At 44.3% G+C, this 60,948-nt stretch overlaps 2 protein-coding genes across 2 annotated transcripts; one reads left to right on the top strand and one right to left on the bottom strand.

Moving 5' to 3' along the window:
* Window positions 1-603: 603 nt before the first annotated feature.
* phlpp1 (PH domain and leucine rich repeat protein phosphatase 1) lies at window positions 604-50,863 on the top strand. Its single transcript, XM_030402930.1, has 17 exons — window positions 604-2,587; window positions 32,010-32,206; window positions 33,231-33,356; window positions 34,186-34,334; window positions 38,631-38,777; window positions 40,218-40,445; window positions 42,005-42,207; window positions 42,576-42,636; window positions 44,219-44,314; window positions 44,957-45,112; window positions 45,445-45,645; window positions 46,227-46,389; window positions 46,511-46,641; window positions 46,877-46,990; window positions 47,468-47,662; window positions 47,815-48,043; window positions 48,161-50,863. Exons 1-17 carry the CDS (start codon window positions 955-957, stop codon window positions 49,481-49,483), a joined length of 5,352 nt encoding a protein of 1,783 aa, XP_030258790.1. The 5' UTR covers window positions 604-954; the 3' UTR covers window positions 49,484-50,863.
* Window positions 50,830-58,311, bottom strand: mep1bb (meprin A subunit beta b). The gene is made up of 14 exons (XM_030402931.1): window positions 58,160-58,311; window positions 58,029-58,047; window positions 57,878-57,928; window positions 57,736-57,779; window positions 57,543-57,621; window positions 56,919-57,036; window positions 56,628-56,806; window positions 55,844-56,062; window positions 55,473-55,625; window positions 54,125-54,340; window positions 53,547-54,014; window positions 53,267-53,446; window positions 52,845-52,995; window positions 50,830-51,318 (listed from the first exon to the last, which is right to left on the bottom strand). The coding sequence occupies exons 1-14, from the start codon at window positions 58,232-58,234 to the stop codon at window positions 51,102-51,104; spliced, it is 2,169 nt and encodes a 722-aa protein (XP_030258791.1). The 5' UTR covers window positions 58,235-58,311; the 3' UTR covers window positions 50,830-51,101.
* Between the last annotated feature and the right edge of the window lie 2,637 nt (window positions 58,312-60,948).

Here is a 60,948-nt window from a genome sequence, read left to right as displayed (position 1 = left end):
TGTCCTCGACAGGAGAAAAGCTCCAGGTCAAAGCTTTGCTGTTTTCTCCACTAGATGGCGGGAAACACAACAGAATCCGAGGCTGTAGAAAGAGCCGGGCTGTGTGGCCTTGTGAAATGGCGTCCTGACGAGATGGTGCTCCAAGTTATTTGCCTAGTCACCACTAGTCTGACATAAATAGACCCGCAGCGAAGCTGGAATTTACACTTTACTGGAGTAGAAGTGAATACGCTGCGTTCAGGTGCTTGTAAATGACAGTTTTCTCCCTTATTCAACAGTTGACAGCCGATAAGTTCGGCCTAAGTTGACCACACTGAGCGCTATGTGTTTTCCTCGTGGGCCTCCGTAGAGATAACACCTCGCCAGATAAGAGGACGTACTCCGGCAGCCGCACACTCCGAACATTTTATACGAGCTATGTTTACGCCTCTCATCTGTTCGCCGCCTCGCTTGACCGAAACTGACGCAAGGCCTCATGGGAAGTGTATTTCGCGACGTCAACGGCGACAGAGTTTGGACGGTCGCCGGAGAAATACACTTCCCACAAGCCACCGCGTTGTTGTTAGCGACCCCCATCTTGTGTCCTCCTCATGAATATATATCAGGCAGCATTTGCGTAGGAGGTCGGCCGACGTTCATTTCATATTCCGGCGCTGTATTTCGGTCTAAATGGGACGCACAGTCACGTCTCCGCCCTGATCTGTCCCCGCGCCCTGCCTCTTCACAGCGGACTGAATCGCTAAAATGTTTTTTTCTGGAGCAGCGGAGGAGACTCCGACGGGGAGAGGACGGCGAGAAGTGAATGACTACCAGTGGAATAAGTCGGCAACACCGCCCAGTCGGCGGACATTTACCACGGCGGGCACGTATTCAGGCTTTTAAATGTAGAGGTTGTAGGTGTAACCAAGTGCGCACCGTTATTTATTTAGAGCGGGGGACTTTTCATTGGCAGAGATGGAAAGTGTGCAGGCTGTCGCTGAGGATGGCGCGTCGGATGGAGGCGCGACCAAGTTAATGAAGAAGCCCAGCGGACTGTCTGTCGCCCGGGGGACTCCGGCGGATGATGGCGGTGGACATTCGGCACCCTCCCGCGTAGAGGCAAAGAACGGGACGAGCCACGCTCATTCCGCCTCCACCGTGGGATCTAGTGCGTCAAACCGAGCCGTGGCGTCTAATGGCCGGAGCTCATCCAGCAACTCCAGCTCTCTCCTGTTGAGACGGAGGCGCTTGAAGAGGAACCTCTCCGCCGCAGCTGCAGCCACCGCCACCCCAGCTGTCACCGCCGCCTGCGGCGCCAAGATGAACTCGGCCCTGTCCTCTGCGTCTCTACACACCCGGAGTCTGGACAGGAAGACTCTTCTGAAGCACCGACAGAACATGCAGCTGCAGCCCGCCGATCGCGAGTGGGTGAGAGCGGATCTCCACCGGGGCTCCATACATGTCCACGACAGACTGACGCCCTCATATCCCAGACCGGTCCTTTGCACTATGGACACCACGGCCGGCGAGGTGGCGCTCCGTCTGAGCAAACTCTGCAGTAAGTCGAGCTCCGTTATGCGCATTTTTTGTAAAGATAACCCCAAGACTGACCAAAATGGCAACTGCAATGTGAAGTATGAATATAATGACAACCCGTGCAAGGTGAATGACGACTCGAGTATAAAATGCAGCCACCTGACTGGCCTGGAATCCTCTGAGCTGAGGGGCCATCCCAGTGACAGGCTGAGACTGCTGCTCATGGAGAATGCAGATGAGAGGCAAAAGCAACAGGACGTTGATGGAAAACTTTTCACCCCAGAATCAGAGTCTCAGGACAACATAACCTGTTCTCTGTCCGACTTAAATTCTAACTCTAACATAGACACCCCCAACGATGACGACTCTGAGCACAGGAACGGTGTGGACAGCTATGGATTAAATTCTGGCTCGGACGTGGAGAGCAGTGCTTTTGATGACCTGAGCTCCGGGGCCCGGCTCAGCGAGCACAGGGACTCCCTCAGCGATGACATGGTCCTGGGCACGGAGGCGTCCATCCTCAGCCCCTCGTTCGATAGCGCCACAGAGGGCCACGACATGTACGGCAGCTCCTCTGACGAGCTGGAGCTCGACTGTCCTGCGTCGAGCTCGAGTATGGACCCCATCTCCCAGCATCACACCAATGGGATCGCTGCTGTCACTGCCAACTACCAGCAGTGCAACATGGAACATTTAAACAACATGGCAAACAATATGGGAGCAGAGAGCAGACTCAACCAACACAGTCTGGGCAGCCTGCCACCCAGCAGTAGTGGAGGCTCATTGTCAAGAGCCTGTTCTACAGGTAATACACCTGACATCCAAGATCCGGACTGTGGCCGAAGTGCTCTAAAACCAGGGCTGACAGCAGATCACAATGGAGATTCCTGTGATTCCAGCCCCACGCTGTATGTTCAGCTGCATGGTGAGGCTGTCAGGAGACTTAGTCCAGATGAGAGCCCTCTGCAGATCCAGAACGACTTTCTCTTTAAGCTTGGATTTAAGGATCCATGGAGAGTTCAAGAGGAAGGCCTTAACACAGAAATCGGCTCCTTGTTACGTTTCTATGCCGGTAAGTTCAATGATGTGATGTCACTGCCTCTGATCGGGTCTCTGCTCATTCTAGGACTTGCTGAGGCCTTGCCCTGTGGCACACTACACACTTGGACTGCAGATCCTGAGTGTCGTGGTGTGTGTAACAGGTTGTCAACCTGTATCCCCAAATGAGACCGGTGCATTACTGCAGGTGTCCATCATTACATCATATGAATCAAGCAAAGCAACAGTTTATTTCCACCTTGCACGTTTCTCAATTTGATTACTGACCAAACTCTGGATGAAGATGGATAGTGGCATAAGCCCGAGAGTCTAATGTTTTAAATCCTTGCAGCGCTGATAAGAACAGGCCCACATGTTGCTGATATTGCTGTCACACATTGTAAATGCTGTCAGGCAAGGTGAATGCAGCACAAGACCTCTGCTAACCGCAGAAGCATTGCAGAGGGCTATTTTTAAAAGTCTAGCTTTAGTGTTCTTCCCAGTGATGGTTAACAGGTTCGACTTTAACTGTGTGGTGGCTTAAATGGGCCACAGTGAGGTCATGGTCTGTGAAAGCTACCTTTGACTGCGTGACTTTCTTTAAAGTTTCAGGTCTTTTTCTGTCTCTTTCCGTCCTGGACTGTCTTTTTTGGACCGTAGCAGCACACTGTGCTCCCATGGACACGCATGACATCGCCACAAAGCCATCCCCACAACTTACGGTGCTCAGACATGAGGCCCTTTCCGGCTTTTGCCCCATTATCATCCTAATGAAAAGCCTGAATGCCTTTGTGGTTGGATGGAGAGTAGGGGTGGGAGCGGTATGGCTGGGAGGACCATAAACCCTCTCTGTGGACCCAGTGAATTCTGGTCATTGAGATGCTGCACAGTGCCTGTCCTATTGGCATCCAGTGCGGCTGCTGTCACACTAACTAACTGCCTGCCAAGCTGGGTTAACGTGCTCCTCCAAAGCCCAGGAAGCCCTTTTCTTTAACACGCCACTGCCTCCACCACTGCCGCTGAGGAGAGTGAAAATGGGAGAGGGGGGGCAGTGAAACTGAGTGTCTGGTAAGGACAGTTGAGGATAAACTGCTTGGTCTGAGGCAGAGGCACTAACAGTCTCTAGCTTCCTGTCTCGAGAGGCTGTTGATCTAGAGGTCACTCAATATGAAGCTTAAAATGACATGCACTCCCGTTCACGGTCACATGCGCCCTTATGATGACCTAGCGTGCTCTTGAATCCCGGCTCGCTTGAGGTAGAATGATTTCATTTAGATAGCATCATACGGCATGCTGCATGAGCATGCTCGCTGGGGCTCATGTGGACGGATGTGCATTTTGGGAAAAAAAAAAGAAAAAGAGTCCTACACGAGCTTGTGCAGTCAGCTGAGCTCAACCAGCAGTAGCGGCAGCCGCTACAGGCGGGCTAGACTAGTCCTCCGAGGGCGACGCCTCCACATCCCATGTGAGACAGCTTAACTGTGGTCACCTGAGCTCTCGCCACAGCCACCCCCCCCCCCCCCCACAGCCAATAGCACCACTCAACACCCAGGCTGCTCGCTGCACAAAAGGCCTAATTCTCATTCAGTGGAGACACACACACAGATACATTCACTCTAAAGAGAAAGCAGCACTGATGCTCCTGTGACATGTCTGGCCCGCTCCTCTGTCGTCTCCTTACGCGATGGAGGCATGTGAGGAATGCACGCTGGCTCGTCTAGAATGTCAGGCACGTCTGCTGAGGAGGAAGTTGGGGCGAGGGAGGGAGGGGGGGACGCTGTGCTGACACATGTTGAGCTGACTTTGAATGGTTGTCCTGCCCAGATAGTGGAGATAGGACCCAGTCTCAGCTGACTTGCTGGCGGACTCTCAGGCGCAGCTGCCACAACTGTAGAGCTCAGTCACAATGAGGGCCTTTCTGTCCGCATGCCTTTGCAAGCAGAGTGGCCTTTGATACAGGAAGTCCAGTATCTAAACTCTCTTTTATTATTCAGTCGCTCAATAAGAACACTGTGCATCTTTGATCCTAGACATGACATAGATATTGAGCATACAGGCAGCCGGTAAACTGGCGCTGCATCTTTTAATAAGAGTGACAGATGAGGTAGTCAGCACCCGGCGCAAGATGATGGGAAGAGGCTGTGAACTCGAGGGGGTTGCCACGGCGCATCTTGCCACATCCTTTTCGGACAACGCAGAGGCCAGTCTGACTTTGAAGGGTTCAGGTCGTGCTCTGAGTGCACAGACTCCGCAGTGGTCAGATTGAGAGAACTCACTTTGCCCTGCTAGACTCGCACACGCACGCACGCACGCACGCACACGCACGCACGCACGCACGCACATGTACAGAAGGCTGCCTAGATCAAAGGGCCGCTGTCCTCTTTGGCAGCCTGACGAGTGATCCTTTCAGAGCTGCCCACACAGGAGCCTCTTGTAATGCCGAGCCAGCTTTATTAGAGTTTTGAGTACAAGGGAAAACAGTTTTTTTTTTTTCTTTTAAAAAAACATACTCGGACTCATATAATCAATACATGCGCTTTCAGTTGCTGTGAGGCCCAACATGCCACAGCACTAAATAAAAAAAACAAAACTCCTCTTCCTCAAGAGGCTTTAACAGGGTTTTTCTAGATGTACTCCCGAGCAGAGCCATGATTTAATTGCCCATTCAGGTAGAAGTATTGGGTTCAGGTCAGCGCTGCTCAGTCAATAGGGCTTCTGCTCCTAGGACAGTAGATCCTCGGCCCGGCCAGTAATGAAGCTGCCCCCTGCTTGGATGGGTCTGGTCCCTTTTACCCAGAGGTAGCCGTGTGTCTGTGTCTGTGTGGACTAGCAAGAAAAAGGAAAAAGGAAGTGGCATACTGAACCCTAACACACATTGGCACAGGGGTTTCCTAGAGGCGGAGGACTTTGGAGTTCTTAACCAAACCAAAGCAGCACACTAAATAATTTAGATTCATTAGGCTACTCAGCTTTGCAAACACTCTCTTCCATGCACTTCAAGCATATCCCCACCGTGTTTTAGTGAGCTTTCTGCTTCACCCTATTAAAGCTGAGATGTTTGCCTTTTTTAAAAGCAGTTTCTTGTAAACGTAGAGGGGTTTTAAGATTTGGCCTGCTTTATGAGCGAGATTAATGAGCGCTGGCATATACTGGCCTAGAAACTATCAAGGTATTAATACCTCCAGGTTTATAGCTCAGGCTCCTGTGGAACACAGTCAGGCTCGATAACAGTTTCAATAGCGCTGCACCCAATTTTCAGGTAATAATCCCGTGTTGTCTTGAGTGTCTGCCAGCAAGGTGAACTTGGCAGGAGGAATTGTTCATGCAGAAATAATAAAAGCGGAGATATCTAATTGAGTGTTGCGGATAATGGCTCTGCTTTGACAAAACAAAATGCACCTGCTTACAAGGTTCCTTTCTTCCTTTCCTTCCTTCCTTCCTTTTTATAGCTGACAGAAAAAGGTAAAGGTTATAATTTGAAGTTGTGATCGCGACTGCTAATGGCATTTTTTATTTCTCTGTTACTCAAAATAACATTGCTTAGCGCACTCCTTTATTGCGTGTTTTTAATATAAAGCTTTCTCTGCAATGATTCACAAAGCAAATTTGGATTTCATGCCCATTGCCTCGCCGTTATTGAGGTGCTTATTTACAAAATTCAAATAATAACATACTATTTTATTGCTTTGGGGCCGAGCTACAACTCTAAGGCCGTTATTGCAAAGATGTGCGTCTTTGTCATCACCTGGTTTGACCTTACAGCGTGTTCAGCTGACCGAATAGCATCTTTTTTTAGGAAGCAAAACAGCGTGATAATGTAAGACCTGGAAGAAATACATCCTTTTTAAATGTGTGCTTAGTAAATGTATTCTTACTTCTTCCACTACCTGCAGACTTTTCTCTTGTTTTTCTATACGTTATCGCTCTTTCCCAACTTCATTTTTGGTCATAGTCATCAGACTTGCAAAGTAGATGACCCCAGGTCCATCAGTGGAATTAAAAACAAAATAAACACAATACCAGTATTGTTAAATGGCCTCACAGAAACATAAAACTTCAATATCCTTACGTCTCTCTGGCTTCAAATTGTTATTGTCCTGCTCGAATAAAGTTTAAATCAATATCAGATGCAATAAACTAAAACCACTCAGCTCTCAACAGACACATGAGTAATGGAAGCTGCCTCCTCCGAGTGATATGATGTCCATAGACGCAAGATGTTAACATTTTAAGAAGACAGTGATAGTTCAATTACTCTAAAAGCTTAGAGGAATCTCAATTCACAACTGTGTCTCTCCACTTTAACCTCAGGCCCTCTCTGAGGAGGCAGCGGCTGCTGACGTGATGACTTAAAGGACTCTGCAGGGTTTAAAGGCTTAATGAAGCTCCCAGCTTTCTCCAGCAGGCTGTGGCAGCTATTAAGCAGAGAACTGCTCACTCTCGTCTTGTCTGCGCCGCCACGTCCCTCTCTCCGTACAGTCAGCGCGCCAGATTGCGCCCACACTCACACTTGCAAAATTTTTTTCAAAGGCAGAAGGAGAACAGTCTGCGCAGATTTTTGTCATTGTTTTGTTTTTATGATTGTCCACCGGTTATCCTGAGAACAATATGAGAGATCCCTCGTAGAGGTTTAAGCTTGAATGAATTTTGCCATTCAAATGATGCCTCAGTGGTCAGGAGACATTTGTGAATCGCACAATTCGCGCATCGGCCTCACTAAAACCCAGCTCTGGTTTCCAGAGCTACAGCGTCTCCATGTATGCAAACACTGCGGGGAGGCTGCCTCATCCTTTCTCACATCCATGTTCTGGGCTTGACAGCTAATGGTCTTTCTAAATGGCCTGTTGCTGAGTCATTATGTAATTGTGTAATCAGATTTCACACGTTCCAGAGCTCAAATCTAATACGCATGTGTCGGTGTTCGCTGAGATTCTTTGCGTTCACCAGTATATGCCTGCCCCCGGGATTTCAAAAAAAGTAATCAAAGTATAGATTCATGTATTAAATGTCTATTCACGTGCGAGCCACACGTGTAGAAGGGGTCTCAAATGCAACGTTGGCCGCACAACCTCGGCACGGAGCTGATTTCTCCACACGTGTGCGCGTGTCTATTGAGGCAGACATGGAGAGGATGGTGGTGTCAGCTTGTAGCAGTTAAAGCCAGGGGAGCTGTTTTCTGTCTAATATAGATTGCCTTCTTGGCTGACATCCTCCCACCCTCTTCTCCTCTCGCGCCGAATATGCCTCCCTCTCTCAATTTCTCTCATGATCGATCCCCCTCCCTCTCCTCCCGCTATCTTTCCTCGCATCTCCTCCTCCCTCACACCATCTGACAGTTTCCATTTATCTTCCCATATCTCTTTATCTCTCCCTTGCTTATTGCTTTCCTCTCTGAGAATTACTGGTCACCCTCATAACTGTCTTAAAAAAAATATTAATGAAAGGCATAGGTACTTATTTTTACAGCTCTAGCGCACTTAAAATCACTCTTTCTCACTACCTCCTCTGTGAGTGAGTGTACATGCTTCGGTGTTTAGTCCAAGCCGCCAGTGGAAACAAGTTTAAAAGAAACAGAGGAGCACGCTATTAAAATCCTTATTGCTCTGTGGTAAGCAGCTAAATCTTTGCTGAACAATGTCACGCTGATATGTCACTCCTGTCTGCCTGCCGGCACATTCTGAGATAGGGAATTGGGGAAGGGGGGGGCAGGGAAGGGCAGCCGCTTTCCCTGCCTTATGGGAGCAGACCGGCCCCTCGGCTGTCTGTCAAACTGCCCATGGCGAATGCTTCCCAGAAACCTCCGGGAGGGTTGTGGAGTAGGTGGTGTTCTCCACAAGCAAGGGCGGTGAAAAGGTCCTCCCTTCAGCGGGGTCATGGAGTAAGGCTGACTGTCCCCCAGCGGAGGGCCAGTCCCTGCACGAGGAGGGGGGTGGGATTAGAGGCAGGCCAGCAGGGGCTCACTCTCCACAGCTTTGATCAGCAGCAGCACAGACTAATACCAGGCAACATCTGCAACCCTCAGCATTAAAGAGGCCCAAAAATTCCGATTAGGGAACACACGGCCTCGCTTGCCGGCTAGTGTACAGGACAGAACTGTGTCAATTCCTGGATGGGAGCTTTTTTTTAAATACCACCGATCCAGTGGTGCTCACACTGATTTGTTTTACAAAGCCAGAGTCTCTAGAGAGGTTATTTTGCATTATGTTTGAAATTCCAATCGTAGCGTTTCATCTCCTTGAAGGCACATTTGGTAATTTCAAAAGGATAACTTCAGTTAGGTTTTGGGCCAGCTGTTTTATTTGCTGGAGATCTTGTTTTTTAACAGAGGCACCTTACTGCACTGCAGAAATGGGCTGAACAGATGTAGTGTTAGGCCAGCAGTGTTACATGAATGGAATTCAGAGCGTTACCAAACTGTCCCCAAATCTTTGTTTGTGTCATCTGGACGCAGCTAGATAAGTTGTGTTTGGGTGGAGCTGAGCTTGTTTCTATGGACTCTGCTCAAACAGAGAGACGGGGCAGAGTTGTTGATATGAATTGACCTAGTTTAAAGTTCATCACTCTCAAAAATGCTGAAGTGCAGGAATGGTACTTCCTCATTGGCTAGTGTTTCTTTGAAAGGGAACAGAGGGACATAGATGTACCGGAACAAAGATGCACAATTGTATACTGCACAGGTGCCACACTTGGATCATTCTATTAGATGTTTATATTTTAATCCTTTTTCAGCATTATCTTACATACTAGCTTCTTGGGTACACCTGTGCAGTCTAATGCAAAACAGTAGGCCTGCTGTAAACCAGTGTTGGTGCTTTATTGGAGGATATGAACAAATTATTTATATCATTTCCTTTAGTTAAGGTTGAAATGCCACAATGTCAGTTCACTCGTTTGGTTTTCTGGCTAGTGCCTTGGCTGTTTCGATTCACTCCGATTGGTTTTAAAGCTCCATTTCCACTTCTCAAAAAACTCTCAAAAAAACATGTGTATGCTGACCTGGTGTCAAACTTAGCTTGTGAACAGAAATAGATCATTTGGCAGCTAAAGAGTAAGCTTATTGTGTTACACTGGGATGAGACCAAAACCAGATCTAAAGGAGAAGGAATATCGGTCTTCCATTCATCAGGTGACACGTGACTCACAAACGAATGCTGATTTTGCTCTGCATCTGCTTGATGTGTAAATAGAAAACTGTTTGCTAGCAAGTTAGCCATGCCAACCTTAAAGGTTAATATGTCAACAGCGTTGTGCTCAGTTTGTTTTCATGACTTCTAGTGGCCATACAATCAGTTGTTTAGGAGGAAGGGATCCTTTCAGGAAGTTATTTTCTCACGAATGGAGTACTTCAACAAATATGTTAATGTGTAAGCAACTTTTATTGTTGCTGGCCAAATTGGCATTTCTTATAACAGCTTTATGTACTACTGGTATTGTGTGTAACATCCTTACCTTTTAATTACAGTGCAAAGTACAGAGTACAGCATTTATCTTAAATATGTTGTATGGAAAAATCCAAATACAAGTACCACAAAATTGTACTTCCCTGATTCCAAAAATGATTTGGGCCAGGTAAAAAGGAAATAAAAACAGAAACAACAGCAAACAAAATGTGTTTACTCACAATTTGTTTTATGAAGTGTAGAAATATTCTTTGTAGAGCCTGACTGATAATTGATACTTGATACCAATATACACACATTTTTTTGCGAGGATCCCTGACATGTTATCAAACAGATGTGTCAAAGATAAGTAATGCAGGCAGGATCTTTTGCAGTTCAACAGTATTGTCTACAAACAAGTTTTCATATTGGTGCCTTTTGGACAACATATAAGCTAATACCAATATACCTGTCATAGGTCTATATCAGCTGTTAATGTAGGCCAACTGATATATTGGTCACACACTAATCCTTTTTTTTGTTATCAACTTTTTATTGTTTTACATGGGTAATATTCAAACACAACACAACAATTAACCCCACCCCCTACACCTGGCAGGAGTCCAGTCACCTTATAATTGGACTTGGTAGGTCAGTATGGAGGAGAAAATAAAGGAAATAACAAAGGGAGAGAAGTTACATGACAGCTATTTTGAAAGATTTTATGAAGATAGCTGCGTGGTATCATTTGGGGTCAATGAATATAGAAGATCTTTTACTTTGTCAGTAAAAAAAGCCTAGGCACTTGTGGTGGATTGGATGGCATTATGAATTCTAAAAAATCATAATTTTTGGGAGGGGGGCTCCAATCTTTTTTTGCAATAGTTACATACCTCATCCTTGCTGGCCCCTTTTCATATCCAGTTGTGAATTTATCACCTGTTACTAATCAACTTGTTTACCTGTTGAATGTTCCAAACAGGTGTTTTTCATGGTCGTTGTTGCTCTGTCCCAACTTCATCATCAGATTGTCAATAAGCAGATATTTACAAATATCGATGAAGTTGAAGTTTAAATATTCCATATATTGTCTTTGAATTATTTTCAATTGTGCAAAATTATATATATATATATATATATATATATACACACACACACAAAATAGTTTTACTACATAAACGCATGTTCAATTGCAGGATATTGAATTCTGTTGAATTACAGAATTCAATATCTATTGAATTACACTTGTTAAATTGCTTGGCCAGTAAAGGGCTGAGGTTTGTGAAACTAACAGTCCATTTCTCAGCCCAGAGAGGCCGAGGGGAGACACATCACTGCATGTGCATGTGCCAGTCTCAATCATTAACATGGCAATTTGCTTGTCTCTTGCTGTTAGCTGTGCAGTTTGATAATCACCCAGGCCCTGGAAAAAAAAAAGAACTGTGGAGCTGTCAGCTGCTCTCACTTTCTCTGCCCGTGTCCTTCACCTTTGCGATTCTGTTTTTTGCTTGCGCGGCCGGTGGCACCCCGTCTGTAGTTTCTGTTTCATTTGTGGCGTCTTTTCTCATGAATACAGTTGTTTCGACTGCCACCCAGTTCTTTTCTGGCTCTCGTTGCTTCCAAGTCCCTGTGGTTAAAGACTTCCCCTCTTTGGTTCTTTTTTTTTTCTCACTATCCTCTCTCTCTCTCTCTCTCTCTCTCTCTCTCTCTCTCTCTCTCTCTCTCTCTCTCTCTCTCTCTCTCTCTATCTCTCTCTCACACTGCCCTCCCGCCACCCAGCACCCCCTCACCACCACCACCGCCTCCCCCCTCTCTCTCCTCTCAGTGCCACTGTGTTCACATGGCCCCTGCATGTGACATGAAGCTGAGCCAAAACACCCCGGATGCCCGCTTCAGCCCTCCGCTGTTCCAGACCTTGTTAAATTTTAAACAAAACAAAAGAAAAGGAAAGGAGGGAGGAGTGGGGATGGGGGGGGGAGTGAACACGTGGGGCCAGGGGAATGTGCAACAACATCACAATCTCATTCATTCACTCGTTGCTGTCCCTGTGTGCATCATCAGGGGAGAGAGAGCAGCCCTTTAATTCTCACTCTCACTCTTTCCCACTCTTGTTGTGTGAAAGCCTCCCTCCTTTCTCTCTCCTGCTCCTGAACCAGACCGATTGTAGCTTTAACCACAGATCTGGGGTCTGATTACTTTGTGGCCTGTCCGTCTGTGGGATTAAAGAGCAACTGACTCTGTAGCCGCTGTCTTCGTGGACAGCTTCCTTCTCAATTACCCCGAGGCAACTGCAGCCCATCAGGTGCATTCTAGCCGGACTAGAAATAATAACAGCCACTGTTTACCTTTTATTATTGCTTGTGCTCTTACCTCGTATGAATCGCCTTATTACTCTCCTTCTTTTTTTCCCTGACAAAGGAATGCCACAACATAGCAGCTTTTAATATAAAGTCTCCCAGACCAGCTTGGATGCCCACAACGTCCCAGTGGCTTGCCGCCAGATTTAGCTAAGCTACCAAAGGCCTTCATAGCTTCTGATAATGAAAGGCATTAGAGGTTAAGTACAAACAATAACAACGATGTGCTTATCTATGTGTCAGTGGCGTACCCTCAGGGAAACACAAGGAAACTGAAAGTGGTCCGACCGCCTTTCATTGTGGATTAGCGGCTAATAATTCCAATCAGCGGGGCAAAAATGATGTCACGTAAAGACAGTTTCTTGGCATCATGCATAATGCATTATGATAGATGAGACGCTGGAATCAGCTGGGCCAAATTTGTTGGCAAACTGCAACTAACAGCATGCATTGTTACAGGGCTATTGTTTGTGGTGATTGAGTCACTTTCAATTGGGCTAACTGAATAATCTCACTGGCTGTTTTATGTGTTTAGGCTTTGGTGTGTTTGTGATATCAAATGGCACAAATATGTCTCTTTAATATCCCTGTTTGTGAGCAAAACATGTTCAGACAGCAGCCTCGAGCGGGCTGCAGATTTCGGCCCATTATATTATATATTACAGTACAGTACACTGCACTGGCATTCACCCCGTCTCTTGCTCACTCCACTGCTATTCTTGTGCCGCATCCATGAAAATGTTGCTGCCGCCTACTTAAATCTGCTTTTCTCTACTCAGGAATCTGTCTACGCGTTGATTGGTAGCACATGCTCAGTGCATACACAAGACATAAAACCACCTCTGTTCACTGGGAAAAACAAACGGTGACATGTCATCTTTAAAAAAAAAAAAGTCAGACTTTCTCTGTAACACATGAAGGTAGAATTGCTACGATGCTAATAATGCTACTGATACAAGTAACTATAATAAACATTGTTCCTACAAAGTCTTGAAAGTTTGGAAAATGCTTAATTTGAACCGTAATGTTTTCATGGTTAGCAATGTGCTTGAATTTCAAATTTATTCTTCAATATTTAGAAATGAAATCATCGTGTTGTCACATCTGTTTGTTGTGTCATAGCGGCAGAATCAAGAAGCATTAACTAATCATGATCAAAACATACAATCACAGTTAAAATGAACAGCTAGTAAATAAATGTGACAGTATCCTTTGATCGCTGTGGATAAGAAGGACTTCTATAAACCTTTTTATTTTTGCAACTATATAACAGTTACTTAGATGTAATGATAAAGGCTTCAAGTGTCTGGAAAGTTTTGGTTTGGGTACCCTGAAAGTGCTTGAGCTTTACCCTCCAAAGCTAGAGTCACATTGTTGCAGCTTTGAATCACACAACCGCTCATATAATTGTCATTTTTACCTTTTTATCTCAGTAATTTAGCTTTCGAAATGGATGCTTTGAATCCCTCTGGGTTTGTGTTAGCAGCCAGAGCGGTGTAATGCACACTTAACACAGTTCGTAAATCAGAAGGTAGGTTATTTATGCTGTGTTGAATCTCGCCAAATGTCATAGTCTAACGTCTCACCCGGTGCTGCGACACAAACAGTCCGCCTTATTATCTTTTGCAGTTTTGCCCTTTTGTGACCTTTTAAAAATGTTCTCCCTCTAATGGACATCCATGCTGGCCTTCAGCAGAGTCTCCATTAACACCTCAATTGTTGAGTGTCAAAATGAGATTAAACTCTCTAATTAAATTGGAAATCCAGCAAAATTATTATTGGTGGAGGGCCTCGGTGAAATACAGACAGTAGTTATGCTAATAATTTTTTACTTTTTGTCAGTCAAAACTTAATACAGCGTGGGTGATTCTGGTGACATTAAAATGAAGTTAAACTCGCAACTGACAACTTTTTAGCTACTGATCATTCTGAAATAAATACTGTTGGCACCGTGTAATCGCTGTAAAAAATGACATCATGCTTGTATAGATTAGTCCCATAATGGCCTCAATTTTTCAGCAAAAATGAAGGATGCATTACGGCAGAAAGAAATCAAGTCTGCCACCGTGCAACCAAAACAGGAAAAGGCACAGTTTTCCGTGGTTGCTATCCCCAGGCAATGGTGGAATAAATGGAATAACTGTGGAAACTCTAAACTCCAACAGAAAAAAGGACCCATGTGAAGGAGGTGGTGAAGAAGGTGAAGAGGGAGAGCGATGGAAACCAACCTTGTTAATTTGTATAGCACTGAAATCTGGGTCAAATTTGGATTTTTTTATTGTCACGTTTTTGCTTTGGACAGCAGCTGGAATGCTAGCAATAGCCATATTTCTAACATTGTGTTTGCGACAGCAACACCAACCGTAATACCAGAAGGAAATGCGAAAAGGGGGGAAAGCTGTCTATTTCTCCTTTAAAAGTACTTCAAGTTGTGAGACTCTTTTCACAGAGGATGTTGTATTGTGAGGGTGAAGTTCACTGTGCCCAGTATATTATTATTGATTTTGGACTTAGTTGCTATATAGCTTCAGTGGCCTGTCGGATTAACTTAAAGAGAACCTATGACGCTGGTATTGAGGAAAAAGACACTCCGGGAAGCACTTTTCGATTAAAGGCAATATTGACCACGACTGTGATCTTGTCGAGAATGACCATGACAACGATGGGAGAGAAAAAGAGTTTGATGGTGATGGTGGCGAGTTCTGAATGTAAAATGTCCACGCTTTGTTCCTATCAGCGACAGACATTATTAATGCAGTGGTACAAATGAACAGGGAAACCCAGGGCGACAAACAGGCGGAGTCCCCTGCAAGCTAATTAATCACTGACATACACATAAACACACACACACACACACACACACATACATACACACACACACACACACACACATACATACACACACACACACACACACATACACACACACACACACACACACACACACACACAAACTCACGTGCTGATGCGTGCCCCCTCAAACACATTGAGCTCTAACCCTTTTTACACGACATCAAACCTTCACTGGCTCACCAATTAGCGTTCTCATCGCGCCTCTTTATCCTCCCTATCAGAGGGAGGTGTTGTCAGCCTGCTCCTTTATCGCTGCTGTCCCTTCATCCCCGGCTCTCACATTTCACCCTCCCCTGATGCACTTCCCAGGGGGGTTGAATGCTAGGTGGGTAAGCCTAAACCTCTTCGTCTGGGAGGGGGTTATTGTGCTGGTGCTTAAGACGACAATGCCTCACTCCCATCTCTTTCTCGCTCTCTTTAAGCCCCTCATACTGCGCAAGGCGCTGCACTTTTATCAAGGCTGTATGGAGTGCTGCAGAGACAGGCTACTGCTGTATGCAGGCCATTAGCAACTGCTGAGTGACAGAATGCGGAGGCTGAAGTGACACAGTGATGCTGCTGATGAGCAACTGGTGTCCTGAATTATGAGATGATATGTGTGCTGGAGAAACTTCTCACACCATGTGTATAAATCTTTACAGAAATATGGGAAGCATTATCAACATCCTGTTCTGATCTTGCCAGTTGGATGGCTTTATCCATCTCTACTTGACTGTTCTTGAAATGTATGACAGATATTGTAGGTCAGATTTGTAAGAGAGGTGATTTTTGAGTCTCATTCCGAACTCATCAAATGGTTACACTTGGGAATGGCGACTGACTTAAAATGCAACTCCAAAGCCTCAGTAGTTGATGAGTTGGGAATGAGACACAAAAATGGACCTTTAAACTAGAGGGGGCAGACTATTGTTTATTGGTGATTGCTCAATAATTGACAACAATTTGTTCTATATATTGATGTATCTTGTGAGGCAGATGGATGGATGTGATGGATGGAGGCCTAAATCTATGCACTTGTGGACGTACCAGAGTGGTTCAGACCAGTCGGATGAGGAAATACTGGTAGCTACAGGCGAAGTTTAGGACTGACTGCTGGTTTGAAAACGACAATGGCGACTTCTAGTCGGCATATATGTTACTATAGCAACTGTTATATCAGAACTGGAGAGTATTTCAGTAGTGAACAGCACCGAGGGCTTTTCTCAATGGAAGACATGTTTTCGCTGTTCTATCAACTGGCCTCAACCCGATTGGTTGAATTTGACAGATGGTTTGTCCAATCACCTGCCAAGTATTTTCAGCCCACCCCTTTACCAAACACTTTCTAAGAACGACCTCCCAGCTGGTTCTGTGTAGCAAACCATCTGGCACGTCAGGATACAAATTGAGCGAAAATAGTGAAAAACGCCAGTCACCATTACCTAAAACCCAAAGTGATGCAGAATTCAATGCTATAAAAAAGCAACTGTAGCACACTGCGCTTTTTGGGCTAGTGAACTATATTGTAATTTCACCAACTAGGGCTAAAGAATTTGATAGATATGGGAAGTTACCAGGCGGGGGAAGTCTAACGCTATCAGGTTGCATTATGGGTAGAGTTGGATGCAGCAATTTGGAATGTGATCTTTAGAAAGAGGATATTTCCTTTTCTTGCAACTTTATGCAAGTACAATATAGAACCACTGGAGTAACTCGACCAAATAACTGAAATAAAAAGATATTATAATTGTCAGTTATTATTATCATATATTAATTAATAATATAAAGTCAAGATGTTTTCCACAAATCCATTAATTGTCTAGTCATTTTGGCGCTGAACTTGCTTCGCATTGATCGATGAAGAGAAGAATAAGTATAAATATAATGGAGCTCATAGTGGGGATTCATGTCTAAGCTCATTGCTTGTTTTAAAGCTCCGCCGGGCAGAAAATCCATCACAATGTTGCCATACATTGTTTGTCGGCCTCCTGGATTTGCCTTAATTGCGTCTTCACGACGCGCCCGCCTTCGTGCCATTGTGCATGCATCGCCCGTGATCGGGCCTGATTATGTGTTCTCATGTGTTACTGAGAGAGCTGTAGGACTGACGGCGACCGCTGCATCATTCATGAGTGTGTGCCACCCTGTGCCTGGACTGCAGTGACCCGTAGCTGTCAACAGTGTATCCTTGAGCATGATGGCACAGGCTGTGCTGAGGACACACTGCAGGGACTGCTGGCATGTGGAGGGCAGTGGGTGGGGCCAATGGGGATGGGTGTGCCATGCAGTCTGGGGCATAGACAGGAAGCTGCAAACACAGAAGAGAGCTGAATAGGATTCTAATATTAATGCATTACACTATCTGTCGCCTTTTTTTTTTTTTTAGAAGTTCTCTTTTCACTTCTCTTCCTCTTTGGGGCAGGCTGAGAGAATGAACAGCTACAGAGCAGAAAGCCTGAGCCTCTGTGTGCTACCTAAGGACACTTAAGCAGGATGGACCTCTCCCTGACATATTTCAAAGGGAGGCTGGGGCTCTGTAAGGGTGTGAGGAAAGTGAGGTCAGATCGTGAGTAAGCTGGGCTAGGAAATGGTGATTCCCTGCCAGGGCGGACACATAACACCACTCATACTTTCAGTCAGGACGGAAGAAAGCAGGGAGAGAAGAGAGTGTGAATGACTGCTGGAGATATTTAAGCCTGACGTTATACATCCCTTTCAGGAATGGGAAATGGAGGATGATAAGTAGGTAGAACGCGAAATTTCAGTTCAGCCGAAACCTTCCTTGCCCTCTGAAACATTAAAATATGCATACATAATTGAAACCTCTCCGGTCATAACCTATGGGTGTGTGTGCGCGGGCTAGCAAGACAGAGACACGTTACATAACTGCATAACCCCCGCTCTCCTGCCAGTTTACTATCACACAACAGCAACTCAGTTCACACGTGTGCAGGCTTGCTTTATTTTGTGTGTGAAAGCACAGGCTCCCGTTTGTTTCTCACGCTTTCACGACCTGCTGGTAATTCATTATTTCCCAACATGGGATAGCCTTCCCATTCCACACTGATGAACACGCTCTATCATGCATTTGAACCCAATCTGCGTGGAACGGCATTACATAAACACTCGGGAGGCTTTGACGGAGAATACATCTGACCTTTTGCTGGCAAGATATTAGGCACCCGCTGGAAGTGAGGGAGACATCAAGAGTCTTTTCTGAGCTCTTAGTCATGAAAAAATGGGAGAAACAACGAGCACTATCATCACTTTAATTCAGCCTGGCACTGTGTGATGCAAGCAATTGTCAGGAAGCTTTGCTTGTTTCCTTGTTCCTCAGAAAATAGCTTAGATTCTCTTGTAGCATCTGTGCTCACTTTTGTTTAAAGGAATCTAAAACTATAGGACGCTGTGTCTGGCTTTCCTCTTTAAAGGATGATTCCAGCATATTAAGATCTTAGTCCTATTTTGATCGGTATCACCATTGTATTATAATCAGCAAGTTATTTTCTAAGATTTAGGAAAGAGATGACGCGGGTGAAAACAAGTCCGACAAGGCACATTTCCAGATAAAATCTTGTCAGCGCAATCTCAAGATTTCCGTTCAGGTTGATGTGACGACACCTAATAATGCTAATAAATCTTGATACAATGCCCTGTGATCTGTATGAAGAAGGGCTGGTCATTGCGATTATTTTGTGAGAGACTGCGATTGCAGATTGCAGCCTTTCCCTACCGTTCCCACGCAACACTCGAGCCGATTTGGACACTGCTAGCTGAACATCTTTTCCGGGACATAATGGTTGTAGTTGGTCGACTTATTTAGCAAATCTTCTTGGTTTTATGGATGTTCTTAATTTGCTGCTTTACCAACTCTTCGTTCACAGACAGGGTGATAATATTGGTCCAAGCGATGTGAAATTGCATTTTTGTAAAATGTCCTTGTGGAAGAGGAACCCCAAATCCCCTGCCAAATACATGCACTTAAGTCCTCCACAAACCTGGGGAAAACACTGAATATGTGTCACAATTGTAGTGGAAATGGTCATTTCTGCATTTCATTTTCACTATGAAAAAAAATATCAAATTTGGCAATTATGTGATTTTTGGGGTCTCTACCTAACAGGCATGTTCCCTTTCATCTGGAGAATACGATTTGTCAGCCGGGGCATCTCTGTAGCCACACAATGCTTCATTTATAATGTTTTCTATGTTGTGACGCATTTCAACTTTATTAGAAAATTGCAGATCCACGTTGCAGATGTAATAATATTTCAGTCAATTGTACAGACTTGCTTTGATTATTGATCACTGGGGGTCGAAACGGCAGAGGAAGACGATCACCTTGCACAACATGGAGTTTCGTCCAGTGTGAGCACGATTAATTTCCTGTGAATCCCTGTAACACGTGCATATCATTTTAATCCAGCCTTGGGATTGCGGACCCCGCCACTGACAATGCAATCTACGTCATTCAGAGGTGACTGATGATGTGTATACGTGCAAGCCACAAATCAACAATTGGATTTTATTTGATTCGTATCTGAAGGATTACAACTTTAAACAATCCCGCAGGTTAGCCAGATGTAGTTTGATGAGAAACAAAGGCGAACAGAAAAAATGGACACCCAAACTGTTTCGTTGTAATCGTGCTTCACAGCTCACGGATTGTGTTCTGGTTTGATTTTTGATTGTGCACTCACACAAACTACATACACTACCAGTTAATGATTAAAATGATGGCCAGAACTCAGAGACTCATGCTGTAATAGACTGTAATTATATTTCAGTGTCCTTTCATGCATCATCTGACACAATTATACATTTTTAAATTTTGTCAGCACAAGAGGATGCAGTTAGTTGTCTGTGTTTTTTTGTTTTTTTTGCCGGTCTTGATATTGAAATTTACAGCTGACTGTGATTAGTTCACCTCGCCTTACAGTCTTTCTGCCTGAGGTGACAGGATATGCCTGTGGGCAAGTCCCTTTCTGTCTGTTTCTCCATATATTTGTCTAGATACACAGCATCTTTTTCTACATCTCTGCAATCTCTGCTTGGCCTCATATTGTTTTCTCATTCCTTTCCATTCTATACATTCTCCGTACGTCCACCCCCCTCCCATCTCCTACCAGCATAGCTCCCAGTATTCACGCTGTGTGCTGCAACACGCATCGATGGACCCTCATTATATTTTTCCTGTGTGCTTTTATTAATGTGTTTTTATATACACGTTCACCCACAAACATACTAAATAATTCATGTGGGGGCTCTGCACACTTTCACCGCCAGCCTCACAATCATAGTCAGATTTAAAAACCCATGTATTATATTAATTTGTGGCGTGCACCCGCAAAACACACGCGCAAAAAACACACTCATATTGTATGCACGAGCAAGCAAACACACACGAGGGTGAAAACAATCCCTGGATGTTGTGTGTGTGTGTGTGTGTGTGTGGCTGATCACTGGGCTCGTGTTTTCCAATGTAAGGTTTCGTAACGCACACTCATTACATAACAGCAGCAGGAGTGTTACTGGGAAGTGTGGAGGGGGGGGGGGCTGGGAGAGGGAGCGCACAGCTATGTACGTCAGCATCCTACCCCTTCCACTGATGGAGGGAATCACTGGGGAAAATCTTTCTTTTGTTCACACACTGATAGCAACACCTGCGATCCGAAGCATCCACATCGCAATTTTCCTCCTCGTCCGCTGCATCTGCATCTGCATCTGCATCTATTTTTATCCAATAGTTATTGAATTACATGATGAAGCATGTTCATGGCTCGGCGGGCGGTGTGAAGGACGGTGCAGTTCATGGAAAAAGCTTTTACTTCTTTTACTTAAAGGCACATAAGTCATTCACTTCAAAATTCATGACTGCACGAGGTGATTTATGAACCTCTCGTAGTTCCTTTTTCCAGCTGTCGGGCGCAAGAGTTATGATTGCATATTTACACGTCATCTGCATCTGTTTCTGCTTCTGCACATAAACGTCTAACGTGACCTGATCTTTGAAGATACCGAGCGGAGTGGGTGTCTCCTGCTGTGCATGAAGAAAATGTTACAAAATTAAAAATGCAGAAGAGCAACTGAGTGTACAAATGGGTCAATAAAAAAAATAAAAAAAATCAGCATTACTGAGCACACTACAAATCCTCCCTCAGGTCATCCCCCCCTGCCATAATGCATCCCCACAGTGCCCCTACAGGCGGTGGATGGTAATGCATTGACCTGATAACTTGAGTTGTACAAGGCCTTTAATAGCAGAGGGCTGTTTAGTTCCCTTCTCCCCAGGGGCAAAGGGTAATAATGGTTTGATGTGGAAGATATTGCAGGCTGTGACCTCATTTGGATTCAGGATGTGTTTCACTGGACTGGGAGAGGAGGTTTTGTATATTGTCAGTGTGTGTGTGTGTGTGTGTGTGTGTGTGTGTGTGTGTCTGATTGTGTCCTTCCCGGTGACATGCTTAAGAGAGACGAGCTATCGGGAATTTGAGGGCATCCATCTAACTATTAATTATCCACTCCACCCTCTCCACTGAGATCGAGGGGCATCTCATGGTCATCTGCGCCCTGGCAACATATTTTCCCCGGCCCCTTCTCATCTCACTGGTGCTGCTCCCCAATGCTACATCGCCCGCTGAGACGATTGGGGAACGAGGGGAGGGAAAGAGAAGAAGAAGAAGTGTCACCTCGACTGAGCTGTTTAAGCTGAAGGATGTTCAGTGTCTGACAATAGAAAGGAGCACAAAGCAGTGTCACTCAGCTTTTCCTTGGAGGGATTCAAAGCACTCCTCAGCCCTCTCTTGAGAACAAGGCAATAAATGTGCACACACACAGGGAGTTGGTCACCCTATCGTGAATTATTTGGTGAATATTGTTTTAATATTCCGGATAATGCTCTGTACTGTAATACTCTTTTCCCACACATTCACAAGTGTGGTTAAACCCATCTAAAATGCATATCAGTTTAATCGCATTTAATGGTTTTATTAATTAAAGAGATAATGAAAGCAAGCTCCAACATGGATGATTAAATAAATACTCATCTAGCTAACCGACTGCTTGTGGCCCTGTCAAAACACTACAGAGTTTCCAGTGGTTTATCATGATTTCACTGTTGACTGCACTCTTGACTTGGGTGTGCATCAATACACTATAGATACAGTAGAGTCCAAAACAATTGGGTCAAGGCTATTTTAAAACAAAATGACATTTAAACAAAGAAACATGAACAGGGGTATAATCCAAAGTTAAAAAAATAAAGTTTACAGGCATGATAGCAGCAGTGTCCTTGAGCTAATCAATAGCATTAGCATAGAAACATTCTCATTGTGCAAGTGCTAACATGCTTTGCTAACAGCCTTTTTAATGTTTATCATGTTGACTGTCTTACTTTAGTGAGTCATCATGCTAACATCTAGCTAATTAGCACTAAAAACAAAGTACAATGTCGTTTGTCACAAGGGTCACAAGTATTGGGCAGAATAAAATGTTGACTTGATGTCGTGCTACATTAAAGTAAATGCATCACTACAAATGTTAACGTCACTGTGGCGATACAGTGAAAGTCAGTAGCAGGACTCCAGATTACCTTTTTCATCATCGTCCAAAACATCCCAAAAAACATCCCAAAGTGAATGTACTCGTCTCAAAATCAAACTGTTGTCTCTAGTGTTAGCTTTTAAAGTGCTTTTACCTCCAAACTGTGTGCAGCTGGGGTGCCAAAGTACATTTAATAACTGTGAACTTGTTGCATCGCCACATTAACCTGTAGTTCTCCGTTAAGCATTACACGTTCCCACGAAAAGAAACTCTGTCCTGCTCTGTTAGCTATTAGCTTCATCAGTTGATTGCTATTAGCTCCCTTAGCTGTTTGCTCCAGCTAACTCACTGCAGGAGTCTGCTGCCCACAGGCTGCTAACTAGCTCTCGTGCCGATTTGAACATGGATTCATTGTTCACAATATAACACTATCAGTAAAGAATTGTGTTTCACCTGCTGACAGTGAGTTCACCATGTCTCTTCAGATATTAGAATGCTATATTTTTTAGTGCAGACTGTGCACTGAGTAGCCAGCCAGTGATGATAACTAGTGCCAACACAGCACTGCAAAAGATAAGTCTGGCTATAAGGCTGTCACTGTAGGGACAGCACGAGAAGACGTCCTTCTTGTAGTCACGGTATAGTTTGTAATTTGCTAAAAGATAATTGCACGTACATTCATACAAAAATCGATTGTCCCTGGGACCATGGCACCCTGTTAGTCTCAAGCCCTGGTTAGTAGGAGTCATCTTCTAGGGACCATAAATGCCCATCGATTAGTTGTTGAGACATCAGTCCGGACCAAAGTGGTGAACCAATCCAACAGACTGATAGCCACTCTAAGAGCTACTCTGCTAGTGTAGCTGAAATATAGCTGTCCAAGTACTTTGCTGCTCGTCCTTGTTCGATGTTTTGACTGCTAAATATTTTGCTAGACATTCAACCTCCCCCCCAGACAAAATATAAAAAGCACTCTAAAATGCTGCACCTGTGCTTTTCAAAAAGTGAAGACAACACCACTGGCGTATTTATGCTAAACGTGATTTAAAGTAACAGGCAGACGCATGTAGGCATGTGCGAATTCCGTCACGCACTGTGATAATGCATAAACATCTTACTTATTTCCCATGCAAACACGTACCTCATCTTCTTATCACTTTTACACAAAGGACAGCTTGACACATTTCACACATCAACACCTCCCGAGCCTTGGAGGGGGTGGCAGCCCCTTTTATCTCCACGGACCTATTTGTGTGAGTACATCTGGGAACTTTTAAACAGGACGCTTGCATCATTAAGAACCTGCTAATTAAGGATCACTCTTTTCCTGAAAGCCGTGAAACTGTTGAGGCTTTTTAAACAACCTTACTTGAGATTTGAGGCCGCGTGTTGTGTGTTTCGCCGCCCTCGCGCGCTCACAGTTCAACACGTGTGTCGTCGTGAAAGGTGCAGAAAGGTAATGCGAAGAAAGATGTGGGGCACGGAGGTGAGCGCGGCGGGCAAGCCCCATCACCCGTGATGGCCTTTGCCACCTTCCAGCAAGGCTCACCGACCGCTGCCTGAGCAGACAGTTGGCTTAGCACGGCCTGTCGCTTTGGATCTGAGTAATCGCCTCGAGTCGTCCACAGAGTGTGAGGCAGAGCGAGAGACGGGGAACACATAAAGAGTTAGAGCGATTTGGGCAAAGAGGCATAGCTGATCAGATGTGGGCAGCACAGCCCTCCCTTTGCCTGCACACTCACACCTTTAAGTAGATGCATTTTGACATTGTGTGTGCGCATGTGTGTGCTTTTTGTAACAGAAGGACAGTGCAGCTATTTGTGTCGCAAAGTAACAGCTGGCATCGCTCTGTCTTACATCTATTTCTATATCCCTTCTCCCCAACTTCCCCTCAACTTTGCTCTTCACAACTTAAAATCTGATCTGTCTTCGGTAAAAGTTTTATAGACGCTTCATAATAGTTTGAACCTTTTATTGAGATGCTTCAGTTGATAAAAATAGAATTTAAAATAAGATGTTATAAAAGACGTATAGGAGCCCATCATAGGCTTAGAAGCATTTATAAGTCCCAGATTCTCGCCATCCTGTACAACACATCTGTCACCGCCTATAGAATAAGCAAGTGTGTGTCTATCTACGCATGCTTGCGCTCTGCTGTGACTTATGTGGGTCATCGATGCCCTACGGTATGGCATGCCCAGTCCTGTAGTGGAGGTGTGCTGCTGTCGGGTTGCATTTAGCCTGGCAGGATGATTAACCAGGGATGTGTCCTTGTTATTACCGAGAAGAGCCAGAAGAAAGAGGTGTCGATCTGTTAAACGGGATGTGGATGGATCGAGGTCGGCCTTGGGTGCTGATCACTAACAGTGATGAATAACGGGGGCAGCCGGGCATCTCGGAGGCAGCTTTGTAGCCTGGAAGTGGAAACATTGGCTCAGAATACTCACGTGAAGCAAAACCAGGAGTTGTTTGTCAATTTGATCGACTTTGCAAAAGTACACCATTTGTAACATATGAGTACATACTGCATCAGTGTTCAGAGATATTGCACAGTGCCAGTTCCCACATTAAAACAGCGATGTACGACCAAAACATATGTTGTCATAGTAGTACGTAAAATAGAGTAGTCTTGATTAATTGTCTACTATTGGATTGATCGCTAACTATTTTCAAAAGGTCACAATTCTCTGATTCCAGCGTCCTAAATATTAATATTTTTCTGTTTCTTTTCTTCTCTGTGACAGTAAAATCTGTGGGTCTGGAGACATTTGAGGTTTCATTGGGCTTTGAGAAACGCTTATTGCATTTTTCACAATTCTCTGACATTTTCTAGAACAAACATCTAATCAGCAGATGAATCCATAATGAAAAGAATGATTAGTTGCAGCCTTACACTGACATACATTCTAGGATGTATCATTTTGAAAGTTTCCCTTCTCAATGCAAATGATCAGTGTTTATCAGTAGGAAGCGGGGCTCATGATAGCATGAATTCAAATGTTGTGCCTTGGCAGGCCATCGCCCGTTTAAAGTTAATGTTTGGTAGTATGAGTAAAAGCCGTACAGAGTCATCGGAAGTTTCTGAGACGTGGCGTCCGTATTTAGTGGTCTACAAGTTTCAACAGGAACAGTTGAGGTGAGATTAGTTACGTAAGACGCCCTATGACAGAACTGCGACAATCATTGATCATTGATTAGTCGATGTAAGGAGATGAATCATTAACTTCTTTTATTGGTCCATTTTTCAAGCAAAAATGTCAATCATTTGCAAATGTGAGGAGTTGCTGCTTATCTTTGTCACCATGATAATAAATGAAGAGTCTTTGGGTTTTGGACTGTTGGTTGGACTAGAGGAAGCAATTTTGGGGGAACTGGGAAATTGTGATGAACTTTTTTTTACATTTTATGGACTAAACTACAGATCGATTAATTGTGGAAATGATCAGCAGATTAATCAATGCAGTACTCTTCCTTTGTCCTTAGTTACCACTCTGTGCTCTCGCTCCACTCACAAGTAATAGCCTATCAACGCTGATTCATTTGAATCCTGCTGTGTCAAATAAAGTTTTCAAATAAATGTAGCGGAGCGGTTCCAAGTTTTGGTTATTGGTTTCCTTGATGACCAATGATATATCGTATCAGCCCTGAAAATCAATCCCTAAAAATGATTGTTATTTGCAGCCTTACTGTACGAGCGTGTGTGTACTCATGTCTGTGTGTGTGTGTTTGAGCAGCAGGGGTACACACACACACACACACACACACACACACACACCAACACACAGGTCTTGGAGGGGAAACGTTCTTTTCCGGAGCTTGGGGAAAAGGAAGGAAGACATCTCCAGTAACCAACACACACACTGTAGTACTCCTGCTCCCACATACAGTAGGTCTAGGAATAGACTGTGACTTCTGCCCATGAACACACCCACCTTGCAGGGCCTGTCTATTATTTTTAAATTCACATTTCATGCATGGCGCAGATAGAATATTGGATGACCACCATGACTAACAACATTGTCGCTCAAAATATTTCTAGTGTAGGTGGCCCGCGGTTCATACCTTTTGGATTACAGCAACTGTCTCTTATAATTTCCTTCCCCTTCTCTGGAGGGTTACCAAGAGATCCTGCTTTTTCTCCGGCCCACCCCTGTAAACAGGATGCTCACGTGGGAGTCCCACCCGTCTCCCTGCTTCCTCCACCGCGCATTCCCATGGCCAGACTGAAAACGCTCGCATCCATCCGCGTCGTCCCACATCCGCGCGAGATGGTTGTAAAATGGCACACATCCGAGCGGGCAGGAGGAGGCTTTTAAAAAAAACTTCTCTCATCACAAAAGCGGCCCACTCGAAGCTGTCTGCAATTGTTCTTCCCCGCGCAAAGTCTCTCGCTGCGTTTTGGGGGGGACAATTAGATGGATGCACGTATGGAGATGGTTAATCACTGTCACTGTGTCAGTGTGTGGATGTCAGCGAAGGGGAAGAAGTGTGGGAGGAGGAGTAGGGTGTGTGTGTGTGTGTGTGTGTGTGTGTGTGTGTGTGTGTGTTTTGTGCATATGCTTGTGTGGGAGGGAGAGCACATTACAACAAAAGGCCTAAAAATAGTAGGAATATGCCCATGTGACATATTGAGGCTAAAAGCTTGTGAATAATTTGTCTAATGCAACACGTACCCCCCTTCCTGAGCTCAGTCATGAAAATATGTGCCTGCTGGTTACCTCTGCCAGCCAGCGAAGTCGGGAGGGGGTCACCAGTCTGTTCAGACACAGCGCTCGGTATGTCTCTCTGTTAGCGAGGTATCACGTGGATTTGGATGGAATATGGTGAATGGTCTAAAGGAGACTTCATTAGATTTCAGTGGCGATCTGGGGGATTTAAGATTTATGTTTACCTTTCACACTGTTCAGTTCCCCCCCCTCATATTAATTAGATTTAGAGCAGATACATTAATGTCAGTCACAGCTCTGGTAGGTAAACCAAGAAAATAACAGTGACATGAGTGTTTCCAAAAAGCTCAAGATGTCGTCCTCAAATGTCTTATTTTGCCTCAAGCCAAAAAGATTCAGTTTACTGTCATAGAATCTCAGAATTTTGACTTTGAAAAAAAAAAAAAAAATGGACTTGGTTGATAATTGATTATGAAAATAATAACAAGTAACCAATGAGTCTATATGAGTCAGCTTTAAACACAGGGTTGCAGTTTGTCTACACATAGCTGTAGACATAGCTATACACATAGAACATGTAGACAAATGAATTTAGATAACAAGATAGAAAATAAAATACATGTAAAAATAGAATATGTAGATAGAATGTGGCATTGTGTTACTGTTAAAGTTGTGTTTTTTAGGGACTGGTAAATATTTCCCTATCTTCAGTGTGCTGCCTTATCTCATCTTCCTTATCTCTCCTCCTCCATGTTTCCTCTTAAGGGAAGCGTCTTTCCCCAGTTTAACTCGCTTATCTAAGCCACTTATTTGGAAGTGAATACGAAAGTGGACACCTGTTATATTTGCCCATTGCCTTGTGAAATCTACGTGTGTACAGCTGTGTGGACCATCGTAAATTAAAGCCAGGATATGACCTCAGCAATATGCAAAACTTGATCAAAAACCTTTTAATCTTTGCTCCAACCGAATTGTTTGTGCATCTTCTATCTTGTTTCTTTTATGAAAAAGTATTATCGTTTCTTTTTCTTGACTCAACAACATTGTAAATGAGGGCCAGCCTTCAGTGTTTAATGGAGGCAAATAGGCAAATAATGGGACAGTTTAAAGGTGGAATGTGTCAGATTTTGTGTTGAAAACATTCAAAAAATTAAATGAATTGAATGCAAAAAAATAATAATCATGACTTTATTACGTCTATGTGTTGCAAAAATATACAGTATATTGAAGTTAGCATGCTAACCAGCTCGCTCCTGCATAGACACTCTGGAGCACCCAGTCTTGAGTCTCGACTGAGCTAAGTGCAGCTGCAGTTAGTGACAGTTAGCGGTTACTTTGGTGTTACGCTGCTCCTTGTTTGTTTTGAGTATGAATTCCACAGGTGGCCAATTCTTACATAGTGCTTCTTTAACTTCCAAGTAAGTGAGTGTGGCTTTATGATTTAAATTTAAAAACATTTTAATTGCTGTGATTGTGTATTTCCCCCGTGCTCTTTGTATTCAAGCCCTATCGTGAATCAGTAATAAAGGTGATGCATGAATACTTATTAATATAACTGTTGGTCAAAGCTATTGAAAATGATTCTGAAATCTATTCTCTACGGGCCCTTTCCTCCACTCTCCCTCTTGTCCCGAAACAATATCCCACAAAACATTTGGCATTTTGCAACGAGCCAGCACCTTTGCCACACATGAGCGCACACATACTCACAACAAGTCAAATACCGAGTCATTTGATAGCATTTCATGTGGAGTGGACGGTAATGATGACCCTTTAAAGAGAGATAACAACCTGCACTTTCATTCGCTCCCGGCACACTTCAAATGTTTCCGGAGTTCAATTAAATGAGTCTGGAGATCAACAGAGGAGGGGAAGGAGGGCAGGAGGAGGGACAGCTTGAAGGTTTTGGATGCAGTTTAGTTAGAAGTCCGAACAAAACACCCACTTGTGGTTTCCAATCCTGAAAAAAAGGGCAGTAACTTTGAAAATTCAACAGAATCGATTTTCATGACGCCTTTGTAACACCTCAAACAGCCGAGTGTTTATGGCCCTTTCAAATGTCACGCCGTTCATTTTTGATATTTCCTCCTTAAAGTTGTAATTTGGGAAATGCCAAAATGTTCATTTCAAGCCTGTCTTGTGGGATTTTGTGAATGTGTATCAACTGAACTTCTTTTGTGAAGCACAGAGATGTTTCTCTGTCCCAGTTTAGAGACGGATACGAGCAGGAAGAATGGGTTCTTCAAGTAATCATGCCATCAAAAGCAGGCAGTACGTCTGTGACGATTGTAATAAGGCATTACAAGTGAACAACAACAACAAATCTATTTAGTCTTTTATTCAGATATCTGTGCAAATCTGCGAATAATGTCATGCCAAATGGAGTCTTGGCAGAATTTTAAATATAGTCTAAACTACAATAAAAGGACTAAGAATTAGAAATATTAGAAGTCTTTCATACGCTGATAGCTCGTTCAAACATATTTATGTCCAATTACGATAATAAATAAATAATAATTTGCCAGCTTTTGATCAGTGCTGTGAAGTCAGGGCAGCCTGCCAGAGCACGGAGAGAAATTAGGATAAAGAGGTGTGCGTTTTAGGCGATTTAAATCGTCATATACAGTATGTTGTAGATAGCTCCGCAGCTTTGTGCTAAGTGTGAACTGATTTTGCTATTGTAGGACCATATTTAAGTTGGCATCGCCTCGAGGCAGGTTTATAAATAGTCCTCCACTTAAAGGAGTAAGACGCATATCTTTTCCTCCCGAATCACCCACTTGTGTTAAAGCAGTTTAAACACAAATGGACGATGCTTCTGCTTCATTGTTATTCTGCAAAATATCAAGTTTGATTTCTGGAGTTTGCTGGATCGCAGTGTTATGTCATGCATGCTGTTGGGAATGTCGACAGGGTTGCATTCTCCTCCTTTTTCTCAGAAAATAGAATCAGCAGACGGCTGCATCTCTGCACAGTTGCTCAGCGGCTCGTGCTCCACTGCATGCCCTCTGCGTACGTCTCTGCTGTTTAAGCATACCAAGACATCTCTCGCCTATAGTCAAACATGACTCATGATCAACATTGAACAATAGCGCTGTTGTGTTACCCACTCAGCATTCAGTCAAAGCAAATATCCTTTTGCAAACTAGGCTATTGATTCTGTTGCAAACACAAGATTGGCTTGTAAGCGCAGAGGAAAGGTCAGAGCTCGGTGTCTGTGCTGGTTTTAAAAAAATAAAAAATAAAAACGATTGTCAGTTTGTATAACACTCCGCCTCTTGGACAGTGGTGTATATGTTAGTGTCAAACATTAGAATCAAATATGTATGTGCTGCCGTGACCTCATGTTCAGCCACATCAGTTCGAGTAACGAGACTTCTCATTAAACTCTGCTGAGTGTGTTTCGGTGAGAGCAGTGCGCAGTACAGTACTCCACTGCGTTAGCTACAGTCGGCATGTGAGAGATCTGAATTATTTAATGCCATGAGAGCATGTGCAAGTTCGCACTTGCATACCCCACTGACTCTTTCCTTCTATCCTCAACTCACCTCCACCACGCTTTGCTTCAAGTCTGTGAGTTTGGACAGAGACAGTTCAAGATGGATGCAGCTAGTGTACAGTAGCAGGCCACGGGATGTGAGACATTTTCTAAGGGCCATCTGTCGCTCGGGAAGGAAAACTTCTGTGAATCTGTCGGCCGAATGGGAAAACAAAGAGGTTAAATATGCTGCAAGCAAAAAAAAAAAAAAAAAAAAAACATTGATAAAAATGGCTAAACCGAAAGCATGCGGCCAGGGAGATGGAAGAGAAACAACAGTGAGGGGAGGACCGAGCAAGCTAGCCTGGGGAGGTTTTTTGCGGAGGTGGAGGTAGACGGAAAGCAGGTGGATGTTTAGACAGTACGATAAGACAGCCTGGCTGACAGAACGCCTGATAAGCAGCCTGACTGTCAGGTTTGGCAGGCTGGTGGTGAAGCGAGAGAACAGGGGCATGGGGGAGAGGCAGACAGATGGGTAAAACTGAATAAAGGCAGCTCAGGAAAATGTAAGAGCATAATTTAGAAGAGGTGCACCTGGTTTTGAATTTTGAGACTCTATTAATGTGGAGCTGCAAGCTGAATGCAAATCCAGGCTGTGCAAAGTAGGACATCTAAGGCTGAATAAATGTATTGTGATGATGTAAATGATAAATATTGTGAGCTCTCCTGCTAGACATTGTTGGTATGTTTCTCATTTTGTGGCATTATTTATTGGCTAGATACAGACAGTTGTCATAATCGATGTTTTCTGGTTCCAGCTTCTTAAATGTGAACATGTTCTTGTTTCCTTACTCCTCCATGACAGCAAACTGAATTTCTTTGGGTGTTGGACAAAACAAGACATTTGAGTACGTCATCTTGGGCTTTGGGAAACACTGATTGATATTTGTCAACCAAGAAACTATTGGATTAACTGAGAAAATAAAAATAATATAGTATACAGCCGTAATTGTCTTGAAATTGTGTACAGGCATTCATAGTCTCCAGAGAATGAAGCGCACTGACTTTGGTGACCCCCCCCCCCCACTTTACATTTCAAACTGTATTTCTTGTTCGCACAGCAACTGTATTTTGAAGGTTTGCTATTCTATGTTTCGAGATCTCTATTGCTAACTACACAAAATCTCTCTCTATGTTGCAGGGAAGCCCCAGAGCATGGAGAGCTCAGAGCGGGTCCAGCTGTCAGGGACATACAACGTTCGGAAAGGGAAACTCCAGCTACCGGTCAACCGCTGGACCAGGCGGCAGGTCATCCTGTGCGGCACCTGCCTGATCGTCTCCTCCATCAAGGAGAGCCAGACGGGGAAGATGCACATCCTGCCGCTCATTGGAGGAAAAGTATGTCTGAGTCGCACCACAGCGCGGCATGTGTCTTCCCCACTTCCTGATCTCTCACGATGGTGTTATGTAATTTTATGCTTTGGATCATAAACTGGTAATGTCATGCCACCAGAGAGTGACCTGGCAAAGTCACTCTTATTACCCTGTGCAAATGTCTCCCTGCGCAGTGAAGTTTGTTCGCGATGACATTTCACCTTCAGCAACTGTTTGTCCTTTAGTGTGACATCCCGCTAATGCTTCCTGCTTTGCTCGTTTTGTCTCAAGGTCGCACTGAAACGCCGCAAGCCACGCTTTAAGTAGTGAAAATGTTTTCAGTATTCTGCGGGAATGTTTTTTTTTTATCCATTTCTAGTCTGGAGTCGAGCTGTAATATTTAGTGTAATGGATCACTGTGGCGTTCAGGTTTCTCTCTGTACTTTTTCAAAGTGCCCCCCCCCCCCCCCGAAAAACGACCTTTATCCGTTTATTGCTTTATGGATCTGTGTATCTACAAGGCCACTAAATAAGCTCAGAGCGCTCTCCTTGAAATGCCTGACACAAAAAGGCGCTTGGTACCCCACCACACCCAGTTCATAAACATTTCACACGCAGCACATGACCTCTAGTCAACCATTCATCCATACGCTGCCTCTCCATGTGCGTGTGTGTGCTGAGTTTGTGCGTGCCTGTATTCTCTTCCAGCACCGTAACTAGTCAGCCGTTCATTCACAGAAAACATGTGCTCGAGTCGGGTGCGTGACTCTGCGTGTCTAAAAAAGCGATTTCACGTACATTTGCTTGCTTATGTCATGCACATTTGTTCTTCATGATTGTGCGTGCCTTATTTATTTTCACGAGTGTGCTTCTGGTCGACTGCGTTTCTCTACCCTGCAGCCATTAAGCATAAAGCGGTTTCATATAACAACTAATCTGCTGAGACGCCCATGTGTCAGCTCTACTACTCGGTTTCCTCTTATTTTATCAGTCTTAACTTCACACAGTAATGTCAATCCTTTTTGTGTGTGTGTGTGTTGTGCTGCAGGTGGAGGAGGTGAAGAAGCACAGTCACTGCTTGGCCTTCAGCTCGGCAGGGCCTCAGAGTCAAACCTACTACGTCAGCTTCGACAGCTTCACGGAGCACCTGCGCTGGCACAGACATGCGGCCAAGGTACTGTATGTGGGTATGTGTGTGTGAGGGTAGGAGGGCGGGGAGGGTGGGATAGAAAAAAAAAAAAAAGGAGAAGACGAGCGTATGTTTCCTGACACTACTTACGGGTCAGCTGCGTTGTAAATCAGAACGTGCGTGACAGCGAGTATGAAAATGCAGCGCTGCCCGCGTGAGCTTGGCAGATTGAAAACTGCACACATATTTCACCGCTGTCCGTTCTGTAGTGTAAGTGTCTCTGGGTGCACTCACACACATAAACACCACTCGTGCCTCTCTCTCGGTCTCTCCTTTCTCTCATTTGAACTCAAGTAGGCCATAGCCAGAAAACCTCTTTTATAAATATTAACAGGGACATGCATGTCACCAGCACCCAGAGGGCCACTCAGAATAGAAGCCTGGATAGAGGCAGCACGTGCCCCAGTGACGACCGCTGAGCCTCTAGCTAACGCCGCATTGAAAAGCTCAAGTTCACAGACTGTAGATTTTCTCCTTTTTAAAGAGGAGGCGGACGCTTATGCTGTCATTTTAATTTAAACGGCAGCTTTTATTGTTTCTATAAATTTGACTAGCAAATGATCACATGCTAACTGCTCCACGCACCTGCGCTTAACTAGATTACACAATGATGTAATGTATGATGTTTGGTAGCTGGCGTGTTGGAGTTTCCCTCGACCTCTCCCATCTCCCTAATCCTAAGAAGATTGGCCACCGGGTGACATTTGACCCCTGAGCAGCGGACTATACACAGAGAAGTCTTGTGTGGTAGAGATAATCCTGTTTAACTCCACGTTTCTCTTTTCTCTCTTGTGACCTCCCCGACTCCGTCTAGATGGTGTCCCAGAGAATCAACTCGGTAGATCTGTCCTGCTGCAGCCTGGAGCAGCTTCCTCCCAACCTCTTCTACAGCCAGGACCTCACCCACCTCAACCTCAAACACAACTTCCTTCCCGCAGACCAGCGGCTGCAGCAGCTGCAGAGGTACAATGGTGTTTTAAATCTACAGTAAACACACCTGAGGGGAAATTATAAGGAGGAGGAAGAGGCAGGGAGAAGAGAAAGAAAAGAAAGGAGTGGACGGATGTGAGGAGGCGTTACCGGCGGAGGAATCAGTTCAGGGTGGTGTGGATAGGCTGGTTCAGGCAAGATGAGACTTGAGAAGGTTTAGCAATGCTTAATTTGGGCACAACAGTGGCTGGGGCTGGGGCTGGGCTGTTGTACGAGATGGGGGAGGGGGGCGAGACACTTACCCAGTACGGCTTCTCTGGACACAGCAGGTCATGGCTGGTCGGCTTGCGACAGCTTTAGCTTTTGCCTGCATTTTGCAAGCCATCGACCTGAGCAGTCTAGGACCGGGGCCATTGGCATGCAGGGACCAATGAGGCTAGCCAGGGCATTGCTGTTCCAGGCGAGGCCAAACGAACCCAGAGCCCAGAAGGGTAGATGCGTCTGCAGGGAAGCTTTTAATGTGCCTGGCCTCCCTCACTCTCTCTCTCTGCGGGCACCATCTGCTGCATGCTTATCATGGTCCCAGATTAAAGCCCACAGCCAAGACGTATGTGTGTCGTCCTCTGTGTGTGTGTGTGTTTGTGTGCATTCATATTCTTTTCATATTTGCATTTGCATTCATATACACAGCGGTGCATGTGCTTGCCTGTCAGCTTTTCTCGCTGAAGATTATTGCCATTTAACTGAGTAAACTGTGTGAATCTGAGAACGTGTTAGCAATGTTTGCAGAATGGAGTGTGTGTGTGTGTGTGTGGAGAATGTGTGAGAGGAGAGAGCCGCTTGCAAGAGAAAAAGTGGCTGCAGGCTACAGATTTGGGGTCAGCGCATACAAAGTCTTGATACAGTATGGCATTTGTTTCTCTTTTAGGATCACTGCACTGACGGGGCTGCGTGTTTGTGTGTGTGGCCGCGCACGCACAATCGCGCATGCTTGTGTGTCGTCCTGAGAGAAAATTATGAATGAGTAGGAGGTCAGGACTTCCTGTTGCTCCACCAGTCCTTTTCAGAAACATCATTTTTTTTGTTCGTGATCCTCAGAATAACGACTGGTGTTAAAAAGACAGCGACGCAGTGGAAATGACTAGTCTCCTCAATCTGAGCGAGTGATGCGCAGCTCCCCTGCTGGCCAAGCGAGATAACTTCCTTGTAGCTTTGCCAAACCTAAGTAGGCTCATCCGCGTTTGACCCAGCATGACAGAAAAAGAGGTCAGTAATGAGAAAGAGATGAATCGTTAGCCGAAAATAGAGGCTTTTTGACGGGAACATGTAGCGTGGACTTCGCCTCGCCTCTGACAGACTTAAGTCAGAAGAGCCGGAGTCAGGAACAACAGTACTCTCTGTGCGGGCCCTCCATGAATGTGGGTGTATGTGTTTTGGTGTGGACAGTTGTGTGAGAGTCTGTTTTTGTTTCAGTATAAACACTGCCTTTCAGCGACATCGAACATGGGGTCACAGTGCTTTGTATTTTTTCAAGAGGAATGGAATGTGTGAACCTGCCACATGCCTCTCCCTTTTCTCTCCCTCGCTCTCCGCGCACTGGCCAAATACTAACCGGTGGGTGATTTGCCAATCAGATATGCATAATCAGTTGTCTGGGATACAAGCTCTCTCCTTTGGCATGGGACTTTTTCTTTCCCAGCATGCATTCTCTCTGTGAGACAGAGGTCACCGCTCACTATGGGAAATATCTGACGCCCCATGCATAAGATTTAACCTTTGGCCTGTTTATTTACATATGTATGATAGTTGAGCAAGTTGTGAAGGACATAAAAGTAATGGAAATGAGTTCAGGGAGTTGGGCAGATTAGTAGCAGGAAGACAAAATGTGAGACGAAAGGTATTTAAGGCCAAGTGAACGGATTAAAGCTGCATTAATTTGTCTTTTGAAGGCAGCAGAACAAGAAAGAAACACAATATTGACATATTGTCACCTAATAAAGACGGTATGGTGAAAGTGTTTGAAAACATTTGCACATTTAAACATGCAGCAGAACAAAATTAAAATTAGTTAATAGTTGTGTTTCTGTCCTACTGAATCCCCGTTTGCGTCATCAGCTCATGAGAAAAATATCCAGCTTTTTAACCATCCAGTTGCTAATTTTCTCCATCTGCTGAAAGGGGGCTTGCTGTCGAGTTGTTCAGCTGAAACATAACAGCATGTTACAATGACTAGAAGTGAATTATGGACCAGAACACTAACACAATGAGCAAAAAAGGGCGAAAGAAAATTCGGTAGAGCTGAGGTGAACCACATAGTCACTCAGTAGTTTAATTAAAAAAGTTATTCATTTTTTGACTTTTTGACTTTTTTTGTCCATTTGAGAGCAGCGCGACAATTCGCAACACAACATATTATCAACATATAACGTTGTCATGATGAACTGAAGTGTAGAGTTATGGGCTAGGATACCAGCACAGTTAACCAAAAAAGGCAAAAAAAAACATCATGAAGTCATGAAGCTGAGATGAACCACTTAAGTAATCTAATGAAGAATATTGATCAGCAACAAGTTTTAACTCGGACACAACCTCAGCCTATTTATAAAGTTGTTTCCTTATTCACACATTCGGCGGACACAGTGCCGAACGCTGGTTTTGTTTCTGTTCGCTAATGAAACTTCGTCCCATATTTACTCTCCCTTAACCTCATGTTTGTCTTTCACCAACTCGTAGAATAGAAAGAAAGCATTTTAGTTTGCTCAATGCTCTACCACGGTCACCTGCTTGTTGTTAACTTTGCTATTATGCACCGGGCGAATACAGTCTCAGTATGCGTTAGTGCCATTTAGCGGAAAAAGAACGAAAAATCTGTATTTTTATCTGACTAAATGCCTAAATATGCCGACCAGCTAGTTGATATTTGTCTTCTGTGTGTTGTTTGGTGATGGGCAGGGTACTTAACTGTGGGCTGTTAGGCTTAAAGGTGCCACCTGATGATTGCTTAGTCCAAACCAATAGGGGCAGTATAGGCACCAGAGTAACTGCTAATTGTTGCGAAGTGTAGCTTCATTTTCAGTCATGTTTCTGTCCACCTGACTAAAGTGAGTCCACTAATCACTCTTGTGTTGGCCAGCTGGTGCTGGGCAGGCAACATAGGTAGCATTCAGCGGGTTTTATCTGAGCCACTTTGCATAAATAAAGCAGCTGCCGGCCATGTTGATAAGAGCGGGGGGGCTGTGGGCTGGAAAACTAAAACAGTGAGCCTAAGTGATGATAATTCTCTCGTGCCTGTCAGTTCAAGCAACACCTTGTCAACCAGCGGTTAGTGCAGCTTGAAATACACAAGCACTCTGGTAAGAAGAAAAAATAAATATATAAGAGAATTGCATGATGGGACAGCATGACACAGACAAGGAGAGACCGAGGGGGGAGTACGAGCATTACTCAGCAGATTGCAGAGGTTGATTTAATATCGGAGTGACATTTTCCCTCACGTCCCACCCCGAACCCCCCACCCGCTAGCTGCAGGAGTCACCCTCAGCTGTAATAACTTGGCCACCCTAATCAATAGCCCTGACGTTCCGGTTTCCTTTTTTTCTTTCGCCACGATATTGTGTGTGTGTGTGTGTGTGTGTGTGTGTGTGTGTATCCTGTGTGTGTACATAGGGAGGAAAATCGAGTCGTGCCAGTTGAAGCAGCTGCTCCAGCCTGTGGTGCTGTGTGTGGCGTGCTGCCCATCTCCGGCCTGCCATAGCTGCCTAGCTCTCTGTGCGCACATGATAGGCGATAGCAGGGTTGCATGTGTGTAGACGGATAAAGAAAGACAGTCCGGAGAGGCCTTTCCCCTGCGCCGCCTTGTTCCTCTGACTCCCACCCCCTCCCTCCTCCTCCACCCTGAGGGGCAAACCCCTCTGAAGGTCACCGCACTGCCATAGGACACCACTCCAAATGCCACTGGTCACTGGTGTTTGAACGAACAACACAGACGTCGACACTGCGCTTGTTTGCGCAACAATAAAACTTGAAGGTTTAGTGCGACTGCTCAGGACGGCTTTGTTTATGTACGTTGGCGTCTAATCTGACTGTGTGTTTTGGACCTAAACAAATTCAGCACAAGCTTTACTTCGCCACATTGCCCATGGATATACCCATTAATGTATTTATGAATATCCTCTACTCTCTTGCAATATTCATGCTGACAAGTTTCAACTACATCTCTAATCACTCGCTCATACTCTCCTCTCCTCTCCTCTCCTCTCCTCTCCTCCTTTCTTCTCTTTCACCTTTTCCTGATCTATCATTAATACTTTCACCCCCCTTGTTTTCCAGATTTTCTCGACTGCGAAGCCTCAACCTGTCCAACAACCACCTCGGTCACTTCCCCCTGGCCATCTGCGACATCCCCACGCTGACTGAGGTCAACCTCAGCTGTAACTACCTGGTCTCTGTCCCCGGCTCTGTGGGAGCCATGACCAAGTAAGTAACACCAGGAAGTCATTGAGGATGCATGATCTCAGCTAAACCTGGCGGCCGAATATATCTGAATTTACAGCTCAGACATACTGTAGCCCTATTACAAAACAAACCGAAGTTGTTCTTCCTTTGTTGATTATTCCTCTATTGATTCTGTCTTTTATGTTTACCTTACCCCTCCCGACAATTGGCTCGTGCTGTTGGTAATCATCCAACTCTTTCACTTATTGTGCCGTGTTTTTTACTGCTGAATAGGGGCCAGTGCTCGCTTGTACCGATGCCATCTCAGGGCTGGGAAAACCATTGAACCTTTTCATAAAACCAACCTCATTCTGAGTGTCAGAAGTTTACATATCCAAATGTGGGAGTCACTTAGCAACAGGCACGTTTCATAACAACCCCCATGGTGCACATTTTGTAGTACAAACATGTGAGCACACGACAACACAACAGATCATCCGTGGCGCTTGTGCCTGTGACTTTTTGCTTCAGTCATGGCCGTGCCCCTTGTCTGTCAAATCAGTCCAGTTAGGATTTATTACCCAGCTTATTACTCAATGTTAGTTTACGCATTCTCTTTTACTGTAGATTGTTTTTTGAGCCAATCTCTTGTCTCCTTGATGCACACGTTTTTTTTTTTTTCATTATCAAGTTTAGCAATTTGAATCTGGCACTTCTCGTGAGGAATCTCTTGGCAGTAACACAGTGATGTTCCTTTAATGGAACCGCTGAAGTGCAGTTTTTTAAATGAATTATTTGGTGACATTGTTACTCTTTCCTCACAAAATTCACAGATTTTTTTTCATTTCCAAGCCAATATTTTTTTCACAAAATCTGATTTTGTTGGCTTATTTTTTTCTTTTTTTCTCATGGGAACGCTGAGAACATTTTTAGAGTTTTGGTTGAGCTCCAGTTTTAACCTCCTTGCCTGTGGAAAAGGCCTTGTACTCACTCTTTAAAAGAGTGTCAGCTCAATGTAAAAATATGTTAAATTAAATGATCTAAAACTTGATAATTAATGCATTATTCCGTCACATTCAACCATAGATGGCAATGTGGAATACATAGATTAAGGGAGTCGTTTATCAGACGGGTTAGTACTGACACTGAATGGTGCATGTGCATTAAACCTCGAAACCCATTCGAAAGTTAACGTACAGGTATGTGGGTTGAAACCAGGCTTGATGAGAAGTTAATCTGCAGGAATGATCTGGTATGCCTGCAAATTCCTGAAGTGGCCAGCAGGGCGTTAATGCTGCTACTGCCACCTGCTGGACATTAAGTGTACTGATCATGAGTCCTGAAGTCCTGGTTGGCACTATGTCATTGAACCTGAGCCTCACTATCTGCGCAAATAACGTAAATTCTTTGATAAAATGCCATCCTGCCCATCACTGCTTTCATGAGTGAGGTCAGTCGTCTAACCTTGTGTCCCTCTCTCAGTTTGCAGACGTTCCTGTTGGACGGCAACAGTTTAGATGAGCTTCCCAACGAGCTGGGTTCCCTGCAGAGGTTGAGTTACGTAGGCCTTTCCTTCAACCAGTTCGACCATGTGCCCCAGGTGCTCGAGCAGTTGGGATCCATGGAGAAGCTGTGCATGGCTGGAAACAACCTGGAAACTCTCACGCTGCAGAATTTCAGACTGCTCCGCATCAAACATATCGACTTAAGGTACAACAGTGAGCACACGTTATTACAAATGCTTTGTTTTTTTTTAAAGATTGGATTTCAACAGCTTTATCAAGAAACAATTATCACCTGAGGTCCTGAGTCATGCTTGGACAAAGCAACGTACCCAATGACACAATGTTATCATCACACTAATGATAGAAACAAAAACAGAGTGAAGAAGCCAAAACACGAGCAGACAGCCAGACAGCACGAAATCAGGAAATCATTTGCCTGTCGTGGCTCCACCAGGTGTGTCCCCACTGTGTGCAAAAGCACAGAGCTGGAGTGACTTGCATTATTCCTCCAGTTAATACTTCACTCCTTCTGTCTTTGTTTAGACAAGGTTAGTAAACACATTTTCTAGCATTCTCCCCTGTTTGGACAAAGATCACCTAGTACCTCTGATAGACTGTGTTCTAGTTGTTCTGTCAGTGTGTCATGTTGACTTCAGAAAATGTGTCAGTTTAAGTGCTGATAGGATTAGTCAGTTGATCAATTATTTGAAGGTTACTGACTAATATTTTCATTAATTAGAATTCATCGTTTGGTCGTCATCAAATTGTTAAAAATGCTCAACACAAGTCCCAGCGTGAAAAGCTTACTTATTTGTGTGTTTTGTGCAAATAACAATTTTAAACCCAAAGATTTTCACTGAACTATCATTAAAGATAAAGTAAAACAGGAATTTTTTTTAAGTTTCAGAGGTTGAAACTGGCACATTTTCAGGATTTTACTGGAAAAAATTGCTCCAAATTTAAGAAATATATCAGAATTGTTGCTGGGTTTTTTTGTCGTTCAACTTATCGTTTAAGCAACTTTTTCAACTCATGTGGAGTTGATAGACAGAAAAATAAAAAACTATTTTGATGATGTGATGATATGATTTTTTTAAGTAACCATTTGCAAAACATTTCCTGTGTTGAGGGTCTTGGTTATGACAGTTTACTGCTCTTCTCTGTTTTGTGTAACTATAAACTAAACATTTTGAAAAAAAAGTTTTGAAGGACTCATCTTGAGCTCTAGGAAAATGTATAGAGTAAACCAAAGATTGGTTAGTTGTAAAGATTATCGACAAATCGATTGAAAATAAAAAAAATTACCATTTACTAGTTGGCACTTCTTCCTCCGCAACAGAGTTTATTATACATCACTTTAATTCCTATCGCATTTTTTGTTGTAAGTCTGTTTTTATTTCACAATAGCATTTGTTTTTTATCACATTTTAACTTCATTTTGCCTCTTTTTTTTTGCTGCATCTTATCAGTTTTTTGCGCAGGTGTTTTCTAATATTTGAATGTTTGAACATTGTGAGATTTCATCTGTAGATGACAGCATGATAACAATTTAAATTGGCCGCTCTCATTGCAAGTCAAAACCAACACTGTCAACGTTGTGCACAGGAACAACTTAGCAACAAACAAACTCAAACGAGCGGCACAATAAATCACCATCACCTGAGGCATGTTCCCTGCCTTGCAAGAAAGGCCACAGCCACTGTGCCGTTCAACCGCATCCAAATCGTATTTGAACCTTTGCCTCCTCCCTGCTCCCTCTGTCAGGTTGAATAAGATCTCCAGCATGGTGCCTGATGAGCCTGACCTGCTGAGGCACGTGACCCAGCTGGACGTGAGGGACAACAGGCTGACGGACCTGGACGCCTCGGTCTTCCCCAGGCTGGAGGTGCTCCACTGCGAGAGGAACCGCATCGCCAGCCTCAGGACCAAGGGCTGCCTGCTCAAAGGCATCTACGCCTCCAACAACGGTGGGTTTTGGCACGACTTCATGTTTTTCTGCAAGGGCAGTCTTGTGTTTAGACAAGATGGATCCCTTTCATTCTCACACATCGCTACCTCACTGGTTCCCAAATGAAAATGAACACATACCTTGCCTCCGTTCTGTTCCCATATGACATCATTTCTCCCCGTGCTCGTCTCCCTCTCTTAATGCATTCATTTTTCTCATCAGCGCCGCGGTCACATTGTCCCTCTCCATCATCCTTCTCTAACTTGTCACCCCGCCCTCCCCTCCCTCTCTTCACAAATGCGCCCCTTCGTTTTCCATCCACCTGCTTTTGTAATAGACCGCGTCTGTCCTTGCTGTAGGTTAATGTGTTTGGATTTCTCCCCACAGAGCTGCGACAACTGGATGTCAGCCCTGTGCCCTCCAATCTTAGTTACATGGACATCTCGAGGTGAGAAAAATTCCCTGACAGAACACACACACACACAAGACAAGCAAACAATTGGAAAAAGTATTTTGGAAAAAAAGTAGCTTATTTACAGTATATCATCTCTGCCCAGGAAAGGGAAAATTGAGCTTCAAAGATCTTGAAAGCTGCACAGAAAAATACCTCGTGCACAGGTTTTTGAAAGTGTGTTGAACTCTAAGGGATGATGTAAGACAGCTTTCCATGTCAGCCTCCACTGTAGGGTTTGTAAGTGAAAAATTGGCAACTCAAGTTAGTTTCTTTGTGGTCAATAAAAAGTCATCAAAAATAACACTCCGCCGTTTGAAAATTGACTACGGCACTTGTGATGACATATCTTCGGTAGTCTAACACGGACATTTGCATCGCCCCGGATCCCTCAACAAACAGGCACGCAAAAAGTTTATTATACTCAGTTAAGCGTAAATGCAATCACCAGAAGTAAAAAGCTAACATTCGGCTATAAGTAAATGACACTACAGGCGCATAACTTCAACAGACCACAGCTAACATGCCGGCTTACACACACTTTAATATAATTGATAAATATACAACTGTAAAAGTTAGAACAGTTTGCAAGTAAAGTCTGTGGATGGGCTTCCATGTTTGCTGTGATGACGCGCAATGTCCTGGACAATCTCTATAGACTCAGTTATTGACTATTAGTATTTACAAACATAATCATGTCGTAGAACAGAACTTTCTTGAAGGGGAACTCCTTACACGTGCTTGTCTTGAATTAGTTGCGTCTGTTTGGACTGAGATCAAGGTGATTAGAAGCAGCTGAGCGGCGGACAATCCCCCCAACAGTTCAGGATTAGACAATTAGACATAACAAGAGACAGTGTACTCTTAAAGGGCAACTCCACCATTAAAGTGTGTTTACAGGCCATAAGTAGCACTATTGCATATGTGATAAAAGTAGAATAAAGCCCTTAGTATCCATTTTGATTATTTGTTTTTAAACTGTCCATAATGAGTCCAACAGTGTTATAGGAGTGCAATGCCAGAGCAGTGGACTGAGTTTTTTAAAATCTGCCACCTACATTACACACAATGCAATTTAGCCACTGAGTAACATCACTGGAGGCAATTTATCGGATTACATGCAGCTTCCTCTGGAGCCACAAAAGGCTTTAAACTACTTTTTTCACATGTGCAGTTGTACTTCCCAAGACCTGTGAACACACTTCACTGTATAAGATTGGTTACCCCTCAAGCTTGAATTAACCGCAGGCCTGATTTCAGATATCTAGCCGAAATCCTATTAAAAAAAGCCAGCTGACTTTGTGACAAGGTTTTTAGGACTGATTCCTGCAGCACTCGCATTATCTGAAACGCAACATAGCTGAGATTCAGTAACACAATAAAGTGGATCTAAATATCACCAAATAATGTGGGGAAGATAGACAGTTTTTTCACCAGAACTGAGGTTGCTAACTCAACTTTTCTAGACCAGGACTGTTGGGAATTCAAACAGTATCCTGCTACGTTGTACTCCATGTTAGGCATCCCGCTTTACAAACTGCACATAATTCATCATCATCATCCCCCTCTCCTCCTGCAGGAACCATATGGAGTCCCTGCCAGACTGGCTGTGTGAAGCTAAGAAACTGGAAGTTCTGGACGTGAGCCACAACCTCATCACTGAGCTCCCGGCGCGGTAAGTCTCCCCCCCCCCCTCTGCGAACGTGTCTGTAAGCCTGTAAACGGAGTGCAGTCCTGCATTATTCTGCCTGCCCTTTTTTGCCGGCCAGTCATCTATCCCCCATAGAGCCTCATAAATCACACCGATAGCCTGTAACCTCCCTAGCCTTCGTCCATTCTCTCCCCTCTTTATATAGCCTTTTAGAAGGTCAGCCCAGATGCCGCTCGCTTCCTCCTCTTCGCTCTGTCTCGCATCAGCTCTTGTCAACCGTCCTCCCTCCCTTTCCCCTATTTTTAATTTTTCTCTCTCTCTTCCTCTGGTCCCCTCATTGTCTGCTGATTTATTTTTTACCCAATACGTGTCAGAATGATGAATTCCAGCTGCAGGCTCCGCTAGAGGCGCTGCTATTTTCTGTTTTCACATCCTCATCCTCGCCCCCATCCTCCTCCTCCTCCTCATTTCCATGACTGTTTCAGCCCACTTCAATTACAGCCCACTCACTCAAAAAGCCAGTTGTGTGGGAAAATGTGTGGAAGTTTTACCCATCTGCATATCTGTCTGTATCTCGAAACACCATTGTATGATCATAATAATCTATACGCTTATCCTTGATGTCCTAGCACTGACCCAACCATCTGTGTGTTCTCCATGCTGCAGGTTGTTCTGCAGCAACAGTCTGAGGAAGCTGAGTGCAGGACATAACCAGTTGCAGAAGCTGCCCGAAAGAGTGGAGCGCCCTCTGCTGGAGGTTTTAGACGTACAGCACAATCAACTGGTGGAGCTGCCTTGCAACCTGTTCCTCAAATCCGACAGGTAGCATTAATCATCAGCCGCAATACATTTGTCTTTTATCAGATAACGCACCCGACACCTGACAGGAAGATTAAGCCCGAGGGGAAAATGCAGGTATATATGAAGATGAAGGACAGAAATAATGAGTTGGAATTTAATCGAGGACAAGACATCCAAGGGCACGGATGACAGGCAAATAAAAAACAGCCGAGCAGCACTAGGATGGGAGAGGGAGAGGCTGTTAATGGGGGTCACACGGGGACGAATTCATGCAGAAGTTTGTATTTAAAAGTGACTCATCAGTATTTTTCAGGCGCAAAAAATGAATCTGTATTTTCATATTCTTCTCGTAGCATACGATGCGTAAACGCATCAGCCAACAAGCTGGAGCACCTGCCGCCATCCAGCCTATCAGAGGAGAGCCACAGCATCCTGCAGGAGCTCTACCTGACCAACAACCGGCTGACGGACAAGTGCGTGCCCATGCTAACGGGCCACACACACCTGCGCATCCTCCACATGGCTTACAACCATCTCCAGACCTTCCCAGCCAGGTGAACAACTTACATTTGCTCCTCTCTTGACGCGCTCACCTGTATTTCACAATTCACCTGCTGATTATTTCAACAGGTGATACTGGTATTGATGTTTGAGAGAAAACAGTATATTAGTGGATATGTTCATGATTGTGGTTTTTTTTATCCTTTAATTTTTCTTTCTTAGAATTCAGATTTGTTCTGGATATTTTATTGTTGAAATGTCAAAGAATCGTTTGTTTCTCTGATTTAACTCAAACAAATTGTGTCTACTGCACTTTTGTACTTGCTGACACCACAAATAACGTACAGCATGTGCAGAGATAACAAGACATAGCTGTCAGATACGTAACTCGATTTTATTCTGTTCTATTTTCTAATTTATTAAGACTATTAGAAGAATATAGTTTGCAATAGTGTCAAAGAGTGTAAGTGGACTTCTTTCAAAAGATTCAATTAACAAAAGTACAAAAATGCAAGAATGTAGTGTAAGGATTTTAACTGATAGATGTCGTCCTGATACTTGCCCAGTTGATGACAAATAATCCTTTTACATGCAAAACTCTCCTAATGCTCTCCCCTCATTCTTTCATCTTCAGTAAAATGGCCAAGCTGGAGGAGCTGGAGGAGGTGGACCTGAGTGGAAACATGCTGAAGACTGTGCCCACCACCATCATGAATTGCCGGCGGATGCACACGCTGATCGCCCACTCCAACTCCATCGAGGTCTTTCCTGAGGTCATGCAGCTGATGGAGATGAAAGTAAGACAGTAGTAGCAGCACATTCTCCGCGTGTCTATGTTTGCAGCGTTATGTATGAGCCTTCGAGCTTTTACAGTATGTGCACGTTTGTGAGTGTTCGCGTCTGCTCCCATGTCGTCAGTGCGTGGACCTGAGCTGCAACGAGCTGACTGAGATCACTCTGCCGGAGAATCTGCCTCCGAAACTTCAGGAGCTCGACCTGACCGGAAACCCTCGTCTCAACCTGGACCACAAGACCCTCGAGCAGCTCAAGTATGTTGTTGTTTATTCTCCAGTATGACTATAACCTACATTTTGGAGTATCGTCTTCTTTTTTGTTTTTCTGTTATGGTCCAAGTGTTCGCTCAAAATTACTGTCATCTAAACTAATCGCTAACCAAAACCAACTTTTAATGAACAGCCTGAATAGATTTCTGTCAATAGCTTGTGTATCTTTATTCTTCCACAACAGTGAGTTGAATCTATTTCATGTTTTGGTGTTTTTCAGTAATATTCGCTGCTTCCGTATCGATCCGCCTCCAACCTTTTCGTCGAGTGAGACATCTGGTGGGCCTGCTGTGTGGAGTCATGGTTACACGGAGGCCTCGGGCGTCAAGAACAAGTGAGTTCAATCAGTCAATGATAAAAAACACACGCACACAACCGCCATCACAGTGGTCCAGTGAAGCCTCACTAATCTAAACCTCTTGAGAATGTGCACTGTTGAAGTCGGATGACTCAAATGAAGGAAATCTTTAAGAAGTGCTTATTGAAAGCACAAGGCACTTACAGTCACATGCTAGAGCATCTCTTCATGGGCTAAATTGGCATTCAACACTTTAATTTGCATGTTAACGAAGAGAATCAAGCGATTTTTTGTTTCCATTTCCATGTGTGTGAGCGATGCTTAAAGGCCCGTCAGCTTTGATCAAAAATGTTCTTCCAGTCCGACAAATCCTAGACGGCATCCATTGTCTCCATTGTTTATTAGAGTGTGGAACAGTCTGATCAATATGAGAACAGAGGAGTTATTATGTCTTTGAAGACCGTATTGTTTCCTCACTGAGACGTCTTGGCCTTCTCTTTGTTTTCTTTCCAGACTGTGCGTCGCAGCTCTCTCTGTGAACAGCTTCTGTGGGAGTCGGGAGGCTCTGTACGGAGTGTTCGACGGCGACAGGAACGTGGAAGTGCCCTACCTTCTGCAGTGCACGATGAACGACGTGTTGGCTGAAGAACTGCACAAGACCAAGAGCGAGGAGGACTACATGACCAACACCTTCCTCGTCATGCAAAGGTACTAATTTAGCTCATTTTATCAGCTGTCCTCTTTTGTTACGAATCATCCCTGACATACAGTATTTTAAGCTTCAGCACAAGCTATGATCTGCGCAGTTAATCCATGGACACTCGGAATTTTAACCGACTCCTCTTCTTTTGCCTCCACAGAAAACTTGGAACAGCGGGGCAGAAACTGGGCGGCTCAGCAGCTCTGTGTCACATTCGCCACGACCCCACTGACCCCGGTGGCTGCTTCACCCTCACAGCAGCTAACGTGGGCAAGTGCCAGGCAATCCTGTGTCGTGACGGAAAGCCGCTGTCACTGTCGCTGCTTCACAACGTAGGCCTCGAGGAGGAATACCGTAGGATCAGGCAGCACAGAGCCATTATCACTGAGGTAGAGTACCTTGAAAGCATCCCAAGTACATTGAAATCAGTGGGGAGTACATTAACGTAAATTCAATTTTAAATGTGCGCTGCATGAGCACTGAGTTGTTTATGCTCTTTTCCGCAGGACAATAAGGTGAATGGCGTGACCGATTCCACGCGAATCATGGGCTACTCCTTTCTCTACCCATCCGTCATCCCTTGTCCTTACGTGCAGACCGTCACTCTCACCCCCCAGGATGAGTTCTTCATTCTGGGGAGCCGGGGCCTGTGGGATGCTGTGTCTCCCACCGAGGCTGTGGAGGCTGTTCGAAACGTCCCCGACGGCCTGGCTGCTGCCAAGAAGCTGTGCACGCTGGCGCAGGGCTACGGCTGCACAGACAGCCTCAGCGCTGTTGTGGTCCAGCTCAGTGTGAGTGAAGATTGCTGCTCCTGCTGCTGTTCTGAGCCTCCCCAGCCACCACCTAGCCCCGGCTTGGGCCCCTACCCCCCATCGTCCTCTGCCATCAAGGAGCGGCCCTCAGATGGCTCTCTCCCTGTGCCGCCTTCCTCCTGCAGTGAAATCAGCAGCGAGATCAGCACCAGCGAGATGAGCAGCGAGGTAGGCTCCACAGCCTCATCCGATGAGCCACCACAGAGCTCCTTGGTGCTGCTGCACGAGCAGCCCCACCACGCTCACATGCACCTGCACCATCAAGCCCATACATTGTCCCTACAGCACCAGCAGACCCACACGACCACCCAGCCCTGCCAGTACCTGTTCCCAGGTTCAGAGCTGCCCTCCGCTCGCAGCTGCTGTGCCCTCCACCCCGCCTGCTTAGCAGGCTCCTTCCAGAGGCAGCTGTCTAGTGCCACCTTCTCCAGTGCCCTTTCTGACAACGGGCTGGACAGCGAGGATGAGGAGCCCATCGCTGGAGTTTTCTCTAACGGGAGCCGCGTGGAAGTCGAGGCAGATGTCCACTGCTTAAAAGCAGAGTCCACCTCCTCCTCGTCCTCACCCCAAGCATCATTACCTTCATCCTCAAGCCAGGAGGCGACCCTGCTGACTCTTCCCCCACCTCCTCCACCGCCATGCACCCCAGAGCCCCTGGAGGAAGGGGTCGACATGAGCCTCGGTGAGGCTGAGAACGGCCTGGATAGAGATGAGTCGTGGCAGGGAATCGGAGCAGGAGGCGGGGACGGAGGAAAGTTGGCAGGAAAAAGGAGGGTTAATGGGTCAGTGGCACGCCAGGAAAAGAGTCACAACCTTATTGAGGTGGCTGCCGATGCTCCCTCTAAGAAGTCCGGGGGTTACTTCACAGCTCCGGCCCAGCCCGACCCAGACGACCAGTTCATCATCCCGCCTGAGCTGGAGGAGGAGGTGAAGGAAATCATGAAGCAGCATCAGCAGAGACAGCAGAAGCCGCCTGGGACCGATCAGCCCACGGACTACTACGACACCCCTCTCTGAACAGCAACACCACCGACTACAGCCTCATCTCCCTCCCAGCTGCAGCATGCACAGACGCCTGCCATCAATCTTTTTCCGCATATGGACACAAACAAATGAGATTCCTCAAGAGGCTGTAAAATGCACATGAAAAAGTGCGATCATGCTTTTTCTAAACAGCCTTTCTCGCTCCACACAGCCTCATCATCGACGAAACCATGCACTGTAACCCGCTCCACTCGTTTTTACCCAAGCAATTCATAGAACGAAACAAGCAAATGAGCCCTTTAACGATACTTAACCCTCTTGAATAGCCTGTGAACACAGCTCCTGGTGTCCATGGTTGTGCCCTTCTCACAGACAGTGGAACTCTGATTTTTACACTAGACATCCAGCTGAGTATGTAATCAAACACTAGTCTCTTTGCAATAGCATTAGCTCGCCACAACACTTGTTAATATGGATAACGAATTCCATGGTTTGTTTGTTTGTTTGTTTTGTAAGAACTTACCATATCTTTTAATGTGAAAGCAGTGAAGTTGCTGAAAGAACTTTTTAAAAACAGAGACACATAATCTTTTTATTATCAGTGAACTATGTCGAATGGTACACCAGTAATACCACACTTAACTGTTGTAGATAGGGCACTTAAAATACTGTATTTCTTCAGTAAATCATGGCTCTTGGCCTGTAAAATGGCATAGAAATTTTTTGTAGAAATTTTAAATACTAACTCCTAGGAGTTGCATACTCTTTATGGTGACTCAGTCACTTTTACTAATCTTCTCTGAGAGAAATGGTGATTTTTTTTTTTTTTTTTTTCCAATGATTGTAAATAAGAGAAAATGTTGTATACTGATGCTTTTTAAAGGAACTGCGTACCTGTATGTCGGTGAAGGTTTTTAGTGGCGGGGAGGATGTGAGGTTCACTAAGAGTTTGCTGTTATGGAGGTGTCACCCCCGTTTTTATCCTACAACGTAGACCCACTATTACACACACACGCACACACACACACACACACACACACACATACAAATTCACGTATATGTGCAATTGCAGGTCAGAAACAACATTCCATGCAATTTAACTTTCACGGCTGCGATGGTTTGCTCCACTTTGTTCGATTGTGATGTCCTGTAGTCATCACTGTATCTACTGAACACTAAACAGACGGAACTTTGCATGCACGCACGCACACACAGACAGACACACACACACACACACACACAAACACACATACATGCACACTCAATATTAGTCCCACCTCCCTCCTACAGTAACTGTTATCACCGGCATGACTGTGTCAAGTTCAGTAATACAAACAAATATATCCACATGGAAAAGAGACAACACAGATGTTCCTGTCTTTGGTATAATAAATTTTAAATTTGTGAATATAAGTCATGGTGTCTGGGATTTGCTTTTTAATAATTCGTTTTCACATCTGATTGTAAAAATTGTTCACATAAAACTTAAGAATTACACAATAATCTTATTTACAATAACATTCTTAGTTTGGATTGGATGACCAGAAGGGGGCACCCTCATACAATGTTGTGATCTGAAGTTTATGATGGCTTAAGGCTTGAGCTAAACATCTCTAAATCCAAAACCTGCTCTACAAGATATTTAGCATATTCAACACGTGGCACCAGCGTTTCTCATGGTGATACCGTCATCCGTTGCACGTTTCTTATACTTCTTCTTCAAACAGACGACAGTGACTAATGTAATGATCAGCATTGCTGCCAGCACAGACAGAGAGGAGGCAAGTGCAAGGGTTGTCTTATCCTTGATGGAGCCCTTGTTCTGACAGCGGTCTCCATAGTACCACCAGTCATCACCTACATCACACCTGGAGAGTGGAGAAAAAGGATGAGAGGGGAAAAAAAATCAGACTTGAATATATTCCCTTATAAGCATCTACAGAGTGATGAAAATCTTTTCTGGGGTTTCATCTAGATGAAGTGCATTATTGGAGGGTCAAATAATTGATATATAATATTGAATGGCAGAAGGCCTCTGGAGGAATAGTTTGACATTTTGTAAACTACAGTGTTTATGTATTAAGTACCCAAAAGTCATACTAGTAAAGTAAAGATATGGTGTAAGAATATAACTTTGAGAAAAGTGAAAGTCATCCATACAAATGGTATTTAAGTAAAGTACCTGATATGAGGAATATTTTTCTTGCCATAAATGTACAAGTATCAAAAGTATGAGTAAAAAGTCAATTAAACATATATTTACATGTATGTCTAAACTGTATACTTGGTGTCGGCGTTATTGGCCTGTTCAGTTATCAGATCTGATATTCAGCATTTTTCTGATTATCAGGATCAGTTTTTATTATTATTATTATTATTATTATTATTATTATTATTATTATTTATTTGCTGCTATGGCTGTAATCCAGCAAGCAATCTGCAATGCGATCAGAAACTAAAGTTGTTAAATGTAGTGCAGTGAAAAGTACCAAGTTTCCCTCCAAATGTAGTGGAGTGGAAGTATAAAATAGCAGAAAATGTAAATACTCAAGTGCGTCAGAGTTTTGCTTCAAGACGGTACATGCATAATTGTACTTTGTTAACTCTCATAACCAGAGAACTGCTTTCATTTATTCTCTTTCATGGAATGTGATTAGAAGACAAAAAACACTCCCATGTGTCTGAATGATAAATTCGAAGCCACCACCAGCAGGTGGTTAGCTTAGCTTAGCACAAAGACTGGAAAGGACTAGCGTTCCTCAAAGATGAGCTTGATGGGCTTGATGGTGAGTTTAAGAGATGCCTGTAGCATGATTTTGTTGCCTTTCGACAGACATAGGCTAGCGGTTTCCCCCAGTTCCGATTCTTTATGCTGCACTTTAACATTTCAATTTAGAGTTTTCGTTTATTTAGCATTACATAAACATATACGCTGTTCGTATTACACAATGTAGTTAAAGGCAGCCTCAGGACATGAGCAAGTATTTTCAACCATAAAAACCTTTCGTATGAAGACATATTTTATACAATTACAGCTATTACTTGTCATTATCTATTCATGTACCAGCGTTCAGCGACTGGGGACTTCGCATGGGGGATTAAAGTTATTGAAAACTACACTGATGAACACTTAAAGCACCTTATAGCTGCGTACAATTACAGTAGTGTTGTGAACATTTATTAAATGTTATATACTGCAACACGAGTAGGCTTCTGATTGCTCAATTTTGATTTGAAAAAGTCAGACAGGACCCTTTTGATTGTCACACCTTGAGAGCCTTGGTAGCCAAATGGTTACACTGCGCGCTGCGTCATCAAAACCATTACTGGTTCAATTTCAGACCTTAGTTACACGCCATACCCATCTCTCTCTCAGTTTCCAAAGAGCACACACCTGCATTCAGGCATTCCCCCGTCCACCACGCAGACTCCATTATTCAGACATTCCACATTTAAGCAGACGCCAGGGGCTGCAGTGGCGACAGTGGTGCCGGGGGTGGGGATTACAGACGGTGGAGGCTGCACCCCTGTCAGATGAGACACATCTGAAGAGGGACAGAAGATGAGAAATTGGTTAAGTGTATCCATGTGGAGGACCATGGAACAACAGGCAATGATTGTATCACATGATTGACTGTAGTGTTTTTTCTGACAAGTGGGCATTTGAATCATGGATGGTAGAGATGAGTATACAGCTGATGAATGAGTGATTCATATAATGTCTGACAGGATGAATGGCTTGCTTTTTGGGCATTGCGTTTCTTATATTTTTGATGTCTTTGAACACAATGTTTTTGTGTGATCCGGTGCTTTTACCCTCCATGGTGAGGAGAAAGATGGCGTCTTTTCCCTTTATAAAATCCCTGCTCTTTGCTCTGAGGTGGGTGAGATACACTGGAGTGCCGGCGCCTGGCCCTCGGAAATACTTGGACCCATCTGCATCTGTGACCTCAACCCCCACCTTGCGCGGGTCATCCCAGAAAAACTGGTTGGAGTCTGTTGAAAAGGATGTTAGATATATTTTGACAGCAAAACAGTATTTTTTTATTGTCTGAATTTGTTTTTACGTAAAGAACAGTTTAAATCGTTTTGACACCTGTTGCCGTCATGTTGGGGTCAGTGGTGACACTGCGCTGGTTAGACATGCGCTTTTGGATGTGGGGGTGCTGGTCCATCAGCATCATGGTGATCTGTTTCCAGGGACATGGCCATGTCTGTCCGGTGTCACCTTCACGGGCCACCAGATGAGCGTAGGCCGACAACTCACCGGGGTAGCCTGCCTTGCCGCTGGGGTACAGCCCCATTTGGAAGGTGTAACCCTCCTTCGAGGTGAACGGGGGGCTGAAGATAGGTGTGTCTGCCGGGGTCTTATCCATGACATCACTGAAGTTACTCACTCGCCATACAAACTCTGGACAGGTGGTCTCAGAAAGGTTGATATCATCCAGTGACATTCCTCCCGTCGAGGGCCCTGAACCCTCTTTGGCCCCTTGGAAGACAACGCGGAATTTCTTTTTGGCGTCTAGACTCACGTGGTGCAGCTGCCAAAGCTCCTGAGGGGATCCTGTTACAGCACAACAGGTAAAACACAGAATTGATCCAACAGCAAGTTGACAATCACTTGAATTCATCAGTTAAATTGTTTTTTTGAGCTCCAGTAGAATTTATAGTCACCATCTATGGTCTTTATAAGACGCAGTGCTCCATTGGGGTTAGCGCTGTCGTACTCTCGTACATAGATCTTCAACGTGTCGCTGGGGCCGGCGCTGTTGTAGAAGAAGAACTGAAGACACTGGTATCCTCTTTTGGGGTAAACGAGCCTGCTCTCCAGTAGAGCTGTATCCCCAGTGTTGGCGGTGCCAGTGTTGAAGTGCATAAAAAACCCCGAGCCTAAAGATAAGGGTTTCAGTTGATTAATAATCTGATACCCAAGCATTATTTCCCTACACTTCCCTGCACAGTGGATGATTAGCAGACGATTAAGACGGACCAAACAAACACATAGCAGTGAAAGTCTGAAGTCTGTTTCAAAACAACTGTCACATTCCTTAACGTGCACCGGAACAGTTCTTTGGTAGCTCCTGCTCATGCTGGCTGAGAAGGGCTCCCCTCCTAGACAGAACTTAAAGGTGCAATATGAAACAAACTCTACAACCCTATCTGTAGTTATCCTCAGAAGTCAATAAAAATAACAGTTTCAATGTATTGTTGCAGATATTTACAGAAGATAGCATGCTAACCAGTAAGCCCAGGCCAGTCACAGTCCAAAGCTACTGAACTGGTGCTGCAGACACTCCCCTGATGCTCTAGCTTCCCAGTCTGGACCACTAGCTACATGGCTAACTGGACTAACTAGCTACTGGTAGCTACAGCAATTAATGTTTCCTCTGTTCATTTGCTTTGGTTAGGAGTAGGCTAATTCTTTAATGTAAGAGAACGGGGGCATAGTCCACACTGCTTGATTTGTTTCAAACTGGAAAGAGACAACGTTGTTGCTTCTACTTATTATTCTGAAGTAAATACTGATGTTACAGTGTAATGGCCTTAAAAACATGACATCACCTGAATGTAGATTGGCTCTCTATAAACTTTGCTTTCACTATGCTAGTCGGCCTGCCACCGGGCTCGATTTATCCCACAAAAATGAAGGCAAAATCAGAAAGAGGAATTATTTTCCCTGGTCTCCATCCCCACATAACGGCGGAACAACTGGAATAACTGTGGACACTGTACACTGCAAAAGAAAACAAACCCCGCTGATGGAGGAGGCAAAGAAGGCAAAGAGGAAGAATGACAGAACCGAGGTAAACCCGAGTGAACGGACGGGTATTCACTCGCTGGAGAGCGCCGGTGTTATGTCAAAGCCTGTACCCCCGTCAGTATGTGTTATCTTTATCGCTATACATCTGTGAGTTATGGGCTTGTGTGTGTTGTTCTTAGATAAACGTGATAAATGTCTCAACTAGTCCTTCAGTGCAAACATTTGCATCTGTCATGTATATGCCTGCAAGTTCATTCTCACCAGTGCATTTGCCCATGTTGGAATAGTCGGTGCTGGGCCCTCCAGCTGCTGTGGAGACCCTGACCCAGTCTGCCTTATCCCCCGGGCCCTGGATCATACCGCAGATGTTCTCGCGTTCAAAGTCACATGAGTCCAGGAACGTGGAGCCTTTTGCTGGGAGACATTTCATAAACACATACACAGGTGTGAGACTTTGAACCTCTATAAACTGGTTGCACAATAAAGAGAAATGTTTTTGCTCATACACATTTTTCCACGTGGCATGAAATCAGAAGATAAGCATCTGACTGACAGCTGATATTAACATTATTAATCATAATTAGCTGACAGAGCAGACTTCTTCATGACATGTGTTGGTGGTTGACTCTTACTGCAGTTGTAGAGGCGGTGCAACTTGAGCAGGTCGCTGTCACTGAACTCCATACGCTGGCCGATGACGTCACTGAAAGCGGGGATCTTGGTAACAATGGTGGGCTCGGTGCCGTTTCTGAAGGCGTTTTTACTGTAGTGCATCATGGAGCCGTAGTCGTAGGGCACGCCCAGAGAGCTTGAGGTGGTGTCATCGTAGGTGTTAAAGTTGTGTTCCTTCCCTGCAGATCAGAAGTAAGCAAAGGTGTCAGCGAGGTTTGAATTCAATATCGCAACATATAATTCCACTCCTCAGACGTGGTGCTCGTAAAAGTTGCTTATTAACAGTTGACAGTTGTTAAACGATTAAAAAAAAATACTGCTGACATATCCGAGCCGTCTTTAATCACACTTTGATTTGACGATTTGTGGAGCATAGGTCAATGTAGGTCATACACCAAGCATGATATTCCTTTATTTGCTGATAATATCTTTTGCTTATCTTGTTCTGATTACGCAGCCAGGCTAACAACACACTCACATGTTTATCACACAAGCAATAAATCAGTAGCTGCATGAAGTGCTTTCCATCAAGTCCTGGAAAACAGGCCTCTTGAAAACTGCGTAAAGCTGAAGTGATTTTTCTGATTGATTAGAATGTAATTTTGTGAAACTCTTTTCAATCTGACATGCAAGTGGATGTTATGAAGTAAGCATGGCATGGAGTGATAAATGACATGTGGGCGCATGAATGAAAAAAATGAATTATAATTCAGCTGGCTGAGAAGCAGTAGAGAGGTTCAGTACCCTCTGAGATACGGTCCCACATGATTTCGACGTAATCGTCACGGTCGGCCCTGGACTGCTCATGCCAGAAACCAAGAGCATGAAGGAACTCGTGTTCGATGGTGGCGATGCGGTCACAGTTTGTCCCTATTGACAATCTCTGCTTCCCAACTTTCCGGTTTCCAACAGAAGAGAAACAGCTTTTGAAAGAAAAAGAAAACAAAACAAAAGGGCATATGTAACGCATCAGTTCTTGAGAAATTACAGCTTGTCTTGCGTTGGACGATGAAAGGATGAAGTTTTTGTTCCTACCCGCTCCCTTTAAAGATGGAGATGTAGTTTTCCTCTCCGCTCCAAGGCTTGAAGTCGATGCAGGTCTTGAGCCGGTACTGCTCGAAGGCCTTCAGAATCACACCTTTAGCATTGATCTCTGCAGAAAAAGAGGATGTATCGAAGGTGGAAAGATATGTCTTCCAAATTCCCTTTCAAGTTGTCCACAGTGCAGCGTATATTCATAAAAGACCTGTTAACGCAGAGGAATACTTCCACGAGACCCACATGTAAGTGGCTGAAAATCAAACATAGTATCGACCCAGTGGCGCACGTGTTATACGTGTCTTCTCCACTGACGTGTCTGAGGTGTATTTTGAGTCAGTTTGGGATTGATATATACAGTAACGGAAAACAAGGTTACGGAATCACCAGTCGACTTGTGTTTTGTGTAGATTGTTAGGATTGAGATAATAGTTGAGATTCAATCTCAAGCAATTCACAATATTTTGATATGTAAAACTTGACTTGAAACTTAACTATAAAATATAAATCCTCAAGTTAAATTGAAATACCTGTAGTTATTTTCCAGCACTGCCAGCACAAGACAAATAAAGGTGAATGTTTTGTATAAATCCATCTGTGTCCCCCAACAGGCTCTCTTACCCAAGTCATCCTCCATGTAGTATGGGATCGTCTTCGGCCACCTGTACTGATCCCCAATAATGGAATTCCGCGTTTGCGTCTGTGGCGATCAATAAAAGCAATCCCAAAGATTGGAACAACATAATGAGGCAACGGTAGGCGTTAAAACTAAATTGCGCAGGAGAGAATAAAAAATGCAGTTAAATTAACATACCTCATCGAGCACGATGTCTCCCTCCACAAGATTCAAGCCTGCCTCTGTGGAGACCAAGCACAGAGAACACTGGTTTACAGAAGTGACTTCGATAAAAAAAAAGTCTGGACACCTTTGTATATTTTCCCCACTTTTTACACACCTTCGTTGATGTCAAAAATGTCGAGATCCCTTCCACCATCAACATCATAGTCTGGGTGATTGGGTATGACAAACAAATGTGAAGAAACGTAAACTTAAAGCGACAATAGGTTTAGTCTTAATCATTCTTGGGTGAAAAATCAATCACCTACCTGGTAGTTTTGCTCTGGGCTATACAAAAGAGAATTAAAATGTAAATGTTATTGAAGTGTATTAAGTTCATGTCAAGTTTTCTTGCATTCTTACGACAGTATCTTAACAAAACAAACACACGTTTTCTCACCGAGCAAAGGGAAGAACCACATAAGAGGAGGACAATGTGAAGAACGAGTCCACCAGTAGATTTTCTCCCTGCCATGTCCTAATGGCGTCCCTCTGCCTGGGACAGTGCGCTTGACAGCTAATGAGCTCTGACAGACACTCAGACGGTAGAAAATTTGAGAAGAGCATGCAGGGAAATAAAATAAAAAGACACGTGATTACAAGTTGATAATTGACAGAGGTGTGAAGGGTCTGAGTTACAGAGCAACTTCGATCCTCTCTATCTGCTCACACATCTTTACACATTTGCAGATTACATCGAGGCATGGCGCATTGAGGCGACAGCCACAGAGCCTGCTGAGCTGCCGGAGAAGGTAGTTACGTGCATCACCTGCCTGGTGTCCAACAAGATCCATTTAGAAAACAATCTGAAACTGTATTGCTTTGTTTTTATGGCACCCTTTTTGGTTGTAACAGTGATGAATTGATGCTGTTTGGAAAAATACAGTTCCCATCTTTGCAGCATGCCAATAACGCATGAAAAAGCAACAGAGCTACTACCACTTACTGCATATTGATCCAGAATAAATCAATGTGTTTGCTTTCTTTCCACTGTCATCGTACACTGTATAAATGAAAACACAGCCTGCTGTCGGAGCAGTTCTGTTTTATTCTCAGTGGCTCCTGTGACAGTTCAAAGTTTTTCCTCGTCGTAGATAACCATTACCTCGGACTCCATCAGAGCAATACTTCATAAGCGTTCTGGTAAAAGGCAGCTGCATCGACACTTAGTCTGTCCTTACAAAAAAATCACAACATGGATTTGTCGAATTCCTCTACACTGCTAGGCTACACTCCTCTGCCGTCCTGGTAGTCAAAGCTCGTGACAGCTGTTGGTAAAGTATTTTTCTTTTTTTAGTTTCTTCCTTGTGCGACATTGATTTGTTTATATGGTAAGACAAATTGAGACGCTCCAATCCAGGTAAACATGCTGAGAAAAACAAAAGAATTACATCGAGACAGTCACCACCAATACTGTACGACACAAGTCATTGAACAAAGATGCATAATGACAGTCTCCCACTCTGACAAAGACTCCTGCTGATTCAACCTTGAAGAGCTATTGTCTACGCACAGCACGGTGTATGCGGTGACGGACTGTAGTGGATCTACTGGCTGTGGTTCTTTGTCTTGTTGCAACTGCATTAGAAATCTCTTGCAGTACTCAGCAACCTGATTTAAGTGAAAGCACTAATACCACGCTATAAGAAAAGTCCATTACAAGTAAAAGTCCTGTAATGTAAATGATGTTAGTAGAAGTATGTATGGTATTAAAGTACTGAAGGAACATAAGGATAATGTCTTCTTTATGTTAATATACTGTTAAAATGCATATCACATATATCATAACATAAGATTATACTCAAGCATTCATGTAAAAGCAGCATTTCACCAGTGATTGACTTGTAAAATGTAGAAGTTTAGAAAATGCTGTCACAACAACCAGGAACCCATTTTGACACCTTCACGATTCCTGCTTTGTCAGAACCTCAAAAATATAAAAATGAATTCAAAGGCGCCACATTATGCAAATGTTCCGGTCCTGTATAAGAGGGTGAAATGCTTTAATGTTCAAAAACACATCATCTCGCTCATATTGTTGTCCATTGCTGCGGCACCTCTATTTATCCTCTGCCGGAACGCTGTCTCTTTAAGGCGCTTCTATATTGCTGTGATTGGTCAGCTCACCCAGGCCTGAGCACACATCGACCAACATTTTTCAACATGAGCTCCACTGGTGTCTTTGCACCCGGGGCTGTGGCTGAGGGTGATGACTGTACAGTTATGACATCGTAACTTCACAGAGGTCCTGACGGATCATCAACACGACCTGCTTTATTAAATACAAACATGGAACATGTAGGAACTCACCTACAATATAGTGCCTGTAAAATAGCCATGCGCCACATGCTGGGCATCAATGCTACTACTGTCTTTCTACTAGTGTGAATGAAACCTGCAACACCTGTTTATCTAGATGTTGCACATCATATCCACATCTGCACATCTAACTGACCACTTTTGTTTTGCCTGTAGGTGGCGCAGGTTAGACGGGAAGAAGAACAGCTAGGTCGTTAAAAGGTGATGGCTGGGCTGGTTTTGGATGCCCCTTAGTTTTTAATGTCTCCGCAGTGAATGGGTGTTATACCTGTACAGACCTGCAGATGGTAGTAGGGATAACATCGACTTGTTATCCTGATCATAATGGCTCCTTCATGCTAACCCAAATTACATTTTGTCTCAACCACTTTGGGCCAAGGAACAACAACACACACTCTTCTGTGTGCTCTCGTAGCCCTACAGTCCCACAACGGTTAGTCGATTCTTTCCAATCAAAAACGATGACAGCCGCATCAAATCCAAGAGCTGACATGGTTGGTGATCCAACTTTTTCCACTTAAAAGCTTTTGTCTCTGAAGCTGCGATTCATTGTGCCCTTGATTACAATGGAACTGGGACAAAGCAGGAGGAAACGATCAAACACAGCCGTCAGATTCATGCAAACTGGGTGGTTTGGTGGTGTCATATTTTAGGCTTTGGTGATTACTTATTGATATTTCCTGGCCTCTGCTTTATAATACTTATAGGACGGATTCAAGGAATAGATGGGGGCTAATGGAGCTGAACTGATGCTGTTCTGGCTCTGGCCATATTTGTTCCAACCAATGACCACAAGAGGATTTGATACAGATAAGTATTTCAAGCGCCTGCAAAAATGAGAAGAATATAAACGTGATACGCGGTGCTGGG

The sequence above is a fragment of the Sparus aurata genome, chromosome 21, assembly GCF_900880675.1.
Source record: "Sparus aurata chromosome 21, fSpaAur1.1, whole genome shotgun sequence".
Classification (NCBI taxonomy): domain Eukaryota; kingdom Metazoa; phylum Chordata; class Actinopteri; order Spariformes; family Sparidae; genus Sparus; species Sparus aurata.
Note: the sequence above shows the minus strand (reverse complement) of the source record. Positions and strands in the feature narration are given on the sequence as shown.

Excerpts from the sequence above, each read along its gene's own strand:
- mep1bb (XM_030402931.1), bottom strand. The coding sequence starts at position 58,234 with ATGGCAGGGAGAAAATCTACTGGTGGACTCGTTCTTCACATTGTCCTC. Across the intron at positions 57,622-57,735 it reads GAGACATCGTGCTCGATGAG|ACGCAAACGCGGAATTCCAT; the intron begins GTATGTTAATTT and ends TGATCGCCACAG. Across the intron at positions 54,341-55,472 it reads CAACATGGGCAAATGCACTG|GCTCGGGGTTTTTTATGCAC; the intron begins GTGAGAATGAAC and ends CCTTATCTTTAG.
- phlpp1 (XM_030402930.1), top strand. The coding sequence starts at position 955 with ATGGAAAGTGTGCAGGCTGTCGCTGAGGATGGCGCGTCGGATGGAGGC. Across the intron at positions 2,588-32,009 it reads CTTGTTACGTTTCTATGCCG|GGAAGCCCCAGAGCATGGAG; the intron begins GTAAGTTCAATG and ends TCTATGTTGCAG. Across the intron at positions 42,208-42,575 it reads CATCTACGCCTCCAACAACG|AGCTGCGACAACTGGATGTC; the intron begins GTGGGTTTTGGC and ends TTCTCCCCACAG.